The sequence below is a fragment of the Vigna unguiculata genome, chromosome 5, assembly GCF_004118075.2.
Source record: "Vigna unguiculata cultivar IT97K-499-35 chromosome 5, ASM411807v1, whole genome shotgun sequence".
NCBI classification, from domain to species: Eukaryota; Viridiplantae; Streptophyta; class Magnoliopsida; order Fabales; family Fabaceae; genus Vigna; species Vigna unguiculata.
The window spans coordinates 32732780-32790623 of NC_040283.1; the positions used below are offsets into that span (position 1 = coordinate 32732780).

Consider the following 57844-nt stretch of genomic DNA (forward strand, 5'->3'; position numbering starts at 1 on the left):
TTTCCCAAAATAGGAACCATATTGAGATAAAAAACAATTGAGGGACCAAATTCAAATTTTACTACAAAAATTGGGACTAAAAGTATAATTTAACCAAAATTTTGATAAGAATAATAAGAAGAATATTAAGTGTGTTGTATTTAGAAGAAAAACTTTAAACATCTCGTCAAGTGAAAAAAAAATCATGATAATCATAGTAATGATTGGATCACAAATGCCAAAAAGAAAAATCATGATAATCATAGCATTGATTGGGTCACAAAGAGAACTCAATACAACAGAAACAACAAGCACACACATACTCTCTCTAAAACGACATACGACAAACATCAAGAAGTTAAACGATACAAGAATTTGATTCAGGAGAAAACTTTCATGCATCAATATATAACGCAATTGCATATAATATCATTAAAAGAGGAAATGACAGCTCCCCTAACTTGGTACTCCTTGCTCAAACTTGATGATTTTAGAGTTTCTTCCTTGATCACCAATGTCTTCCTTTGCTCTTCCTCAATTCAGCTCTCCTTCTCACTCGCTAAACACTATTGTTGCTCTGCATTTCCTCTCCTCTTAGTACTCACCAAAAGCATCCTTCAAAACACACTTTATCCCTCTTAATTTTCCCCTTAGCTATCCCTTAATTGTGGTTTATTGCAAGAAAACGAAAATGCATTGAAATTGGGTTTAATTGCCATTCAACAACCATTATGAGATGGTTTTCCAGCCCTTCCATATGCTCTTCAAGATGGCTAGGGTTTTCTGATCCCCTCATTCATGCCAAAAATAATTTTAGCAAGAATAAAACTTCATCCATATCTACCAAGGTTCTAACCCATAACCATGTCAAAGTCAAGTCAATGCACCACCATCAAGCCAATTCATGTTTCTTAACATTTCATGCGCACCATGCCTTATAACCTCTTATCCCACAACCATGCTTGTATGCAAAATAATTAAATAATAAAAATAATCCACAAATGGCATTCACAATACTCAAACCTAAGTCCTCCCCATACCATCAACATACTCTACCCCTTAAGCTACCATTGTTCCTTATTTTCTCTCTGCACATTAAATAACTTAGGGGTTTCCACTATCGCATTTATTAAATAAATAGTTATTAATTTATTTAATTGTCTTGGGTCTTACACTTTGTGTGCAAATTTTTTTGGTAAAATGGCCTACAAAAATTGTGAGTTTCTAAACTTGTTTTTGGCCATTCTTTTGGCATCCGTTGTGCTTGCGAGACACTTCGTTTTAGCACCTACTTTGTGTTCCAAATTTTAGTTTTTTTTCTTCATTGTAATTGTGGCCTACTTAGGTACAAGGTGTTCAATCCCATCTCTTAAGTAGAACCTTTCTCACCTATAGTGAAACGCTTTTAGTGGTAAAAGTGTTGAAAGTTCTAAGTGCTTTCTCACCTTGCCTTAGGCCCCATAGTTTAGATTCATGTTTTCACGTTGCATAGTGCTTGATTTGTGAGACCAAATTCTCTAATATTTTGCCAATTAGGGGTCCATTTTTAATGTTAAATTTTCTTTGTTTTGTTTGTTTGTGTGCTCTGTGTCAAGTGATTCTATCTACTTATTACTTGAAAATTTGTGTGAACTTTGAGTACTTTTGCAAGTGTAACCTTGGCAAGGATTAGCCTTGGTACTTAAGAAGTCCTTGAGAGTCACCTCGCTAACTTGGAGGTACACTTGTGCTAGTCCTCTTCTTTCACCCTTTTATGCAAATGCATAAGTTCCTTAAATCACCATGAGTACATATTCATATAGTCCTAGGTAGCATAAGCATGGTAGTCTCGAGTTGCATCATACATTTCATAGTGACATTCCATTCTTTGGAGAGGATATAGGTCCAATATAATTCATAGATTGGATGTGGGATACAGAGAAGTTGGTGCAATCATTCTTTAATAAATATAGTCAGTCTGACATTCTTAGGTATGTTATTTCTAAATTTGTAGGACGTGCATATGAGTGGCGGCATAAAAGGCAATCTAGAGTAGAAAAGGGAAGAGAATCATGCATTAGAGGTTTTTATGAGTTGAAAACATGCATGTGGACCACATTTGTTCCTTCTTCCTTGGGTGAAATTGAACCGGTGCCAAAAAGGGTTTTCTACTTTGGTTAAAAGTTAAATTAAGGACATAAGTTTTATTAGGGTTCAAAAATGTGAATCAATTTTCTTCTTCTTCTTCTTCTTCTTCTTCTTCCTCGCGCCTACGATTTCTCTCATCCCGCCTTGCTTCTCGCGCCTGTTGCTGTTGTTGCGTTCCAGCCACTCACGCCACCATAGGTCTGCTGCTTCGTCTACCTCACACTACTACGTCACACCGTTGGGTCTCCTTCCCCACCAACGCTGCTACAATCCACGGTGTTGTTGTTCATGGTGCAAATTTAGGGTGAACGTTGGTGGTTCTGTCTTTGGTGACCGTTTCGAGACGATAATGGACTCATTGATGCATGAAGGTGCGAGTGGCTGAGGTTCCTAGGTGGCGTGGTGGTTTTCGGTGAATCGAAGATGGATAGCGGCTTCCATGGTGGTTCGAAGGTGGTGGAAGAACCTAGGGTTGATTTTCTATCGAACCATACTTCGGTTCTCATAAGAACCGGGTAGAATGTGGGGTTTCTACTTTGGTTCACACCCGAGGCCAAAAGCTGACCCTATTTGGCCTCGTCCTAATATGCCTCGATTCTGAAATCAGGGCAGAATGGCAAAAATAATCGCTGCCAAATCCCTTTCCTACACTAATATTAAAAGAATATCAGTAAAATCAGTTATCCCAAGTTGGTTACTTCAATCACCAAACATAATATTTGAAGAATATCTCAAAGATATTGACCTTCGTAAGATTAAAATATATATATATATATATATATATATATATATATATATATATATATATATATATATATATATATATATTCAAGATATTTCAGCACAAAATCAAGTACAAAATTGTAGGCTTAGTCTAATTCAAAAACTCTATAAATAAGAGGTCTGACAGAGGTGAAAGGCACAACCCTTTTGGCAATAAACACTCCTTTTGGGGAAAAACCCCCCTCTAGGAGAGAGGAAGACACACTTTGATAGAAAGAAACTTGATCTAAATTCTTTTGACATTAGAAGGACATTCTGAAGGTTGGAAGCATTCAATTCGATCATCATTCAAAGTTCAGTATGTTTAGGAGTAGCTAACTCTCTCATTCATGGGGTTGGGTGTAATTTATTCTTAATTCTGTATGAATTCTTCATTCAATATATTTATTTTCCATCATCTCTTATATTTTATTCTTGTTTTAACTACATAGTCTATTATTATTTACATTGTGTTAATTTTTGTTTATTATTTACATTTAATTTAAAATTTAGTTTTTTTGTTATATAAACTAAAAATGTTTTGTTCTTTGTACATTTATTAGCAAACAATCCATTAAATTTAAATCACGTCAGTTTATGTGGGACCGATATCTAAAGTTGTCCGTTGTATTAATTTGGTACACTTGCGAATTACACAAGATACTTTAATGGATTAAGTGATATTGATACTGTGAGTCATGAAGACAGAGTTAAGATCATTGACATCTTTTATATATATATATATATATATATATATAAACATATTATTTTTTGCTGGTAAAAAACATAACAATAATTAGAATTTAGAGTGTTAATGTAATATGACATGACAAGAAATGTCTAAAGCAACGATAAAGATAATAAAGATCATAATATGTGATAGATAATAAAGATCCCATATTATGCATACAAATATTCTTTACATAAACCTATTTTGGATTATCATTAGATAGAACTATGATGTTATTTTAACTTGTCTATTGTTCATACAACCCTTATAACTGGTGCGAATATATCTTCTTTCCTAAATAGGATGCTCTATTCTCATGTTGTCTCTGTTGGACTTTCCTTCAAGTTTTCCACCAAAATAGTCTTTAAAATACCGATTCACTCTGATACTCTTGAACTGTGGTGGGGTATGATGAGTAATCAAACATGGCCAAGGACCAATGACAATTCTCTAGGGCTATAGAATGTTCCAAATGAAATTCTTTCCTTCTCAGAGTTCACTGTTGCTCTCGATGCTCAACACTTCGATATGTTCCATTGGTAATAATCTAGGCCATATAAAACATGCAAAATTGGAAGTAAATCTCTTTAGCAGTAACTTCTGTAGTATAAGTATGAAATACATTTTTTTTTTTGTTTTAGATTACTTTCTACCATGTTTCTGACCCTTGGTTCTGAAGTTTGTAATTTTCATTCATATGATGAATACAATGGCTTTCGCGTACCAACAAAAAACTGGTTAAAAATTGAAATCAATCATTATTTTTTAAAAGCCCAAGTGACCAAAAATTTTTAAATAAAAAATGAAAATAACTTTTCAAAATTTAAAAAGCTATTACGAAATCTTATAATCAAATAAAAGATTATAAATATATGAATATGTTAATATATATATATATATTATAAATGAATGAATAATTTACCTCCTTATGTCACCAACATTGACAACAAAGGCATTAGGTAAGGGTTTAACAGGAATCCACGTGCCATCTTTTCTTATCTGCAATCCTTCTACTTGATTGACATGTAAGAGGATGGTTAGAGCTACTCCATCTGAATGATTTGTTAAACCAATGACCTTTTCTGGTTGAGGAAAAGGCGGATAATAGTTGATCCTCATCATTTGTATCCCATCTTCAAATAATTCTCTCATTTCCCTTTCTTCAATCTCCAAAGCTTTTCCCATTTGCCCAATTATGATCATCGCCAGATCTTTCATTTTTTGTGAGTATAGCTCTAGATTCTCTCTGCATATCAAACATTACTTCTTTTATGTTAGTTTCCAGAATTTTAGAACTTCAAAATATTAATCAATTTAGAATTGTCTTTTAATCTCACATCAGATTTGATCAATTTTGATTTTTATTTGTCTCAGGTTCTGCTAAGGACATTAGACTATTTAATAGCATTTTATTGGAAATGGAGGTTGGTTATGAAAGATAATGGACTATGCAAAGAAATTTTAGAATCCAAGTATGGATTTTGGAGAAACATGAATGATAAGGATAATATTACACATCAATCAAGATGGAGGAATGATTTGAGGTCAGTGTGGGAAAATGGGGCTAATACAAAGTGGTTTGATGAAAATGTGGTGTGGAAATTTAGGACACATTCTAAGATTAGTTTTCAAAATGTTAGATGCTTCGGAGATTCTCCTCTTATGTATAGCTTATAAAAGGTTGTATAGTAGCCAAAGAGAATAATGCTTTGCCATCGGCCTAACATTTAGTTTGAAGCCGACATGAATAAAAAAATAAAAAAATAATAATGAAGAAATAAATAAAAATAAAAATAAAAATTGTAACGTCCCATTTAATTATTAAGCAAAAATAAAAGAAATGTCACACAATAATAGTACTGTAGCGTAGTCTTGGGGTCCTTAACACAATCCCTACAACCTGGGCACACCACGATGCCAACGGGAAACCAGATACAAGTTTAACAAAAGGGAATAGAGCAACAAAGTGTAAAACAATACATGGGCCATAACCCTAACGAAAACCATGAAGAAAATAAAATCCAGTCTCGATGGCTAAGCAGCGGAATCTCCATTTCCTTGCTGACCACGAGAACCTCGCCCATCTGCTCTCATCAATTAAATTGATGATCATCGCAAGAAAGAAGAGCCACATACAAGACAACCATACAATAAACAGGGTAAGCTAGAGCCAACAACATTTTCATCATACAGTCAAACGTAATTTCACCATCCAATATCCATACAACAACCAAGTATGTTATGACTTTTCAATCAATACACTACGACTCGACTCGACTCATCCGGATATGTATAACTTGGTCGAATTCAGCAGATGCTTGCACTTGTGGTGGATACCTCTACTCACCCCCAAGTTTCTCACCCCCGAGCTATGTGTTACAAGAATACAATGAATCAATTTCCTTCACTACAAGGTTAGCCCTTAATGAATTTCAGGTCTCCTACTACGCTCACCACAGGAGTTAGTCCGCTCTAGGTGAGACTAACTGACCTCTTAGAGCGTCAGGATGCAACCTTCCCTTGAATCCTTACCTAGTTATACAGATGGGGCACCACCATGGACACCTACTAATAGGGGCCATGGAATTACGTCCCGACCACTGAAGCGCGACCCTAAAAGTCTCACCTAGAGACTCCAAGGAATTATGCACTGACACAGATCAACCATATTCATACAGGCAAAGAATATTCACCATGCATAGATATACATTAATCGTACCAACCTTTAAAGCCAATGCCTTTCATGTTTCAGGCCCAACCCATTTCAACTCATCATAAACCATCCATGCATAAAGGATTTTCATCTCATCTCATTATCATGTCACTTTAATAATACCCATCTAATTTAGTTCACATGCCAATACTCATACCAAATCTATCATTTATAATTCATGAATCATGCTATGTATACATCATACTCCATTATATACATGTCCCTCATCATAACATTCATACCCAAACCAAAACCAATCATCCAAGAATAAACAAACATCCAAACACAGCATTGTCTCGCCCAGCACCTCGCTCAGGCTGAAGGGTCTCGCTCAGGCGAGACAGTCTCGCTCAGGCGAGTCCCCCTCTGCCTAGGCGAAGGCTCAAAACAGGAACAGGAAAACAACGCGGGATTTTGCTTAGGCGAGACCCCTCTCGCCTGGGCGAAAAAGCTGGCCGCTTGGGCGACACTTGGCGAAAAAGGCTTGGGCGAGCCTCCGCCAGACTCGCTTAGGCGAGTCCGACTAGCCTAAGCGAGGTTATCAGTCCTCGCTATAGCCTCACCTGCAACAAATGCATCATTCAACCCAGCCAATCACACAAAGCATCTCACAATCCGAGAACAACGATTATTCCATACAAACGATTCACAAGCTCAAGAACAGGCATAAAACACAACTTAGACTCAAACACTAACTTCCCGTACTTGGAAAAAGGGTTAACAGAACCTTGACAACACGACCGCGAGCACTGCCACCCTTGGAACGCACTAATGAGCTGAAAATAGAAGGTACACGGGACAAAGGGGCGGATTAACACGAAACCCTAACTGTGAAATACAAAGGAACAACAATGGAACTCATATGATCTAGAAAGGGGCACTTACGTGGAGTAGGAACTGGTTCCGAGCTAGTTCGAGAAGGCTTGGGGAGAAACCCTAGTAGAGCGTCCTGTGAGAGCAAGGGGATGACAGCTGGTTTCTGAAAGAGTGAAAGTGTACGCATTAGGGCAGACTAGGATCAGATTTATCCTTTGGGCCAGCTCTTAGACCCATTAGATTTGGGGCAGCCCTATAAGTTAAAGGCAGAAAAGAATAGGGCCTTAAAAAAATAAAAATAAGTAAGTTTGTTTTTGGAAATTTTAATTTTCTTTTTCTAAATAATAATAATAATATAATAATATGATAATAATAATGAATAAATAAAAAAAATTGTTTTAATCCTTTGTGTGTTTTCTTTTACATTTTTTTTACCTTTTAGCCCAATATATTTTATCCATCCACACCACATTTTCTTGCAACCAATGACAACCTAATATTTTATATTCGCATCCCCACTCTATGTTTTGCTCCAAATCAAGAAGTTAATAATGTGATTCTAATAATTAGAAGCAGAATTTTGCTAATATTTAGAATCATTCTTGTTGATCATGTCTATCAAGACCCAATTTCGTCCTGATGAATAAATTTATTTAAATTTTTTTTTAATTAATGGAAAAAAAAATGTGAAACAAAATTTTCTTCAAAGATTTTTCAAACTTTAATTTTAGAAAAAAAAGAGAGATTGAAAAATGGAAAAAAAAAAAGAAGAAGGAAGAGCCCAATTTGTTATTAATTATCACACTCCTTTTCATGAGCCCAACAACTGAAATATTTTATACCCTTTGTTTTTGATAGAGAAATTAGTCATATGATTCTAATCATTAGAAACAATATCTCTTCAAATGATAAGAATCAATATTACTAAGTGGAATTGATTTTGTGCTCTAATTTGTTAATGATTAGAATCAATATTACCGATCTTGATTGATTTTGTGCTCTGATTTGCTGCAATTTGATCTCCATAATGTGCTGTTATCATGACCAATTTCTTCTTATATTGTTCATTACAATTAAGGTTGAGATTGCAATGATATTGCAATGTGTGGGTATAAATACGCACTTTATCATATGAAAAAGGAGACCGAAAAAAAAATTCTCTACACTTCTCTAATTCTTTCTCATCACCACTCCTAGATACACAACTACTTTTTTATCTCTCTCTCAAAACAAAAAAAAATATTGAAGGAGATAAGAATCAAAAGAAAGAAAGAAAATATTCTCTACACACTCTCTTTCTGTCTCATTACCATCCACACAGACACATCATTTTTATCTCTCTTAGAAAAAACACAAGAAATATTAGAAAAGGAGGTAAGAAAAAGAAAAGAGTAAAGGTGAAGAGATATTGAATTTTTTTCATCTTTTGATTTTGTTTTTTTCAATTTTCATTTATTTTTTTAATCATAAAAAATAATTTTTCCCTTTCTTTAGTGTCTGCCCGACCACTCGTGTCGCATGACATCCAATTTAGACTTTTGTTTTTTCTAAAAATATACAGATCATCTAAAAAAATAGCTTTCTTTGTTTACTCTTTTATATCTATTTGGTTGCTCACATCGCAATGACATCCACAACCACTTTTAAATAACTTTAAGAAAATATTAAAAATTTATAAATGATAAAAAAACAAAAAAATAAAAGATAAAAAAAAGAATTTATTTCAAGTGTTTGTCCAGCCACTCGCGTCGCGTGACACGAATTTTAAAATAATTCAAAATACAAAAAATTTAAGTAAAAAGGTTTTTAAAAATATCAAAAAATTCAAACCATTTTCCAAAGAGTTTTCCAAATAGTTTTTTTTTGTAAAAGAACTACGTAACCCTGATTCTCCATTGTAAATGGAAATACTTAGGAGCGAGGATTAATCCTTGTCGGGCCCAAAAGAAAATTGTTTCTTTTGTACATCCTTTTATTTTTACTTTTGGGGAAAATTAAATATTTTGAAAACCACATCTTTTTGCATAATTAATTAAAGGTATCGTATTAGGACGGACGCTATGGGGTGCTAATACCTTTCCCACACGTAACCGACTCCCGGACATAAAATTTGGTTTTTAGTAGACATTGTCTTATCTTTTTGGTTTTTTCATAGTTTTCCAGAATAAACTATGGTGGTGACTCCAAACTCTGTTTTTTTCAAATTTTATTTTTGGTTCATCGTCCCGTCGCGATTTTGGTTGCGACAATGTCTGATTTTGTGCTTTGATTTGATTCTCGTAATGTGATAATATCAAAACCAATTCTTGTCTTTTAAAATTCGTTGTAATCAAGACAGACTTTATTATGAGTTACATTATATTTATAATTTTGTATATATAAACCTATGAAGCAAAAGGATAATAAGTACAATTTCTTTTCCCTCGAGAGATCCCTCTCTTACCCTAAGCACACAATTTCTTTTAACCCTCGCATATAAAACGCACACTCACCTTTGATCACCACTCCATGTGCTTCTTGGTGTTCCAACACAAACTATTAGTCTGCTTGAATAGGCGTGCAAATCCAATCTCCCGTTCAGGTTCACAAAAATTAATTCTTGTTGTGTTATGCAGTTTTTGTTGAGAATTGGTTATGATCTTGGTTGATTTTGATGTTTTCACCATTTCTTTTTGGTGTGGAAAAACATTATTGTCATGCATTTTGGGTTCATTAGTTTTTATAAGTAAGGTTTGTTAATTGTACTGGGCTACGAACGTTGTTGCATGAATAAGTCAGAGATCTCATGTTTTAACATTCTATGTTTGTGTGAGTCCCGTTTTCTAATACTTTTTTGGGTTGACCCATGATATGGTTACAAGTTATAATATATAATTGTATTGCACATGAAGTCATAAGGGCTGATCACATGCCATCTTTTTATATATTAAGTATTTATTTTTAACTTTTTAGTTAACCATTTACAAATAATAAAATAATAAGTTTAATCCTAGACGTTATTTCCTAATATTTTATTTATTCATTTATTTATTTTCCTAATGTTTTATAAATTATGGATATATAATAGTCATACTTTTTTTTATATCCTATCTTATTTTGAAAGTTTTTTTTTAAATAATAATAAATAAATAATTTAAGTACACTTTTAACTTTTAAAAAGTATAAGTGCTTGTATGACCGTTCGTGCCGTCTTAGTACTTAATACATTCAATTTTCTATAAAATTACTAAAAAAAATACAAAATTTATAAAAAAAAGCAATGTCAACGTCTTTGAACAAATTGTTTTCAAAAAGTTTTTTTCATAAAGAACTACGTGACCCTGATTCTCCATTATGAATGGAGATATGTAGAAGCCATGATTAATCTTTGTCGGGCCCAAAAAAACAAAAATATTTTTTGTTTCTTTTGAATTTTCTCTTTTTATTATTTCGGAAAATAAATATTTAAAGGAGACTACATTCATTTGTATTTTAATTAAAAGTACCGTCTTAGGACGGACGTTGTAAGGTGCTAACATCTTCTCTACGTGTAACCACTTCCGTACCCAAACTATTTTCGTAGACATTGCTCTTTTTTTTATAGTTTTCCATAGTTTCCTATAATAACTATGGTAACAACTCTAAACCTCTTTTTTTTATTTTATTTTTTTGTTTCTCTTCTTTTCACCATTCCATTGTGCTATTATGAATTGTGGTATTGTTGTTTGTGTCATGAAGGAGGGTTACAAATTTGTGCTCATAGATTTGGTGTTGTTGTTGCTGTTTGTTTGTATTTGGTGTTATTGTTTCTTTTGCAAATTAATTTTGATATTATATCATTCTTTGGCAGATTTCTTGGCGTGAACAAAGCACTGAGTGAGGGTGGTAATTTTGTGGTTGCACCGGTGAGGGAGGTAAGTGGGTATATAAATATATTCATGTGTTGTTTGCAAGAGCCTCAAATTGATGATATGTGTATATTCATGTGTTATTGTTTATATGAATGTTATGAACATATATACCAACAATCTCTCCCACACAATCTGTAATTTGTTTCTGAATTTGTGCTTTGTACAGTTTGGCTTAATGCACTTTATATCTATCATATGGACTGTTATTGAGAATATTGTTGTCCTTTCTTCTCTTAGTATAATTTGACATTTCTGTTTTGTGTGTGTGATCTGTGAAAGTGTGTTTATATCTCCAATGGAGTTTATATCTCCAACATATACTAGATGCACTCAATATCTAGAAAGTACAAAAACTATTTTAGTATAGAAAGTACAAAAACTATTTTAGTTTGCTTTCTATTGTCATTCTCAAGCATTGCCTTTGCTTTGCTTTGCATCAAAGACCTTCTTCATCCTACCTAGATGAATTCAATTTTTTGTGAGGCATTCCTACGTACAGATTCCTAATGCCTAATTGAATGTATGTAGGTGTTTGATAAAAATGCCTAATTGAATGCAAATTGTATAGACTACTAAAGTCAACAAGAAAGAAAATTTGACTCTAAAACCTGAAAATAGACTACTAAAGACAACAAGAAAGAAATTTTAGCTAAAATGGTATGCATAGTCATAGGACTTGCATTCCAATTAGGACATTATAGTTTGGTTAGTATTTGGATATCTTACTTAATCAGTGAGATATATCCCCACAATGTCATGATCATAAGCAATAGATAGGGACATATATGTCTCCACTATCACAAATGTAACACTGTCTATCTTTGCCTTGTCACAGGACATGGGCGAAGTTCCCAGCCACCATCGTTGGGTGTATGACCGTTGTTACAGTTGTAGGAGAGGCTTGAAGGAATCTTTTGTGATTGGAGTTTGAAAAGTTTATCCAGACGGCTCGTCAATATAAATATTATGCTCTTGAGGGAGGGATTCGATGTCCATGCATCAAGTGTGAATATACTCGAATTTTGAAAGACGAAGAAGTTAAAGTTCATCTATACAAAAAAGGATTCATGCTAGATTATTGGATTTGGACATTTCACGGTGAAGAGGTGCCATCTGTTTATTTGGGTGAACATGAAAGACGTCTTCCTAGTTCAAGCATGGTTGTACCTACCTCTGAGATGAATCAAGCAATGTATATGTCAGAGATGTTGAATAATGCTTTTGGCTAACATGCTTCATTTGAACAAGATAACGATAGTTGTTTAGAAGAATCTCTAAATGAACTCACTTAGAGGTTTTACAATTTATTGGCAGAGGCAAATGAACCTGTCTTTGAAGGGGGTAAGGGAGTCAAAGTTGTTTGTATGCATTAAACTTCTGGCCTTCAAATCGAACTGGAACATTCCTAACCAAGCATTGGACCAAATGGCAAAACTAATTTTAGATCTAACACAACCAAATAATCCTTTGCCCAACAATTATTATGAAGCAAAGAAATTAGTTTCAAAGTTAGGATTGGAATATAAGAAGATTAATTGTTGTGTGAATGGATCTATGCTTTTTTACGATAATAATAATGGAAAAAATGATTCATCCTTGCTACAATGCAAATATTGTGGGCAACCACGATACCGCACAAAACATCCAAAACAAAGGCAAAAAAAACCAATACCATTGAAGTCCATGTTTTACTTGCCTATAATTCCAAGACTGCAAAGAATGTTTGCTTCAATACAAACAACACAACATATGACATGACATTATGAGAACAAAATAGAAGGCATGCTATGTCATCCATCTGATGGGGAAGCTTGAAAGCACTTTGATCGAAAGCATCCATCTTTCGCCAGTGATCCCCGTAACATTCGACTTGGTCTACGTATGGATGGATGTAATCCATACATTCAGACATCGTCATCCCCTTATTTTTGTTGGCCAGTGATTGTTACTCCATATAATCTTCCACCTGAGATGTGTATGACTAAGCCTTATATGTTTTTAACATGTCTTATACCAGGTCCATCGAATCCAAAGGCATCTATAGATGTTTATCTAGAGCCCTTGATTGATGATTTGAATAAGCTGCGAAGTGGTATTTGGACGTATAATGTTTCAAGGAAGCAAAATTTTCTAATGAGAGCAGTTTTGATGTGGACTATTAATGATTTCCCTGCATGTGGGATGTTATCCGGTTGGAGCACACACGGTAGATTAGCTTTTTCGCATTGTATGGAGCACATTAAGTCATTCACATTAACTTATGGTCGGAAAAGTTGTTGGTTTGATTGTCATTGTCGATTCTTGCCCATAGAGCATCCGTTTAGGAGAAACAATAAGACATTTCGGAAAGGAGAAGTTGAGAAGGATGGGCCACCTCCAAAGTTGACCCTATCACAACTATGGCGAAGAGTCAAAGATTTTCCAAAAGTGACTGAAAGTGGTGTGACAAGGATGAATGGGTCTGAAGAATGGCATAATTGGACTAAAAGAAACATCTTCTGGGATCTTCCATATTGGAAAGATAACTTGCTAAGACATAATCTTGATGTGATGCACATAGAAAAAAAATTTGTTGACAACATCTTCAACACAGTGACGAATGTAAGTGGCAAGACAAAAGATAATGACAAGGCAAGAAGAGATATAACTTTGTATTGTCGACGGAGAGACTTGGAGTTGCAGTCACATTCTAACGGGAAGTTGCTGAAGCCAAAAGCAAATTACACCTTAACAAAAGATGAAGCTAAAATAGTTTGTCGTTGGATCAAAGAGCTTAGAATGCCAGATGGTTATTCTTCTAACTTGGCAAGATGTGCAGATACTGAAAAAGGTAGTATTCATGGTATGAAAAGTCATGATTGTCATGTCTTCATGGAGACATTACGTACTTCCTATTGCGTTTAGCTCATTACCAATGCATGTGTTAAATCCTCTAATAGAAATTAGTCACTTCTTTAAAGATTTGTGCTCAACGATATTAAAAGGGGATTCAATAAGAAGATTGGAGGAAAATATTTCACTTATTCTTTGTAAATTGGAAAGAATATTCCCTCCAGGATTCTTTGATTAAATGGAGCATCTACCTATTCATCTTCCATACGAAGCATGGCTTGGCAGACCAGTGCAATATAGGTGGATGTATCCGTTTGAAAGGTGATATGATTACTATATTTTGTATATCATGTTCATGTCCTTCCTAATGTATTCCTTTAGTTCATATAGATTTATGGGGAATCAAAACCTTCTATAAAAAACAAAGCTAGAGTAGAAGGATCAATTTGTGCAGCTTACTTGCATCGTGAGACCACGCACTTTTCTTCTCATTATTTTAAAAACTTCATGTTGTTACCAAGCAATCGTAGGAATGACACACAATGGCAAAGTGAAACATCTGAATCAACATTATTAGTGTTTCAACAAGTTGGTCGTCACACAGGCAAGGAGGCCATTCATTGGCTAACTGATGTTGAATTTAACTCTACTCATGTTCATGTGTTGATCAATTGCACTGAAGTTAAATCTTATCTTGAGTATGTTCTAATCTAATTTTTTACAACGTCACCGGTTTTGTAATGATTTTAAGCAACTTGTATATGTATTGTAATGATTCCTCTTAACAGTTCTTTCTTTGTGGCTTAGCAAATACCTCAAGCAAATGTTCCTGCCAACATAAATTCAAAGTTTCCTTACTGGTCCAGAAATCAAGTTAGTATGGTCCTGTTAATTAATGAAACCAACTTGGTTAACTTGATTTAACTCTCTATTGTCAAATATTTGTAGGTTTATAACGAGCCATTAAGTCTTAGAAATCAAGAGCTAAGGGATTTGGCAAATTTGCCCATTGGATGCGTCAAAGAATGGCACACATACTTTGTCAATGGGTACAAGTTCCACACTAAAGCGTGGTCGAACGGAAAGAAAACAATTAATTGTGGTGTGTACGTCCAGGGCCTCACTGAGGGTGGTTATGATGATTTTTATGGGATCATTCTTAAAATATATGAGTTAGAGTACAACACTTGTACTTCTCCAAAGAGAGTTGTTGTTTTTTATTGTGAATGGTTTGATCCTTCAAGAAGACGTACAAGAGTAGATCCTAGGTATAATATTTTTGCACTCCAAATAAGTTCAAGATACCAACCATTTGATCCATTCATTCTTGCAAATAATGTTAGACAAGTGTATTATGTGCCATATCCAGCATTTCACATTGATAAACGTGGGTGGTGTGTTGCAATACAAACCAAACCTAGGTGTCGCATTGATTCAAATGATGTAGAAGAGGATATCGCCTACCAAGTTGATCAAATGTCACATGCCAATGAAATAATTCAAGTAGAAGGTGTGTCTAGGTTGCATGACTTTGATGGTGATCCTGAAGAATTGTAAGGACCTAGACAAGAAGATGAAGACGTATATGATAATGAAGATGGAGAAGAATAAGAAGAAGAAGAGGAAGAAGAAGAAGATGATGATGAAGAAGAAGAAGAAGACAATGATGATGATGAGGGTGATGATTAAAGAAGTGTTTGAAGCCATTTGCATTGAAAATTAGAGTTGTATTATGACTTAATTGAATGACAAGTGTATTAGTTAAATATTTATGATGCTTTTCATTTTCTTGCAAATTTTAGATTATAATTTTATTGATACATGATTAAGATTTCCACTTCTTTAGCATATTCTCATAGTTTAAATTTCACTTAGTTTTCAATGACATCCGGAGGTTCATCTAATCTTGATAAAAGGAAGGAGATAGTAAAATGTAAAGAAAAGAGGGTGCCAAAAAAGGCCCGCTATGTTCTGAGGATTCCTAGCATTGTAGGATCCACATCCATTCCACCCCTTGCCACTGGCACCCATAATGCACCCATATAGTCCCCCTCTCCAGCTGTTGTACCATCACCATCTCCATCCACCCCTCTTGTGGTACCCACACCACCCCCTCTTGTGGTACCCACACCACCCCCTCTAGTGGTACCCACACCACACCCTCTAGTGATACCCATACCACCACCCCTCTTTCATCTACAACAACCTTCTCCCTCATTGTCTGGTGCTTTGCACAATATTGCTATACCTTCCCCATCATCAGTCCCTTCTCCTAATATTGTTGGCACCTCAGATACTATTGATGTTGTTGATGTTGACCCTCCTCTTCATGAGCGACCCATGATTGAACCGTTTAATCGAGGGTAATACTTTCTATCAAGTTAAAAATTTATTCCATTACAACTTGTGTTCTTTTGTATGACTTTTGTTTAATGAATATGCAGGTTTCTTCCTTCTAGAGTTACTTCCCAGGCCATCACACGGTCTATTAAGCAACAATTTATGACAGCTTGGCCGTCATGGGGAGCAATACCTCCAGAAGAAAAAAAAACATTTTTGGCAACGTTTTAAGGTAACACATCATCACTCTTATTCTCTTCTCATTCCTTCTGTAGGTTAACATTGAACTATCTTTTCACTATTATTGGTGATTTGCACTTTATTCATTGTCATAGAGGAAGGTGCAGTGGAAACTTGAGCATGAAGCAAAAATTCATAAAAATTTTCACAGTAAAGCATCTCATAGACTATCTGAGATGTTTAGAGAGGCTAGGAATGCAAGCCAACGACCTTACTGGCTTGGGGATGATGTTTGGAATTATTTGCTGGCACATTGGAATTCTCCTGCGTACCGTAATAAGTGTGTGACAGCCCAAAGGAACCGAGGTTCCGAAAAGGGTGGAATGGGGGTTCCATTACCACCCATGAACATGCCATTCATATGGTAAACAAACCTCCATTCTTAAGTTATTGGAATTGTATCATTTTTAGAATTTTTGTATATGTATTTTTTTGGTTATAGGCAAAAGAGCTAGGATGAGCTGCTCATATTGATGAGGTGTTTCAACAAACTCATATGCGCAAAGGAACTGACCAGTTTGTTGATGAAAGATCTCGGAGGACATATGTAAGCAAACACTTCAAATTTATTATAAGAAAACTTTAATTTTTATCTTCTTTAACTAATTTCTCATTATTTTATTTAATATAGGAATAATTTGAGAATAGACTTTCATAGGTCAAATCTGAACAAGGCTCATGTGCTGGTGGATCACAAGATATCATTGATGATCTTGCTGCAGATGATACGATTAGGACAAAGTGTTGGGTTGAGGTTGTCGGGGCTAAGAATAAAGGAAGAATATATGGGACTGGAGAACTTACAGGTATAAGCAATGGCATGAAGCCCCAATCTACTGCATCCACTTCTAGTGCTGAAGAAGTTACCTTCCTCAAAAAACGACTACAAGAAACTGATGAAAAACTAAAAGCAACTGATCAACGATTGCAAGAAAATGATCAGGCTTATGCAAAATTGAAAGGTCAATTTCAGACGTTATAGAACATACTCCTCACACTTATGCCTCTTGACCAACAAGTCCTTCGACAGGCTGTATCCAACCTAACACAGTCTCAGCAACAGCCTGCACCTGCACAACCTATAACAATCCAACCAAGCACTAAGCAGCCCGACCAAGTGCAGCCCAACCCAATTCTAGACCTTGAAGACCCTACTGATTCTGATGACTATGTAGGTTATTAGAGTTTATGACTTATGACATTTATATTTAAAATTAGTGTACATTTGACACTGTGGTGTGCACCAGAGGTTATGTTTGATTGTTTATATTGAATTTGGAAGTTTCTTGTTAGACATCTTGTATGAATTTATGTAGTCTATATGAGTGATTTGTAAATATGTAGGTCTGTACTGAATTGGCAGGTTTGATTGTGTTGAATTGGTTGGTCTGATTAGTTAAATTGGTGTGGTAAATTAGACGTTACAAATGACTCTACAGTGTTGTGTTTTCTAATTGAAAGATTTACCGATGGATATATCCGTTGGTAATGTGCACAAGATAATATTTTCATGAGTCCATTTCCGAAGGAATTACCTACGGATTATGGTCGTCGACGGCCACAAATCCATCGATAAATATTACAGACTGACCTTTTATCGACGGATATTTGCCCGTCAAAATTCTGTCGGTAAAACTAAATTACCGACGGATATTGTGCTTTACGGACGAAATATGACCGTTGGTAATCAGTGTTATTTTTGTAGTGATATTTCATTTTTAAATTTGAAATATTAGAATTAAATTCTTACATACGAAATAAAAGTATAATTATATGCTTTAGTTTTAAACTATTTTTAAGTTTTTACAATCACCTTTCTTTGTGGTCTTACTACTACTAAATCCATTACCTCAATGAACCATAATATATATCACATAAACAATACCCCCTCAACATATAAAAAAAATCTGAACCATATTATTCTGAATTTTTTGAAATATGATATCACTAACCTGAAATGATAAGTCGGGCATTTTGGATTTGGTAGGAAGGGTGGTCATGTAGAACATATCATTCCAATCAAGCTTTTGATCTTCACTCACAACAAATAATTGCCCAAAACCCTCCATATTTTCTGAAGTCTACCAAAACTTTTTCTTCTCTGACATTGGAAGGTTGAAGAATTCCTTAATCTCCAACTTTATTTTCTCCACCAAAGAAGAGCTCATGCCATGGTTTATAATCTAAAAAATATTAAAATTGAAATCCATTAACTGTTTGAGATTATATGCCTTCCAAATAAATTGAAGAATAAAAAGAGAATATTAAACTAACCTAGAAGAATCCCCATTCTTTGCAAGCAAGGTGAAGCTTGGCCAATTCCGAACTCCAGATTCTTGAGAAAGCAATTTGTGCATGTCAATAACAGGAATTTGAAGGGTGGCATGAGATTGTTGAGAGATGAGGAGCCTTTATTTTTTTATGTTGAGGCTGAAGGTATCTTTGTGGAACGTTAGATACACTTTCTTTAGACAACTCTTGAACTGAGGGTACCAAGAGTGAAGTCCCTGATTTGTTGAACAACTTTTCCATACCCTTTTGCCTCAAATAAACAACACACTTCCACTCTTAATCTCTTCTTCATTATAAGACCCCGCCTTTTTATTATGACTGGCTGGGATGGAGATCTATTAACTCTCCTTGGATTGATATTTCTATGGATTTTGTTTTGGGTCTCCTAAGGTCCAAAGGTGGAAAAAATTCTATTTTTGTTGTGGTTGATAGGTTCTCAAAGATAGCTCACTCCATTCCTTGCCACAAGAGCGATGATGTCAATCATATGGCCAATTTATTTTTCAGATGGGGATGTCAAATTTGTTAACTATTTTTAGAAGGTCTTATGGGGTAAGTTAGGTACAAAGCTTCTCTTCTCTACAACTTGTCATCCTCAAATAGATGGCCAGATAGAAGTGGTAAATAAAACTCTTTCGCAACTCCTTAGATGTTTTGTAAACAAAAATTTGAAAACTTGGGAGGAGTGGTTACCTCATGTGGAGTTTGCTTATAATAGGGTAGTTCATTCTACTACTTAGAGGTATCCTTTTGAGGTAGTATATAGTTTTAATCCTTTAACTCCATTAGATTTGTTACCTTTACGGGATATTGATTCTATGACTAATAACGATGGACTTGCCAAAGCAACCTTTTTCAAGAACTTGCATAAAGAGGAAAAGGCCCAACTAGAAAAAAAAGATGGAGAAGTTAGCCTCTAAGGCTAACAAAGGGAGGAAGCAAATCAAGTTTGAACCTGGCAATTGGGTGTGGGTTCACTTTAGGAAGGAGAGACTTCCTTCTAAAAGGAAATCTAAACTTTTACCAAAAGGAGATGAACCATTTCAAGTTCTTAAAAGAATCAATGACAATGCCTATCTCGTTGATCTACTTGAAGATTATGGGATAAGCTCTAGTTCCAATATTAATGACTTGTCTCCATTTGATGTAGGTTCAAAATTAAGGACAACTTCGATTCAAGAAGGAGGAAATGATAGAGGACTATCCCTACATTCCATACAAGAAGAACTTGAAGATGAACCTTTATAATTCAAAAGACCTATAACAAGGGCGAAGAGCAAGAGATTGAAAAATCACATCTATTCAAGACTCTTAATACTATAAGCAACTGCAAGTGGAAATTCAAAGGATATGAAAATCATGGCTTGGAGCACTTTTGAAGGATAGTTATTAGGAAATTAATTTATATTTTTAAACTTTGGGTTTTCTTTTAGAAAATAAGTTATGTTTTTGGGCTTTGGGCTTTCTTTTATAAATTAGTTTATGTTTTGGTTTGGGTCTTCTTGTAGGGTTCTTAGGTTTTCTTAAACTCATGTGCTTATATATAGAGGTACCAAAAATTATTGTAGACACTTCTAGTCATATATTGAATTTGATTTCATTAAAGAGAGGATTCTCTTTGTTCTTGGCTTAGGCCTCCGATTCTTATCAAATATTAACATCTTTATGGCGAATCTTCACTTGACTTATCAATCTGCTAGATTGTGGCATCCTCCATCTTTGTCTTATTCCACGTTCTTCTCTGATTTATTTGTGTCGTGCCTCTTGAGGATTCAAATTCAGAAATGATCATACTCTTTCCTGGATAGGATCGTATCAGAGAATTTCCAAGTTTCCAGAATAGTTTCGTACTAAAAAGTGATCTTTTTACCTTTCTTTCAAAAATCACAACATTTATAGTCAAATGGTTACGAAATTCGACAGGTTGATTTTCAAATCAATAAGTTGATTTTCAATTAAAAAATAAATCAATTGATTGAATAAGTCATAGTTTAGGACTATTGTAGCTAACCTTTTAACCTGTTAAAAATCTATTCAATAGATTAAACGACACATTTTCACTTGTTGAAAAATATTTCAACAGATTAGAAGACACAATAACGACCTTATACATCTAATAAATGCTTCAAGTTACTTCAACAAAGCATGATTCCAAAGCAATGGCTTCAAGTTACTTCAACAAAGTTTCATCAAATCTTCAAGAAACAAACCATCTAGGCTTCGCATGTCAACAACAACTCTAGATGGAACAAACCTAAAAGTCAAGGAAAATTGTCACAAAATGAAAGAACTTATATAATATAAACAATTATTTTAATTGATTTGAAATATTATCCTCGACCGACAAGTTCAATCATCGGACGGTCATGCAGAGGAGGGTCATGTTCTGCATTTAAATTATAATCAATTGTAGATTGTGGTCCAACTATATCCTATGGAACTGGGATGGTTTAGAGTTGTCACCAGTGACAAAAGATGATCACTAGTGCAAAAAGAGCTTATTATGACAGGTAAAAAGGACTTATTGTGATAGGTATGTTGGCATCATAGTTGCAGGAGTCATAAAAAATACGTTTTTTCTATGACATCGTGAAAATATGTCATAATAAGTCTAACTTACTATGATAGGTATTTCTACACCTAACATAATAAGTGAGTATTTTTTTAATTTTTTTCAATTTTCCTCCATTCATAATAGTATTACCTGAATATAACAATATATAATTTTCAAATAAAAGAATTTCATTGACTTACTTTATCCAAATAATATTATCCAAAACAGACTTACTCTATGAAATTATATATACATAAAGATGTTTTACCTAATAAAACTCTGAAACAAAAGGAAAAAAAAGTAGAGAAGAAACCCTAATGTTGATCCTGTTCGTCGAGAGAAACTTCATCATCATCGTTATTGGCATCTTGGATTTCAAAACCAGCATTGTCATTCTCCAAAGAATCCAAGCATGCAAGTGCCGCTTGAATTAAATTGTAACAAAAACACACTTTTATCACATTCCTCATTAAATTTTATGTTCATACATATTGTTTTAAAAATTTGAAAAACAGAAAAAAAAATTGATAGGAGATAGTTGCCTGAGTGCGGTTGTCGGCATTGGCAAGTGTGGCAGCCATTTTGGACATAAATGAAGGCGAAGAGGGTCACGACACCATAGCGTTGGAGTCACGTTGCAAACACGACGAGCGGATGGCGCGCAGACGGTATGCGAAAAGCGCGCGGACAGAGGACGAACGATGCGCGAACGACACAATGACGACAATGTGAAACAATAAGGTAATATTACTGTTTGAGAAAGAAAATATACTTCTGGAGAAAGAATTGAGACGAGAAAGAGAAAGAGAAAACAGGGAAGGAAAAAATTAGGGATTTGAAGATATTATTACAGGTTTCTCTAAATCTGTCATAATATATTTTTAACATAATTTCAATTTTGCCACCGCACCCATCTATTATGATAGGTCCTCTGCACTTGTCATAATAAATTTTCCCTTTTCACTTATTATGATAGATCCTTTTTTACTAGTCATAATAATTGTTACTTTTATTACAAAAATGTCACCGGTCAACTTATTATGATAGGTGGCTTATACCTGTCATAATAAGTCGTCATAGATTCCCCTTTTTCCACTAGTGGATGCACTAATCGAGGCTGAGGATGGTGCAACATGAGGTGAAGTCTTCCCTTTTGATATTACGTAACATGTTTAATTTGTAACTGTAAGTGCTTTGATGGCATTGAAGTGCTTGGTACCATTTAGAAAATTATCTAATAATGGATTAGCAATTTTCCTTTAAAAGTAATTTTTTTGTATTGGGAATAATGGATTAGCAATCTAATAACGATCAACTTTTCAAAATAATTAGAAGCCATAAAGATTACAAAATCCATAGGTATTGGGAATAACTTGTAAAATCAACTACTTCTTTTAAAAGGTTTTTTTATCACCATAAATATCAATTAGTTGTTTTTTTGTACATAATTGAAAATATAATGGGGTTAAACCTCAGCTAGTAACGGGGTTTCAAACCTCATGTAGTATAATGAGGTTTAAAACCCTAAACAATAATAGGGTTTTAAATATCGTCTGGGGTTTTAGGCAGTAACGGGATTTCGAATCCCAAGCAGTATCAGGGGTTTTCTAAACCGTTGACAAGGTATGCTTATTTCAGGAGTTGCTAAAAATCTCAGGTAATCTATTAGCGACGCTGACTCTTTTAGAAAAATGACAAATCACGAGAAACGCAGTTGGTGGGGGTTAAAACCCCATAAACGCTGAAAATAACCACAACTAAATACATTTATTTTTGTAGTGTGTTAATGTTGTGATGCATGAAAAGAAACATCAAAGGAACTAGAAATCAGACATAAAGTAAAGATCGGATGGTATGCACTACAAACTGTTGTTACATAAACTTTTTTGGATTATCAATACAACTTCGATGTTATTCTAACTTTTGTATTGTGCATACCACCCTTAGAACTGGTGCAAATAATTTTTTGATTCCTAATTTTGATAACTTCAATTAGGGTGCTCTATTTTCATGTTGTCTCTGTTAGACTTTCCTTCAAGTTTCCGAGCAAAAAAATCTTTAAAATACTGGTTCGCGCTAGTGCTCTTGAACTGTGGTGGTGTTTGATGAGTTATCAAACATGGTGAAGGACCTAAGACAGCATCTTCTCTAGGGCTATAAAATGTTGCAAATGAAAGTCTTTCCTTTTCAGAGTTCACTGTTGCTCGATGTTCAACACTTCGATATGTTCCATTGGTAATAATCTATGCCATATAAAACATGCAAAATTGGAAGTAAATATTATTAGGATATATAAACCACATAGAAAAGAAAAACAATATAATTATGAAATAACTTTTTTTTTACTGGTTGACATTATGTTTTACCATGTGTTCATGACTCTAATTCAAAGAATAGTTGAACTTTGTAATTTTCTTGCATATGATGAATACAATGCTTTTCGTACATGGAATGAATAAAGAAATGGTTCAAAGTTGAAAACAGTCATTCATTTTTTAAAAATAAAGTGAGAAAATTAAAAAAAAAAATCAAAAGATAAAAAAGATGGTAAGAAATCATAAAAATTGAATAAAAGATTACAAATATAATTTCTCCCAAATGTACCCTAAAAAGATCACCAAAACGTTGATTAATAAATTGCATTAAGTTTAATAGGTGAATTAGATTCTTAACATTTTAAAAGTCTGCTTCCTAACAGTAAATATAAATCCAGAATCTTAAAGTATTGTAAGACAAAGTATTTGGAAGAAATTACTAATTTAAAACTGAAAAATTAAGAAAATCAAGCAAAAGACCACCTAAAAGAACAAAAATGTCCTTGCATATATATTACCTCCATTATGTCACCAACATTGACAACAAAGGCATTAGGCAAGGGCTTAACAGGAACCCACATGCCATCTTTTCTTATCTGCAGCCCTTCGATCTCATTGAGTTGTAAGAGGATGGTGAGAGCATCTCCATCAGAATGATTTGAGAAACCAATGACCTTTTCTGGTTGAGGAAAAGGAGGGTAATAGTTCATCCTCATCCTTTGTATCCCATCTTCAAATAATTCTATCATTTCCCTTTCTTTTACCTCCAAAGCTTTTTCCATTTGCCCAATTATGATCATGGCTACATCTTTCATTTTCTGTGAGTATAGCTCTAGATTGTCTCTGTATAACACAGACCAACACGGCTGTAAAATGCATTTTTTTATGACATAAATAAATGATTACTTCTCTTCTAGTTTCCTAAATTTCATTTAATTAAAATATTAATCAATTTACTTAATCATGTTTTTATTTTAACATAACACCTAAACAATTTTGGTTTTGATTTTTTTTTTGAATCCCATTGACTTTCGATGGAACCATAAACGCCACCGCAGGTGGATTCATTGATTATCATAAAAAGAGATGTGTAGTCTTTTTTTTCATAGTTTGAATTTTTTTCCTAAATTGGACTTTTGTTGACAAAGGTTTTAACATATATATTCCTCAATGGAATTCCTTGCTTCAATTATATAACAACCATCTTCTCACATCCAAGTCATCTAAATAATGACTAAATAAACGTTAAATCAAACTCAATTACCTTGTGTTTGGATGGAGCATTTCAACAATGCTTAGAAATTGAAATGTTTTGTATTTGAATTGCTTGTAATTAAATTCCATTCATTTTTTAAATAACTTGTTTGGATAAGGAAATTAAAATACCTGACATTTCAATTTCTTGTTTGAAAAAAAATTGAATTTATTGTGAGATAAAATTTAATTTTAACAATATTTATTTTACGCTTAATTATGTTTTGAGTTCATGATAAATTCGGAAACATGCTCGACAACCCAGATGGGACGGGCAGACCTAACTACGCAACCAGATTGGTTAGACCCGATGACCAACCCGAGCTGGACCAACTAGGAAGCCCAGACAAGCTGGCTGGCCCAATGATCTAGAGGCCTGACGGCTGCACGATTGTGCCGTCAAGTTCGTCAATATGGCCTGGTCCAACCCGTCTAGGTCATTGGCCCAATGCTCCAAACGGGTCCGACGATCAAGACGGGTCCAACGACCTTGACGAGCCCGAAGATATGGACGAGCCCGACAATCCGTCCGGGCCGTCGGGACCGTTTGGATAGTCTAGCCCATACGAGTCGTCGGGCCCGTTTGGATCGTCGGGATCGTTCGGGTCATCGGGCTCGTTCGGTTCATCGTTCCCGTCCGGGTCGTTGGGCCCGTCCAAATCATTGGGCTCGTTCGGGTCGTCGGGCCTGTCCGAGTCATCGGGCCCATCCAGGTTGTCGGGCTCGTTCGGGTCGTCGAGCTTGTCCATGTTGTCCCACACTTCCGGGTCGTAAGGCATGTCCAAGTCGTTGGGCTCGTCCAGGTTGTCAGGCCCAATGATTTGGAAGGGCTAGTTTGGGTCGTCAGGCTCGTTTGGGGGTCGGGTCCGTCCAGGTCGTCGGGCTCGTCAGGGTTGTCTGGCCCGTCTAGGTCAGGCCCGTCCGGGTCATCGAGCCCGTCTGGATCATCGGGCCCGTTTGGGTCGTTAGGCCCTTCTGGGTCGTCGAGCATGTCCGAGTTGTCGGGCCCATCGGATCATCGGCCCGTCCGGGTCATCGGGCCCGTCTGGGTCGTCGGGCACGTTCGGGTTTCGGGCCCGTCCGGGTCGTCGGGTACGTCTGAGTTGTCTTGCCCGTCCGGATCATCTAGAATGTGAGGTTGAGTGGGAATAATTTCAAATTCCACCTATTTTGAGGGTATTTGAATTTGTACTAATTTAGCTAATTGAAATCCTTCAAAAAAATGCTTGCGTTTGAAATTATTTTTAATTTCTCTATCCAAACAAAGCATTTCATTACAAAGAAATTTAAATTCTTCCAAAAAATGAATTGCTTCATTAAAATACTCTATCGAAACACACTCTTAGCTTATTCCGTTAAGCTTGGATCCCTTCATATCTCGTTAAATCTCAGACCTTCAAATATTCACAAGCTGCATGAATTAAATTGGATCCCCATACATTAACATGTTATTCTTTCAAGCTTGGATCCTCGTACATATGCAAATAATTAAACTAAAATCATTGATTAATGTTGAATCTCCATATATATAAAGGTTAGATCTCCATACATTCACAAGCTATTTAAATAAAAACCATTCATTAATCTCGGGTCTTGGGTAGCTACTCATTAAAGCTCAAGTCCTAGATATCCATAAGTTACTTACCCCATAAAATTCACTAAAAGTTCAAATCCAAGTCATCTAATGTCTACTTAGAAGACATTAATTTAAAGTTATTTAATGTATTCTATTAACGATATTAAAGAATTTTGAGTTGAATATGTGAAATTCATTTTAAAATAAAGAAGAGAGAGATTAAAATAGCACACATGGCCAAAAGGCCCACATATGAAAAAGACCTCAAGGCAAAAATAGCCTCAAAAGCCTAATGGGATAGGGCCAACCCATGCCCCAACCTATGTGAGTTGGTATAAGATCAAGATAGACTAGGTTGGATTAGACCTAGGTTGATTTGACTATATCCTCGATATGAACTAACATAGTTGGACTTTTTGAGTCGAGGTAGCTCGGATTGAATCTTGGCTCGAGCCAATTTAACTTGACCTTGGACCTATGTTGACTTGCCTTGAACTTCAAGTCGAGCTGACTCGTCTTGACTTTGGACTCAGGGCCGACTTGTTTAGACCTTCAACAAGGGTCGACTTGTCTTGACCTTCATCCCAAGCTTACACAGATCGAATATTGGCATAGTTCGAGTTAGCTTGACTTTGGGTTAGGCCGACTTGGCTCAACCTTCAACTTGGGCCAACTTGATTCGACCTTCGACCTATGTTGACTTAGCCTGAACTTTGGCCATGACAAGCTCAACTCAACCTTCGACTAGTTTGAATTCACTAAACTTTCAACCTGAGTTGCCTAGGCTCATCCTTTGTCCTAGATAGCTTAGGCTAGTCTCCACCTTCGACCCATGCCGACTCAAATTGAATATGGACCTAGGTTGACTTGGCTTAGTTATGACACCCGATTCACTCGGTCGAGTCCATCTATGTCGGTCTTTGGCCTAGGTCGACCTCCAGCTTGCATCAACCTTTGTTGCCCTTTGGCTAGAGCTGGCTCATCTCAACCTTTTACTCATTTCGGCCTGTCTTGACCTTTAACTTGAGCCGAAAAATCTTGAACTTTGGTCTAGAACAGGGAATTTTGTTCTTCGGTCCAGGTTTATCTGTCTTAACTTTCGGCGAAGACCAATCCATCTTGACCTTCGTCACTTGCATTTTCTCTCAACCTTTGGTTCAGACCAAACCGTCTCTACGTTTAATGTCAATTGTTGACATGGGTCACTAGTCTCAATCTTAGACCTGACCAACTCATCTCGACCTTCAATTTAGACCAACTTTATATTGTATTATCACTATACAAATAAAAATGCACATATAAATTCGTAAAAAAAAATTGACAAAATATAAACATATATAGAACCTGAAAGGATGGGGAAGTTGTGGAAATAAGTGGGGCATTCTGGATTTTCTAGGAAGGCTGTTCATATAGAACATATCATTCCAATCAAGTTTTTGATCTTCACTCACAACAAATAATTGCCCAAAACCCTCCATATTCTCTGAAGTCTGCCAAAACTTTTTCTTCTCTGACATTGGAAGGTTGAAGAATTCCTTAATCTCCAACTTAATTTTCTCCACCAAAGAAGAGCTCACGCCATGGTTTATAATCTAAAAAATATTAAAATTGAAATCCATTAACTGTTTGAGATTATATGCGTTCCAAATAAATTGAAGAATAAAAAGAGAATATGAAACTAACCTGGAAGAATCCCCATTCTTTGCAAGCAAGGTGGAGCTTGGCCAATTCCGAACTCCCAGATTCTTGAGAAAGCAAATTGTGCATGTCAATAACAGGAATCTGAAGGGTGGCATGAGATTGTTGAGAGATGAGGAGCCTTTGTTGTTGATGTTGAGGCTGAAAGTATCTCTGTGGAACATTAGATACACTCTCTTTAGACAACTCTTGAACTGATGGTACCAAGACCGAAGTCCCTGATTCCTTGAACAACTTTTCCATACCCTCTTGGCTCATCTTTATCTCTTCTTCAACTATAAGCCCTGTCTTTTATAATATTATGACTGCCTGACATTGAGATCTATGCGTTGCCTAATTTTGATGTAATTTGATACACGTGGTATCAAATGCTTACAAAAAAATTTAATGTGATATAACCCTCACTTCAACTTTTCTATTAGTCAACATCACTATTCATAAATATCACTTTTGTATGATGAAACTGATACGCCTTGTGGGAATGATAAGTATAATATAAGTTAAGAAGATTAGGTGAGAATTTTTTTAGAAAATTTTGTTACAATCTTATATTATATGTAATTAAATGGTATCCTATGGTCCTGCTTACAGTTATATAGAATTTTTTTTGTACCAGTTCTATTTTTTAAACTTTATTTATAGAAGTAATTTTATTCAGAGCTCACTGTCAGAATTTGGCTTCATGCGGACCCAATTTTGATTGCATCTTTGCCTGCAGACGTCAATTGCGTAATTTAATTCTCAATATAAATTTTTATTATTAAGTGCAAACATTTCGCGTATTTATATGTCTTATAAAAAAACGAATTATGTGAATAATTATTGAAATAAAAAATATTATTAAATATAAAAAAATCATCATTGTAAAATGCCAATTATGAAAATAAATCAGTATTGTTTACTTTAGTCATTTATTATGGATAGTTAATTAAGTTAAAAAAAAGAAGATGTAATATATAAAAAAATACTTACCAAACTGAAAGGTAGAATTACAAGGATTTGTATAAAAGATGTAGTTAAAAGTAGAACTTATTATATTAATTTAATTTTTATAATTTTATTATAAGTTTATTTATGGAAAGTAATTAATTCAGTTTAATATATATTGTTCCTGCAGAGAACAAATAAGATGAGTTAGGCACAAGCGTCACCTTACCATGTAGTCCGCTATCTCCTCAGTTGACTTCTCCTTGGTTGATACATGTCAGCTTGGACCTAGGAGGGGTTACCTTTAGTACCCGTTTTTCTCTGAAGATGGTTTCCACCCGCAGCAAAGCTGGAGTGAACAAGCAGGCGAATGCTGGTCCCACAGGACCTGCTGGCATCACCCCTGACCTGGCCGCGATCCTAGACGGCCAAGCGAAGATGCAACAACCCACATCCCCCCTCACAACCTCACCTCCACCTTCCCTATGATCAACCATCCCATCCCACCTCACCTGCTCCCTCCCCACCAGCCCAGACGCCGCCACCCCTTCACTGGCTTTATCGCCAACACCCTTCTTCCAGCCCAGTGGGAACCTTTCACCCTGGATCGCTATACTGGCGAAACTGACCCTGACGAACACCTTAAAGTCTACATCACCCATGTCGCCCTATACACATCCCAATACGCAGTCTTTTGCAAAGCCTTCCCCACCACCCTCAAGGGCCCTGCCTTAGAATGGTTCACAACCCTTCCACCTTACTCAATCGACAGTTTCGACGTCCTCTCCCACATGTTCTCTACCCATTTCGCTGGCAGCCGCCCACACTAAACTACCACCATATCCCTCCTAGGCATCCGACAAGAACAAAACGAACCACTCAGAGCGTTCATAGATCGCTTCAACAAGGCAACCCTTCGTACACCACACCTAAACCAGGAAATGATCCTCCACTACATGGCCCTTACCTTACAACCCGGCCCCTTTGCCAACAACGTCTATCTCCACCCACCTGCCTCCATGCACGAACTCAAGTTACGTGCAGCTGACTATGTTCGCATGGAGGAAATGCAAACCCTCCACACCAAATTTTACAACGACTATGCAGCCACCACCGCCAACCCCACCCCACAGCCTAACCCACGTCCTGATACCTGCCCACGCGAACCCCGCCAACCTCGCTTCACCAGATACGCCCCTCTTACCGTAGCCCGCTCCTGCATCCTCGACGAAGCCCTACAAGCCGATCTAATCCCTCCACCACGCAAGACAACCACACCTCCCAATGCCGATATGACCAAATATTGCCGCTATCACCGCAACCATGGCCACACTATAGAAGAATGCAAAGCACTCCAGGATAAAATAGAAGAACTGGTCCGTGCTGGCCACTTTCGCTGCTTCATCCGAAGAGACGACCACTCCTCCTCTCGAACCTGCCACCCCCCGATCCGATCACAGACGTCCTTCACATGACGCTCGTCATGACAGACACCCACCCAACCCACCAGTCAAGAACTGGAGCCGGCCCACACCGACATCACCCCGACCAATCCTCCCCTACGTGGCACCATTAACACCATCTCTGGTGGCTTCGCAAGCGGAGGATCCACCTCTTTTGCCAGGAAAAGACACCTCTGCCATATACAATCCATCAACCACATCACCCATTCCCACTACAGACGCCGTATGCCTCCTATCGTCTTCACAGATGATGACTTCCACGGCCTCGACCACCAACAAGATGACCCCATGGTCATCATTGCTGAAATCGAAAATTACACTGTCAAGAAAGTCCTAGTTGATCAGGGCAGTTCTGTTGATATCCTCTACTGGGCCACCTACCAAAAACTTCAACTTCCTGATACCGCCATTGTCCCATATGACAAGCCAATATATGGCTTTTCTGGTGAACAAGTATCCACCCGGGGCTACATTGACCTCCACACCGTCTTTCGGGAGGGAACGCAAACTAAAACCATCCCAATCCGCTTCCTCATCGTCGACGCGCCAACATCCTATAACATCCTCCTGGGCCGTCCTTCCCTCAATACCCTTGGCGTCGTCATTTCCACTCCTCACTTAGCCATGAAGTTCCCTGCCCCGTCCGGCGACATCCTTACCATCCACTACGATATAGCTTGCGACCACAACTCCCAATCCAACAAACCAACCATATCGAGAGACCCCTTGGCTCCAGCATAGCTCTATTCGGCGAAGACCTTGACCCCAGAATAGGTCGGGATGTTCACCTCGAACCAGTTGAGGACACCTCACCTCTAGAGCTTCCCAATGGTCAGTCTATTAACCAAGGCACCAGTTTAAACTCTGACGAGCGTGCCACCATCACACCCATCCTTATCAACAACACCGATCTTTTCGCCTGGTCAGCCGCTGACCTCCCTGGAGTGGACCCCCAAATAGCATCCCACAAACTATCCATATATAAAGAAGGCCGCTATGTATCCCAGAAAAAATGCAAGCTTGGCGAAGAACGCCAGCAAGCAGCCAATGTTGAAGCCGACAAGCTACTAAACGCAGGATTTATAGAAGAAGCTCAGTACACCACTTGGCTTTCTAACGTTGTCTTGGTGAAGAAAGCCAATGGCAAATGGCGGATGTGCGTAGACTACACAGACTTGAACAAGGCTTGCCCTCGTGACGCTTACCCCTTACCCAACATCGATCGACTCGTGGACGGTGTGGCAGGGAACAAGGTGCTTAGTTTTTTGGATGCATATTCAGGATATAACCAAATCCCCATGGCCGCATCAGACATGCACAAAACCGCCTTCATCACGGACGATGCCAACTACTTCTATAGGGGCATGCCATTTGGCCTCAAAAACGCCGGAGCAACTTACCAACGACTAATGGACAAGGTGTTCAGCCACCTAATGGGACATTGTGTCGAAGTATACGTCGACGATATGGTTGTCAAGTCCCCAAGTCATCACCAACATGTTGAAGACCTGTCAGCAGTTTTCTCCGCGCTACACCAATACAACCTTCGACTCAACCCCGACAAATGTGTATTCGGCGTTGACCGGGGTAAATTCCTTGGTTTTATGTTAACCCAACGCGGCATAGAGGCCAACCTTGAAAAATGCAAGGCTATCATCGAAATGCGCAGCCCCACTACTGTTAAAGAGGTCCAACGTCTCATTGGCCGTCTCACAGCCATTTCCCGTTTCCTACCCAAACTAGCCGAACAAACCCAACCCATAATCCAACTCCTAAAGAAATCCACCCGGTTCACGTGGACTGATGATTGTGAACAAATATTCCAAAAACTAAAAACAACCCTAACCTCCCCACCTATCCTCCACAAGTCGTACACTCATCAACCCCTGCTTGTATACATCACAGCCACTGATTATATCGTCAGCGCCGCGCTGGTCCAAGAAATAGAAGGCACACAGCATCCTGTGTATTTTGTGAGCGAAACGTTGCAAGATCCTGAAACCAGATATCAAATGGTAGAAAAGCTAGCCCTATCTTTTGTCCACGCAGCACGCCGCCTACGCCCATATTTCCAAAACCACACCATAACCGTTAAGACCGACTACCCAATCCAAAAAATATTACAAAAACCAGATCTGGCCGGACGCATGTCATCATGGGCCGTGGAACTATCAGAATTCAACATACGCTATGAACCCCACGGCCCCATCAAAGCCCAGTGTCTCTTAGACTTCGTCAATGACCTACAACAAACACCCATAGAGGACTAGTGGACGCTTCATGTAGATGGTTCGTCAAATCCAAGGGGTGTCGGCGCCGGCATCGTCTTAGAAGGCCCCAACGACATCCTCATTGAAAAATCCCTTCACTTTGCTTTCAAAACGTCAAATAACCAAGCCGAATACGAAGCCATCCTCGCCGGCCTTTCCCTACCCCGCGAGGTAGGCGTCAAAAGATTAACTTGCAAAACCGACTCCAAACTTACTATAGGTCATCTAAATGACGAGTTTCAGATCAAAGTCCCCATCCTTCTATAGTATTACCATCTGGTCCGCGCAGTCATTCAATCCGCCTTCGAACAAGTTCGCGTCGAACACATCCCAAGAACCGACAACGTCAGGGTCGATATCCTTTCCAAATTAGCCAGCACCAAGCTAAAAAACCGTCACCGATCCTTACTACAACAAACACTATCCACACCTTCCATCACACACACTTGTCAAAACTTAACCCACATCCCAGCTAACAGCGTCACCCCCTCCCAAAGCCAAAACTGGACCACCCCCTACATCCAGTACCTCAAAACCGGCAACCCCCCTAGACGCTGACAAAACTTGGCTGGCTAAGGCCGCCAGGTACACCATGATAGGCGATGACCTCTATAAACGCGGATATGGCCAGCCCCTCCTTAAATGTGTCACGGCAAAGCAAGCCCAATATATTATCAAAGAGCTACACGAAGGTATTTGTGGTTATCATTCCGGCGCACGCACCATGGCTACTAGAGTTCTTAGAGTCGGATATTTCTGGCCGACCATAGAAGCAGACTGCCAGGATTATGTCAGGAAATGCAAACCATGTCAAAAACATGGCAACCTTATTCACCAGAAACAAGAACAACTACACCACATACTATCCCCATGGCCATTCGCTAAGTGGGGAAAGGACATTCTCGGCCCCTTTTCACCCGACAAGGGGCAGGTAAAATTCCTAATTGTAGGCGTCGATTACTTCACTAAATGGATAGAAGCTAAGCCGCTAACTACCATCACGGCCCAGCAAGTTCAACAATTTGTGTGGAAGGACATAATATGCAGATATGGCGTGCCACATACTATCATAACAGACAATGGCCGACAATTTATTGACAAAGAGTTAGCCAAATTTTACACTAGTCTAGCCATCATGCACATCACAAGTTCTGTAGAACATCCACAAACCAATGAACAAGCAGAGGTGGCAAATAAAGTTATCCTCGTAGAGCTGCACAAGAGATTGGATACCGCCAAAGGCCGATGGCCCGAAGAATTAATAGAAATACTGTGGGCTTACAAATGCACCCCTCAATCATCAACAAACGAATCCCCATTCAGTTTAGTCAACGGCGCAGACGCCATGATACCAGTAGAAATTGGCGAACCATCCCTGCGCCGAGAACTGTACGACCCAACCCACAATCACCAAAACATGGCCTTACATCTCGACCTTCTACCTGAACTCAGAGAAAAAGCCCAGATACACAATTTAGCTGCCAAACAACGAGCTGCCAGGAAATATAATGCAAATCTATGTCCACGATCGTTCGTCATCGGGGACCTAGTATGGAGAATGGCCAGCAGTGCTAGAAAGAAGATGGCAAGTTCTCCGCCAATTGGGACGGCCCGTACCGTATACACGAAGATGCAGGAGGAGGAGCATATCGCCTAGAACACTTATCTGGGGAAGAGATTCCCAACACCTGGAATGTATCCCACCTCAAGTTCTACTTCAGCTAAACGTATACTGTAATCGAACCAATACTTGTAACCCCGGGTGTACTCTTTTTCCTCACCTGGTCTTTTTTCCCTAAGGAGGGTTTTGGCCAGGGAGGTTTTAACGAGGCACCCCTATTCAATAAATAAAAAGAAGGGTTCCCAACTATACAACTTTTCCATGTGTTTCCTTCATACTCGCTTTACCCCAAGTAAGCGGCCTGGGTCGAACACCCCTATATTATGATTAATTTGCTTAAGTTCCCCACTCTTACCCCAAGTAAGCGGCCTGGGTCGAACACCCCTATATTATAATTGATTCGCTTAAGTTCCCCACTCTTACCCCAAGTAAGCGGCCTGGGTCGAACACCCCTATATTATGATTGATTCGTTTAAGTTCCCCACCCTTACCCCAAGTAAGCGGCCTGGGTCGAACACCCCTATATTATGATTGATTCGTTTAAGTTCTCCACCCTTACCCCAAGTAAGCGGCCTGGGTCGACCACCCTTATATTATGATTGATTCGTTTAAGTTCCCCACCCTTACCCCAAGTAAGCGGCCTGGGTCGAACATCCTTATACTATGATTGATTCGCTTAAGTTCCCCACCCTTACCCCATGTAAGCGGCCTGGGTCGAACACCCCTATATTATGATTGATTCGTTTAAGTTCCCCACCCTTACCCCAAGTAAGCGGCCTGGGTCAAACACCCTTAACATATAACTTATCGCGACGCACATACACCACATATTATCACAACTCGGCATACACAATAACACAGAACGTTAATCGCATTAAACTTAAACGCAAAGTATACCAACATAACACAATGTACCGGTTATTACAGACATAGGCTCAAATATATTCAGAAGAATAAAAGTTAAAGTCCTATTCTACCGCGTCAGCCCTCACTTCTCCAGCATCAACCGCCTCGATAACTTTTTCAGCCACTTTCTCCTCCACCCTCACATTCGCTTCCTCACCAACACTACCGTCATCCTCATTCACAAGCCTCTCGTCGACAACATCCTTATTAACATCAAACTTGACGTCCGTAACATCCACCTCCCTGTGGAAAAATGCCGCTTGACGCAACCCCTTTTCAAAACCATTGATGTGTTCCTGTATAATGCTATTCTTCAGATCATCGAGCTCACCCACAACTCCATCATACTTATCCTTCAAGTCCTCATAGTCCTCTTCAAATTCCCCTATCCTTTTATTTAACTTTTCTTCAGAATCCAAGCAACGAACCCTCCATGACGCCAACCTCTTTCTCTCCGCATCCTAACTCTCCTTTGCCTTCTCCAATGCAACCTTTTCCTCCTCCAGCTTATCCACCTTCCCCTACAACTCCTCTAGTTTTTCCCGGCCCCCCTCCTTCACTTCCCTCTTATAAAGGGACCCCACGCGCCGGCTCAAAACTAAAGCCTTGCTTCCAAACTCCACCATTGTCCTCACAAGGTGGTCCGCATCCATGTCGTTAATAGAATTCACAATGGTATCTGGGAGGGTAATTGAAATGTCCTTCCTCACAGATATTTCCGGCAACTCGATCAACCCAGATTCTGGCCCTTTCTCGCCACTGGCCGATCCTGCTCCACTAGCCGACCCCGTTCTGAGCAGGGCCGCCCTTACTTTCTTCACGTCTTTTCCCTTCCCGGGTCGAGGCGGTAACTCAGCCTTCCTCTTAGTCCCGCCGTGCACATGCACCTCCACCACAAACTCTTGCAAGTTGGGAACATCAGTCTTCCCAGCTGCCTTGGCCTTAGCGGCCATCTCCTTCCTCAGCGTTTGGAAAAGAGCTAAGTTCTTCTTTCCAGACTGCGCCATATGCCCTATAATAATACATTACAATTCGGATCAAAACAACTTAGAATTATTAACACAGTTTCAATAATAAACAGATACGTTCGATATCTATTATCGGATGAACCGAATTATAAACTCTAACTAGGCCCTTAATGGGCACCTTATCAACAAACTTCAACAGAATCTCCACCACCTCCTTATCACCAGCCGACAACTCATCCATCCCCATGTCTTTATACCGAGAAGGATTACTTGTCCAACTAAAAGGAAATTTAGTGCTCCCATCTGCGTTCAAAAAATGAGCTTTTCCTCCTTTTTTAACGACAACCTTGAAGTACTCATCCTTGAAATGCTTGAAAGACTGGGAAAACGCATTCATTAATCACTGATTTGACCTTCTGAGAGTTTTGACTTACTTGAGCTTCGGAGACTCTTCTGCAGGTAACCCCTCCTGGGTCCAAGCTAACATATATCAACCAGGGAAAAGCCAACTAAGAAGATAGCGGACTACATGGTAAGGTGACGCTTGTGCCTAACTTATCTTATTTGTTCTCTGCAGGAACATATATATATATATATACATATATATACATATATATATATATATATATATATATATGTATATACATATATATGTATACATATATGTATATATATGTATACATATATATATATATGTATATACATATATATGTATACATACATATACATATACATATATACATATATATATATATATATATATATATGTATATATGTATATATGTATATATGTATACATATATACATATATACATATATACATATATACATATATACATATATATATATATATATATATATATATGTATATATGTATATATGTATATGTATATGTATGTATATATATATATATATGTATAACATATTTGTTTAGATGGGTGTGGTGACATTCCATTTAATATTATAGTCTAATAAATAAAACATTACATAATTAAAAAATATAGAGCAACAAGATGGAAGTTTAGATTAACTATTACAGTTATCTATGAGTTTACTGTAGTACTCAAAAGCAACTAAGGGCACCAAAAAGCCCAAGATCAAAATGTAAACATAATCGTATCAAGTTTTTCAAAAAGGAAGACAAGAGTAAAGACCAACTAAAGCAATCTATTCTAGACTGCAACATCTTTGTTCGCCTGCTCCACCTCAACATGCACTTCCTCTTATGTTTCCACTAGTATTGGTGATAATCGCAAAAAGAAAAGCCAAACAAAAAACAGACATAAAGAGAAAGGGTAAGCTAGTAAAAATATTTTTAAAAGATAACTGAGTAATTATAAAACACAGATAACATAAAATCTCCCCGTGAGACTCATGGTATTACATCAAACTATGTATACATTTCCAAAACCCTTTATCATTATATACCAAGCACAACAAATTTTAGCCTTGTTCCATCACATAAAACATACATGGCGTCATATTTCACGCTTTAAGGAGTAAATCAATCAATCATGGAACAAATAAAGGAATTAAACACTTCCCTGCATGAATCTTGCTTAAGATAGACATCCTCACTTAGGCGAAAGGGATTCTTTCGCTCAAGTAAACCCTTCTCACTTGAGTGAGAGTTAGAATAGTGGCATTGTGAGGTTTCTACGAGTTCTCGCTTAAGCGAGACCTTCTTGCCTAGGCGAGATTACTCTTGCTCAAAAGTTGAAACTCCTCGTCTGAACGACAACTCGAGCATGATTATGGGTGAGTTTCTACAAAGGGACATAACATTCTATTTGCCTTGAAAGGGTTTCTACAAAGGTCTCGAATCCAAGTTCTGCTATAAGAAGAATTTAGAATATAAGAATGAGAAATAGAAAGGGAAGCTGTTTAAGAATGGACAAACGTAGAGAGAAAATGGTAATGAGAAAGTTGAGAGTGTTTCAAGAGGAAACGAGCTTGGGCCTTTTCCTTTTAATTGACGTCAACTAAACAAAAGAAAGAAATGGGTTTTACTGGTGTAATAGTTGCATATAGGTTCGCCCTTAGTGATGGAGACATGGTTCGGGACCGTCAAAGGATTAGAAAACAGATGATGGAATCATGCACAATATCTTCAAAGAGATCTCAAATTAGCTTCGGATAGTGGAATAAAAACCTTTTTGTAATTTTTGAAATATTTTCTTTGGGCTTTATCAGACTTTTAGTGGTATTGGGCTTTTTGGTGTTTTGGCCTATAGTATATAAGCCCTTATGACACACATTTGTATTCAGATTTGAGTTAAATGAAAATTTGAGTTTTCTCTCAAGTCTTGAGGTTCTCCTTAGAACCACCGATCCTTATCTTTGAATCTCTAATTCAAAGTGGCGGATCTTCCTCACTTATCTTGGAATCTCCTCCAAGTGGCGTAGTTTCCTCCCGTTCCGAGACGATCCTTCATCATATGGTATTTAGAGCTTGGTTTGGATGAATTTATGCTTGTCTGAAATTGGGCGTTTCATTCTGGTTTCATTTCATATTTTTTTCCCGTGGAAGTTTCGAGATTGGTTTGTCGTCGTCTTTCATTCGGTGGTTTCTTTCTCATCTTCGATTGTGCACGTCTCTAAAAGTCAAAGAAGGGGATTTCACGAGCTGTGTGCTTCGCTAGTCCTTGGCAAATTCAATTTCCACCTCATTCCTTGGCAAATTCGAAGAGTTCAACACCGAGAAAGTTCTATCACGAGCAATTGCAAAAGCGACAATGATAAAAGATGTTTCAATTTCAATGGCTTTGTTTAATCCATGGAATTCGTAATCGTAAAATTGCGTAGCTTACCACTTGAACATAATAGCATAAGGAAGTTTCGTTACTTCCAACTACACTAGCTCGTGCCTTTAGTCTGAAGCAGCTTTAGTGTTTGTGAAAATGACTCAATGAAGGGTCCTTTAACAAAAGTCAGTAGAACTAATGGAAACGGAGTTGTAGTTGCCCTTTATTCAATTATGAGTTACTTGTAGGTTGGTCCACTCCCCCTTTTGTGAGCTAGCAAAGTGTAGCAAACGTCAAGCTTGAGGTGTTGTTACTTGAAGTGGTGGAACACATCTTCACAACCACGCATCGTTGGTGCACTTTGGATGATTTGTCCTGTGTTTTTGGTTCAGCTTTGATCAAATTTTCTGGTGCACTAGTTTGTTGTTTTTATAGGTGCAATTTGCTGGTTTAATGGTTCAGCAACGTCCTATGAATTAAGTTTGACAATAGCTTGCTTACATCCATTAGGTGCAATTAAAATTTTCTTGCAAGATTTGAATGGTGGTGGCAACTATTTTAGGTATCTTGGTGCAGAATTTGAGGCAGAAAATTCGAAGCTTGCGATGTGGTCCTATTTAGCACGTTCTAATAGTGACGTTTGAGTTTTGCAATCTGAAAGCAAGCTACTTCTGATTTGGTGATTGGTTCACTAGATTTTCCATTCGCTATATAGATATACTACAGCAACTACTTTTTGAGGTGCAAGCTTGACCTTTCATATGTTGGCAATGGTGACTTTGATTGGCTCGTTGCTTGCTTAATTGGTGTAGGGAAAATTTTAGGTAGCAACTAAAGACCTCTTTCAGAGATGTAAAGGTGCCAAGCGGTGCAGCAAGAAGGGAAACCCATTTCCTTTTGACAACAAGTGTTCTGGTCCAAGCAGTGGACAAGTCTTGCCAGTTTATTTTAGTGAAGTTGGTGTAGTAGATTTTTGGTTATAGCGGTGGCATCTTTCTAGTTTCACTGGTGCAACCTTTGTTTCAAGCATGTTTTGGCAGCCACCACACTCCCCAAGAAATATGTGAAATAGTGGATGAAGGGAAAAGTGGTTCACTCATTTAGCTTAGTGGTGTGCAAAATTTGTGCAAATTGGAAGGTCAAATTTCCAGCATGGTTCGTGTGGTACTGTGAACGTGAAAATGGATTGTTTATAGTGAATTTGGTTAGTCCATTCAAAGGAAGTAAACAATTCAGTTGGAATAACAGGCAATTTTTTTTTCTCAAGCAGTGGTAGCTATCACACAAAATCTGGAATAACACGTGGTGCAAAATTTCTTTTTGGTGCATCAGATGTCAATTCGAAATTGCGGTAGTTTGGCCTATCTATTTAGCTATGTCAGTGCTTGGAATTATTCAAAGGTAAACCAATCAAAAGAAGCAAGCGGTGCATAGACAAAATCTTTTCTCTACTTCATTTGATGCCAATTTGAATTGGTGTAGTGAGAAATTTTGAGCAATTGGCCTTTGCCTTTTTTAGGCTGTGTTGTGCAGCACCATTTCTGACTTGGTGGTAGTACAGCAAGCAACTTGGTGAAACAGGCTGGTCCAAAGAAAAGGGAAAGTAGCGGTATGCGTGATAAGTTCGTTGGTATAGTGGCAATATTGGCAAATGGGTGCAGCAGGATCCTTCAGACAATGGTTGGTGTAGTGAATTTATGCAGCAAGGTTGTTTGAAGAATTGCCAAGTGGTGCAACAATGTTTTGGCCTTGAATTAAGGAATCCAACAATGTGGTGGGATTTGGCCTTGAATTAAGGAATCCAACAATGTTTTGAAGGTTGAAGTAGTGGACATGTGGAGACTTGCATCTGATGCAATCAGTAACACCTAGTAAATTATGGAAATCAATTTGTGTAGTAGAAATATGTTAGGCAACAGCTGAACGGGAACATGTTTGGTTTGAATTAATCAAAATGCTGCAAAATTGATGCTTCATGCTTTGTAAGTGTGCCTTAGTCCTTTTAATGTAGAAATTTCACTTGAGTATCTAGTTCAGGCGGTAATTCTATGATTGGCTCCTTTTCGGTGCAAAATTGGCAATGGTGATGCAGTAGTCTGATCCATTCAGTGACAACCTTTCTAGGGAATCTGGTGCAGTAGTTTGTGGTAGAATAAGTGGCGTTTGGAAAATTTTTGGTGCACGTTTATGAAATTAAGGGAAAGCGTGAGTTTTACATGTGGCTACGTGAATATTAGACCTTGGATGCATTATTAACAGTTTCCTTAACGTGATTTAGAATTGGATAGAAAGAGCTTAGTTTTGCACAACTTGTTCTTTCAGAAGCTAGTCCATCCGATATGTGCATTTACTAAGCTGCAAGTTTGGAACGTGTTAGTGCAGCCACGAGTCTGTTTTGAGTGGCAGCGCATTTGTTGATTCAATGGAAGTTGGAGACGTGTTTGTGCAGATTGCTTGAATAACTTGAATAACAACCAATTATTTCCCTTTACAACCACTAGATTTAATTGATGGTAGCCATCTTTGATTTAAGCATTTTGGCAGCAACTGGCCCGCTTTTGGCAGCAGCCAGCCCACTTTTGGTAGTAGCCAAACCTGTTTCAGTGTGTTGTTATGCTACTGTTTTGGGACATGTTTTGGCTGGTTTTGATAGCACACGTAAGACGGTCTTTGTTGATGTTTTACTATTGATAGAGGTGCCTTAAGGGTTGCTATGGATGTTGTTATGATTACTCTCCATGGAAAATATGGTACTTATTCTTGTCAATATAAGTCCTTTTCTTGAATTTCTAACTTTATTTGAGTCTTTTGTCCATGATTTCTCTTTGAGTTGATTTTCCTTTGGATTGTTGTGTTATAGGACAATGTGCCTTGAGCTAAATTGTTGGAAGTATTGCTTATGGAAGTTTGAATTAATCATCAAAGTTTAGCTTGAGTAATTTGTTTCACATTTCCAGTAGTAATTCTAAATACACTATTTAGATTACTTGGGTCTTTTAAAGTGTTTTTAGTTTATCTTTAAATTTCCTTGGTGTTGTCTTAGAGTTTTCCTTTCTTTGGCCTCCTGAGTTGAGCTTAGATTTGTTACATCTTTCACTTTGATGTTGAATTCTTGATGGGTTGATTGGAGGTTCTTTGAAGAACTAAATAGGAACTTAAGAGCGAATGAATACACTTTGAGAGGGAAACACGAGTGGAATTGAGTGTAAACACGTAAAGAGTGGTGAAGCCCATTTGATAATTTTATCAACAATACTTTTGCTAACCAATTATTGTGTTTTGTGTTAATTCTTGTTTCCTCTCTTTCACTGCAGGAATTAGCATTTTTTAGCACTCAACAATGTTCCGTACACGTTCGACCTTGATAGAAGATATAAACTTCATTGTGTTCAGAATTATGAGGTTGAATAGCAAACTTGGGAATCTTAGAAAGGAGCACCAAGATGATAGAAGATCATTGCCAAAAGACAAAACAAGTGTTATTAGGTGCACCAAGTGTGAAGGTTATGGACACGAATGTAACATCCTAGTAGGATATTACTTATAATAAAATAAAACAAAATAAAATAAACAGGCATGATGAAATACCTCATTTATTAAATAGTCCATTTTCCAAAAAACATGGAAAATTTAAAACTTTAAAACATTAATGGTCTATAAATTCTAAAATCCATATGTACAACTTCAAGATTAATATCCAAAACCGTAAAAATTGTAATCAAATTACAAGGAAATCAAATAAAAATAGTATAAAATCCCCTCCTGCTCCTAGCCCACTCTCCGTCACTAAGTAACTCCTGGCTCACCTGTAACATCATCTGCTCCCGGATAACAAATTACCCGATCATCGCCATACACACACAGATAGGGTGAGCTATGCACATACACATAAATATATATGAAATAAACCCCTAGTCAATTCATAATTATATATATTTATTTACAGCATCACCCACTTTCCCCCACTCTAATTTTGGGATTTCATGTGCTTCCACAACCCTCCTCGCTCGTGGTCCAACCTACAAGCCTATCTTGCTTGTAGTCCTGTTTCACGGACTCTCACGCTCGTTCATCCGAACTCCTTGCTTGGACCCAGACACGCATACCCGCCTTTCCTACTATGAACTCCCTCGCTCACAGCATGCCCAAGTAGAGCATGAAATGAACTCCCTCGCTCATTCATCCCAACAAGGGTACCTCTAGTGAACTAAACTGTTCACGTTCTGCATATGATCCACCCATCACGAACTCCTCGTTCACGACTCAATCCAAGCACATCCCAAAATCCTATGGACTTAGTCCTTCAAGCCCAAACACCCCAAACCATGTAAAAACTTCCCACAACTTAGGGAACGTCAACCAAAACAGCTTAAACAGTGCACACACAAGCATAGATTCACAACATTCTCGCCTAAGCCAAGGGTCTACGCCCAGGCTAGTCCATCAGCCTCACTTAAGCTAGCCCAACTCGCTTGAGCGAGCATGAAACAATGACTACACCCTCTTGTCCCACTTAGGCAAACCTCACTCGCCTGAGCGACTGTATGGTTCTCTCAGACTATCCATCTGTCTGAGGGTGATAAGCTGAGCTCATTCTCAATTGTGTGCCCAATGCTGCCTGCAAGGATTGTAAGAACCTCGATGTAAATTTGAGATCTCTATCTGATATGATAGTCACAGGCACCCCATGTAACCTGACTATCTCCCTGACATAGAACTCTGCTAGTTTATCTAGAGACATCTTGTGATTAATTGGTAGAAAGTGTGCGCACTTCGCCAATCTATCCACATTACCCATATGGAATCATGCCCCCTCACTGACCTTGGCATATGTGTAACAAAATCCATGAAAATGTTGTCCCATTTCCACTAGGGAATATCAAGAGGCTCCAACATACCACCCGACCTCTAATGTTCTATCTTCACTTTTTGGCACACTAAGCAAGATGCTACATAATCTGCCACATCAGTTGTCATGCCAGTCCACCAGAAGGTCGCCTTCAAGTCTTTATACATCTTAGTCATACCTGGGTGTATGCTAAGATCACTCTTATGCCCTTCATCCAAGAGCATCTTCCTCAATACCCGACTCTTGGGTACACACACCCTATCTCTAAATTGCAGGATGTCGTGTTTACCCATCCTGAAATCTTTTCTCTTATCTGTACCCAACTCACCTATTATCTGCTGCAACTCCTGATCATTACCCTACTCCACCCGAACCACATCTAAAAACTCATTGGTAATTTTCAACATGTTGCACCATATATGACTTTCCCCCATATCCAATCCTAGATTCATGTCTCGCAACCTCTCTATCAATTCCAAATTCTTAATCATCATGGCTGACACATGGATCCTCTTCCTACTCAGGGCATCTGCTACGACATTAGCTTTACCAAGATGGTATAACAGCTCAAAGTCGTAATCCTTTAAGTACTCCATCCATCGCCTCTGCCTCATATTCAACTCTTTCTGGTCGAACAAGTACTTCATACTCTTGTGATCGCTTAATACTTGGAGTTGTGCTCCATACAAATAATGTCTCCAAGTCTTAAGGGCAAAGACTACTACTGCTAATTCCAAATCATGTGTAGGGTAGTTCTTCTCATGCACCTTCAACTTACGAGATGCATATGCGACTAGTCGTTTCTCTTGCATTAGCACGCAACCCAGCCCAAATATGAGGCATCAAAATATACCTCAAACATCTTAGTCGGATCTGGATAACTAACACCGGTGCAGTTGTCAACCTTCTCTTCATGTCCTCAAAACAAGCTTCACATTCATCTGTCCAAGCGAAAAGATGATCCTTTCTAGTGAGCTGAGTTAATGGGTTCACCCTCTTGGAGAAACCCTCCACAAATCTCATGTAGTAGCCTGCCAGACCCAAGAAGCTCATCACCTTTGTAATGGTCTGCGGTCTCTCCCATTTCACCATCGTTTCAATCTTGGTCGGATCCACTGCTATCCCCTGGACTGATATTACATGACCCAAGAACTGTACCTCCTCCAGCCAAAATTCACACTTCGACAATTTCCTATACAGTTGATGTTCTATGAGAATTTCCAGCACCACTCTCAGGTGCTCTACGTGTTCCTCCCGGCTCTCAGAATATATGAGTATGTCGTCAATAAACACAACGACAAACTGATCCAAGTACGGCTGGAAAATTTTGTTCATGTAATCCATGAAGATCGCAGGAGCATTTGTCACCCCAAACGGCATCACCGTCTTCTGCACATCCTCTGGCTTGACCAAAATCTGATGATACCCATACCTCAAGTTAATCTTTGAGAACACAGCGGTTCCCTACAACTGATCCAATAAGTCATCAATCCTCGGCAATGGGTACTTATTCTTTATGGTCAACTTATTCAGTTGCCAATAGTCAACACACAATCTGGAATTGCCATCCTTTTTCTTCACTAATAATACCGGTGCTCACCATGGTGATGCACTCGGTTTGATGAACTTCTTTTCAAGCAGGTCTTCATTCTGCTTCTTCAGTTCAACTAACTCGGCTGGCGCCATCCTGTATGATGCCATAGAAACTGGTCCCGCTCCAAGGATGAGATCAATAGAGAAATCCACATCCCTACTCGGTGGCAATTCTGGAATCTCGTCTAGGAAGACATCAACATACTCATCCACTACTGGTATGCTTCTGATCTGCTGAGTTGTGCTCTTCTTCTCTCCTTGAGCCACTATCATGAAGCAAGTAGCTCCAACTTCTACCTCCCTAATCGCCTTTTGAGCTGATATCAACTCCAGCCCCAAAGTCTCTAGGAAAATCACACTACGTCGTCCGCAATCAATAACGTGATTGCCTGACAACCAATTCATTCCCAGAATTACGTCCAAGCCCTCCATTACCAATCAGATGAGATTCACTTTGAACCTACGGCCCGCCACTTCCAATAAACAACCTACATAGATGAACTGGTAGCCACCTGACCCGAAGATGGAGTTGAAACCAGTAACTCACAATCCAAGTCATGTTTCTCCAAGCTCAGTTTTGACACACATGCATTAGAAATAAAGGAATGTGTTGCTCTGAAATCAAACAACACCAGTACTACTTTACCAAATAATACATAAGGTTAAAGAATAAGATTACCCGATTGTGTAGCCTCGGTGGTGGTCAGGGCAAAAACTCTCCCACCAGCTCTAGGTCTCTCATATACTATAGCTGGTGGTTTCCTAGTTGTACTGGTCTTCTTCTCGGGGCACTGGTTAGAAAAATGCCCGAGTTGATCGCAGATGAAACATTTGCGACTGCTCCCTTGTCCACTGGGTGAACTCTTCAACTGCGGGCAATTCCTCTTCAGGTGTGCGCCCCCACATTGGAAACATTTAAAGTCTCCGAAGGTGGTAAGGGGACGGCTATAAGGCTTCTTCATTTGCCTAGCCTCTGCGACATTCCTCTGATGTCGAACAACTAGACCAGGACCCTTCTCCAGGTGCTCAACACTCTTAGCCTGTTCCACCAGAACTGGGAACCTTCTCTCTTAGAGGTGTTACCACCTTCTTCAACTCATGTTTGAGTCCTCGCTCAAACTTTTGACACCTCCACTCCTCGGTGATATCCTGCGAGTAATACCTCGCTAGATGCTTAAACTTGTTGACATACTCCTGCACGGTCATGTCCCCTTGCTGTAATGCAAGGAATTTAGCCTCCCTGTCCTGTCTAGCTGTATCTGGAAAATATTTCTCCAGGAAGCGAGTCCTGAAGTTGGCCCAACTCACCGGCTCTTCCCTGGTCTCCATTTGTTGTTGCATGCCTGCCCACCAATATTCAGCATCCTCATTCAGCAGATAGGTGGCGAACAACAGCTTCTGCTCATCTTCGCAGTTCATCACCTTGAAGATCTTCTCGCATTTGTGGAGCCATGCATCTGCTTCATCAGGAGAGACTTTGCCAGTGAACTCCGCTGGCTTGTGGCGCAAGAAATCCTCCACAGTCGGCACTCTGACTGGTGCAATGGTCATTCTAGGCTGCGCCGCTACAGGTGTTTGCATTGCATCCACCATCCGGTGAATAGCCTTCGCGATGTCATCAGCGCCACTATTCCTTCTCCTCTTGTTAGCAGCCATAGCCTGGATACGCCACATTACAACTGTTAAAACCAATTCACTTAGTTAAACAAAGCCACTCATCTCTTACCAACATTCAACACAAACACAAAACAATCAAGCGATAAGCTCACTCCCCAAAAGCCCCAAAATATTTTTTTAAAATATTTTCAAAACTTTTGCTCTGATACCAATTGTAACATCCCAGTAGGATATTACTTATAATAAAATAAAACAAAATAAAATCAACAGGCATGATGAAATACTTAATTTATTAAATAATCTATTTCCCAAAAAACATGGGAAATTTAAAACTTTAAAACATTAATGGTCTATAAATTCTAAAATCCATATGTACAACTTTAAGATTAATATTCAAAACCGTAAAAAACTATAATCAAATTACAAGGAAATCAAATAAAAACAATATAAAATCCCCTTCTGCTCCGAGCCCACTCTCTGTCACTAAGCAGCTCCTGGCTCACCTGTAACATCAACTGCTCCTAGATAACCCTACTCGCTTGAGCGAGACCTCATTCGCTTAACTACTCAAAACTTCTCGCCTGAACGAGAATTCAACATAAACAATACCAATGCCTCATCGAGACCTTGCTTAGGAGAGCCATTCTTGCCTAAGCGAGAGTATCAGTCGCTCAACATCTCAAAAACCCCTTGCTTGGACGAGAAGTCGCGCTCAACACGCGGAAGCTTCGTCGCGACCTCGCTTAGGCAAACCTCTCTCGCCTAAGCAAGAGCATCAGTCACTCAACCCCAAAACAAGTCGACCAAGCGAGAAGCACGAATCAGCACCAGAAACAAGGTTCTGCAACTCTCGCTTAGATGATATGGACTCGCCTGGGCGAGACTTGTAGAGTTCCCTCTCTGTTCACGCACACAATTCACCCAAAACAATGCCAAACCAGTCCGAAATCATACCAAAAAAGCATTCAATCATTACCCAGCATAAAACAATGGCTAGCAAACATCAAACATGTTATTTCATTCATTTATATTACCCCAACTCGAGATTGAATCATCTCTACGCAATTCCATACCAAAACCCTCATTCAATTCATATTCCATTACCACAAAAACTTTATGCACATTATCAATTCCATAATTCTCAATCACAGTGCCTATAATATGAAATTCATACCATATAGAATCAATATGAGAATAAAACAAACCCAGAACCACAACCATAATTCTTATGCAAAAATGCACAGCTCCCCTAACTTGGAATTATTGATCAAAAATTGGAAGGAAAGAATACTTCTCCTCAAGCCTCCTTCCAATTCACCTTTTGTGCACCCAAACTCACCACTCACAGCCCAATTTTCGTTCTTCTCTCATAGTCAAAGATCAACACTGCCAAAACGCAAAAGGGCTTAATGGGGGTTTTTCATCCCCTCTTAGGGGCCCCTGCTGTTGGGGTTCCCTCTACCTCTTCACATTCACTCCAAACTAAATTTAGTTTCAAAAATAAAGTCTACCTTATGTCCATCAAGGTTTGAACCTGTGACCCTCCACTCATAAGGCCAACGCACAACCATTAGGCCAATTCATATTAGGTGATAACTATTATAATCCTATGATTATAATATCACTCACTAGTCACAATTATATTATCAAAAATACTAATAAATCAAATAACACACCATAGGCATACATAGGACTCGAACCTAAGTCCTCTCACACAATCAAGTACTCTCAACCATTTGTGCCAATACTTTTGCACATCACATCAAACAATATGTAATGCCTCTTCTTACCTGCATTTTTTAATTAATTAATTATTTAATTAATTATTTTTCATGGGTCTTACAACGAAAATTATCAATGTCCTAATTGGAACGCAAAGTACATGACTCTTCACGAACTCCAAGATTACATTGTATACTTGAAAGAGGTGAAAAGAAGTGGTAGGAAAAAGCTCGAAGTCAAACAAGGACGACAAGGACAAAGGGAGAGAGAAAATGCGAAAAGAGTACTAAAGGATATGTGGGAAAAAGCCAGACAAGAGAAAGAGCTAAAAAAGCGAGAAGAGGAAGAGTGACGAGAAAAGGAAGAAGACGAACAAAGAGAGGAACACGAGAAAGAGTCTTTCCTCACACCCTTGACATGCATGGTTGAGATGAAAACCTTAAAGGGAGATGATAATGCATTAAATTTTTGTTCCCATTCACATCATGATTTTGCATTTTCATTAGGAACACTTACTAACCCATTTTTTTGTCTTAATTCCTAGGGAAGACTTATATATTAAGGAGCAATAGCATAAGTAATGAGGTGAGGAAAAGATGATAGAAAAGGCAGCAACAACATGGGCCAAACATGAACCCGACTTTAATCATCTGATTGTGTGTTTGACCTATCATGAAAATCCTAAAGGATTTCAGGGACACTTTTTTTCTATTTTGATTACTATGGGTTGTTCTCCTTTTTGTTTCACAATGAATAGTATAGTTGTCTTGAAACTCTTTGATGTGTTCTGCAGGTTTATCTTTGATCCTGGAGGACAATCTCTAAGCACCTTCATAATAAGAGATTGACCTCTCCCATGATCCTAATCTTATTTTTTAGATAACATTTTATTTCTATTTTTTAGAATATTATGGTTTTGCGTGCTTTTCAGCACTTATGTTTGTGTGTTTGTTTGTAGGTAATGAAGCGCTAAAATTCGAGGTCGAATTTTCTCCAACCCAGACAAACAATGATGGAGGCGTGGTTCAGGACCGTCAAAGGATTAGAAAACACATGATGGAATCATGCCTAGGATCTTCAAAGAGATCTCAAATTAGCTTCAGATAGTGGAATAAAAACTTTTCTGTAATTTTTGTAATGTTTTTGTTTGGGCTTTATCGGACCTTTAGTGGTATTGGGCTTTTTGGTGTTTTGGTCCATAGTATATAAACCCTTGTGAGATACATTTGTATTCAAATTTGAGTTATATGAAAATTTGAGTTTTCTCTCAAGTCTTGAGGTTCTCCTTAGAACCACCAATCTTTTTCTTTGAATCTCCGATTCAAAGTGGCAGATCTTCCTCACTAATCTCCTCCAAGTGGCGTGGTTTCCTCCCATTCCACAGAACCCCCAATCGATATCCTCCATTTTCTCTCATTTTCGTTATAGGGTTTATTCCCATTTTCTTTCGAGACGTTTTCCACTCCAAATCCGAAAGGATCTTTCATCACTTAGGAGATATAAAGCAAGTACAAAATGAGAACTTTTATTTATTAATGAAATAATTTGTTAAAATATACTATAATTTCATTTAAAAATTATTTTTGAAAAGTATATATTAAATTTTAAAATTAATATTTTTTTAATAGATAATAAGGTCAATCCGTTTAATATTTGTTGAACATTATTGATTTTGAATAGGTTTTTATTATCTTGAACTATGAAAAACTTATTTTGATTGAAACAACACTCATACTTAAATTATTAACATTACATTATTCTATAACTTATATATGAATTTAGAAAAAAATGATTATTTTAATATAATTAAGATTGTTAATTGGCTTATCATTTTCTAATCTTATAATTTTTATTAAGATAATTCTAAAAATAAATCTAATCTAACAAATTATCATTTTCAAATATTTTTCATGAATTTAACATTTTTCTTTCAAAAGTATACAATTTAGTGACTTTAATTTTTTAACACTAAATAAAAAATCAAATATATCTTCATATATTTTAAAATTTTTAAACTAATTGAAGCAAGGTAATTACTTTTTCTACAATGTCTAGAAAGTAATAAATTATAAATGATTATTCAAGAGATTTTACAATTTCATTCTCAACACACTAAAAAAAAAGTAAATTTGACGATTTTATTATGACAATCATAATTAACTTCTATAATTTGCTTTATAATACACAATGTTACAAATGCCACAATTTGCATTTTGCATTCAAAATATATTATTTATTAGTGTCATATAATAACAATGGCAATTTTCATTGCCCTTTGCTTGGCTTCTAATTCTCTATTTTATTACTAAGAAAAATTTCCTTTTTCTAAATATCTTTTTCCCATAGAAACCAAAACATTTTCATTTCAACCCTTAAGTTTTTCCTCATTTCTCCCCGAAACCCTCATTTCAATATCATTTCGAAAACCCTTCTCCCTCATTTCAAGAAGTAGTCAAGCCTTCAAATGTTATCCATTAAGCGTCACGCATTTTTGTGGTTTGTTATTTTTTTTTCGTGCTTCTCTCTTTTGGCCCTTTCTTCTAGCTTATTGCTCTTTAGTTTTAAATTTTAGGTTCCTTCTCATCTTCAATCTCCCTTCAAATTTTAGGTATGTTTTCAATCATACTTTTATTTTTCTTATTCTATTGATTTCCATATTTTGCCACTGAAACCCTAACTCCTTTTAGTTTGAATTTTTTGTTGGATTGTGTTTATGGCTTTTGTTTCTTTCCTAATGTTATAGAAAGGAAATTTTATTATAGAAAGAGCTATGTTGCATTTTTCGAACCAAGTGCTTATACTATTGTAGTCATTACAAGAAAAATTGATGGAAATCCTGTTCCATTGGTAATTATCGACGAAAAAAATTTGCCAGTAAAACTCTCGTTTGTAAATTTTACTGATGGAAATCCTGTTCCATTGGTAATTATCGACGAAAAAAATTTGTCGGTAACTAACAATGAAATATTTTGTTAGTAAAATATGTTAAAAATTATCGAATAAAAATCCGTCAGTAATTACAGACCGAAAAATTTGTCAGTAATTATCAACTGACAAATCCATTGGTAATTACCAAAAAATAAGTCGATAAATAGCATGCACCAGTTCATCTTCTTCCTTCTCCTTTTTCTTCTTTTTTCCTTTTAAGGTTTATCTTTTAATTATTTTTCTTCCAGTACTTCCTCCATCGTCGTCGTAACTATTGCCACCGCCATGCCACTGTCTTTATGAGACCATTGCCGTCGTAACCCAAGACAATCTGGTAAGATCTAGTTGCAAGCATAAAGACTCTCACTACTCGCATTTATTAAAGAATTATTTATTTAATTATTTAAATTTCTCGGGTCTTACAATTTGCAATTCATGTTAATGTTTCAGATCCAAACATATCCTTAATGACTTGTTCTCTAAACCAAGTCATGAAAGTTTTGTTATGCTCCATCAACACCCACCTCTTTGATTGTCTTGGGTTTTATCTTTGATAATGTCTTTGTGTCTAGTTAAATATGGTATGACTTCATATGTGTTATTATATATATATATATATATATATATATATATATATATATATGTGTGTGTGTGTGTGTGTGTGTGTGTGTGTGTGCTTGCACAATATCTTTTCTAGATTTACTTTCCACATGTACACCTCTTGAGGAATTTTGCATTGTTCTACGTGAGTGCCAACCATTGTCAAGCACTCCTATAGAATTTGCTTTTGACATGTACTCTAAACAAAACTCAATAACTTCCTCTACAATGTATCTTTCAAATATTGAAGCTTTTGAACGATATTGATTCTTCACATATTTCAAAATCTTCATATATCGTTCCACTGGTACTGTAAGACCTGGAAAAAGAAAAATTAAAATAAAGAGAAGCAGATGAAAATAGAATTGATAGCTTGTTTGACATTATGGATTTATTTAAATTAAGTATTTTATTTAATTTTGATATATGATGAAATAATTAATTGATTGATTGAAGTTAAGTGTTGTTTATTTATTCTAATTATTTACTTAATTATGAAATATGAAATAATTATTATTTGAGTGATTTAAGTTATTGTTGTATTTATAATAATTATTTAAGTGATGTAAGTTATTGTTTTATTTATTTTAATTATTAATATTATATTTAATGTTGATATATTGGTTTATAAATCTGGGGTGCATGATATATTGTTGCAGCCACATACTTTTTCCTTTAACTTTTTGGTTCTCTCTCTTTTCACGTAACAAAGTTTGTAAAAATGTGGGATCATATGCTTTTGTTCCATTCTTTAATATTTGAATGGGTCACACCTTTAGCTTAATGTTAGTACATTCCTTAATATTGGTGGGACCCGTAATTTAGCTTTTTGCATGGTATCATGGGTGTGCATTGAGTTGATTTCATTTATGTAGACCAAACTCACGTTTAAATAGAGGTTGGTGCATTCTCTTTCACTCTTTAAATTTTGTTATTTCTCATTCTTCACACAACATTTACGTAAATACATGGTTTTATTTTAAATGGGTACAACTTTTAGTTTCATTAATATTTCATACTAGATGCTTATTTCTCTCTCATCACATGTGCTTAGAATAAAACCAGGGGAGCCCACATATGCATGCCTTTTGTTTCTGTAAGACCCGTGAAAATTAATTAATTAATTAATTAATGCGGGTAGAAAGTGTCTTTATGACATTAATTGTTGTTTAATGTGATGTGGAAAAGTACTAGCTTAAATGGTTAAGAGTACTTGGTTTGTGTGAGAGGACTTGGGTTCAAGTCCTATGTATGTCAATTATGTGTTGGTGTTTTATTATTGATTTTTAATAATATGTATGAGTATGAATATGGTATTGTAAGCTTATCATGACTGAAGTGTATCACTAACATGACTTGGTTGAATTGGTTATGCACTTGAATGGTGACTAAGTAGAAGGGGAAGCCAAGATGGGCTGGTAAACATCCTATTATCTCGATTGTAATCTCGTGGTTCTCGCCTAGGCGACCAGGAAAAAGGGTTGAGCGACATGGTCTCTCGCCCAGGCGAGAGGTTTTGGAATTTTGAGCAACAGAATGCTCGCTTAGGCGAGAATGGATCGCCTAAGCGAGGTCGCAATGAGAATTCACGTTGGTTTGCTTGAATCCTCGTTTAGGCGAGGAGTGGGTTATTTTTTAGCGATGGTATGGCTCGCTCAGGCGAGATGATCTCGCCTAAGCGAGGTAACGTGATGCGGCCACTATTTTAAGCTCGCTCAGGCAAGGTGAGCTAGCCCAAGCGAGACTAAGGGTTTAGCTTAGGCGAGAGTCCCTGGCTTAAGCGAGTTTATGCGAATTACTATGGTTGTTGTGCTTGTGTGTGTTGATTTGCTACTTTTTCCTAAGTATAGGAAGTATATGCATGTGGTGTGGTGTTTGGGCTTGAAAGACTAAGTCCAATAGGGGTCTGGGATGTGCTTGATGGTTGGACACATTATGGGCATGAAACTGGGTGAGTTCCCGTCGGCTACTAATGGGCGAGGAGTCCTTAGTATGGTAATTACATGTGTCGGGTGCACGATGGGCAAGGAACAATTATGTTCTTGTCGGCTACTATTGGGCGAGAAGTTCATAGTATGGTGATTGTGTGCGTGTCAGGGTCCAAGTTGTGAGGGTTGGATGATTTACTACAGGCGAAGAGTCTGTAGGGCAGGACTATGAGCGGGATAGGCTTATAGGGTTGGACCACGAATGAGTTAGTTTTGTGGGAGCACAATGGAGACCCAAGACCTAGTTAATGTATATGACTCATGAAGGACTATGAGGTCATGGTTGGGTAATTTGAAAAGCATGAAATTTTAGTATGTTATTTTGGGATGGGTGACATATTTATTTAATGTATTTGTTTTATATATTGTGCATAGCTCACCCTTTGTGTGTGTGTGTGTGGCGATGATCGGATAACTCGTTATCCGGAAGCAGATGATGTGACAGGTGGGCCAGGAGATGCATAGACTCGAAGCGAGGGATAACATGGGAATTTTGTATATAATTATTATTTTGGTTTTTGAGATAACTTTGTAATTTCTTTTGGGAGCCATTTGAATATTACTTCAGTTTTATAATTATGGACTCCTGTTTTTATTACATTGTATTAAAGTTTTAAATTTCCCGTGTTGTTTGGGAAATGGTATTATATTAAATGATGCATTTATTTTTATTTTTCTTATTTTATATATTAAATATTAGTAATATTCCTTAGGAATGTTACAGTTTCTATTCTTGATGCTTGCAAATTTTATTTGTTGCAACTTTGATGTGCCAACCATGGCTCACTTTGACTTTATAGTTTTGTTTATTTTCTTGGATATGTGTGACCCACTTGTGGCTTTTATGAATTCATATTGCATGTTCAAAAGTTGATGGCAACTTTTGGTTCTCTTTAAATTAGCATATTTTTGGTTGGTGCTTTTCATTTGGCTTTGCTAATTATTTTATAGGTTAACATGTTGGTGGACTGTGATGAGATCAGAGTGTACCTTAATTGTACTTTATGCCTTATTTTATGTGATGATTATTTTGTTGAACGCAAGTTATAAAGCCACGGTTGCAATGTCAATATTATGTCTTTTGCTTGGTTATATGTAATATTCTAGTTGCATGGTTGTACAAGTAAAATTGTGGCTTGGTACTTTAGCTGGTTGTTGTTTCTTTTGGTTCGGAAATCTCTTGTTGGGTTCGTTGTATGAATGTATTATTTGATAAGTTGATGGGTTTATGTTATGAAACTTTATTTCCCATGCATGATGTGGTCGTGAGTACTTTGTTGGCAATATGTAATTCTCTTGTGTTGGGTGTTAGGAGTGTTTTCCCTTGTTTGAAGAATCTTGTTGGAACCAAGAGTCGCCTGTGTGAAGCAGTGGAAAGGGGTCCTTTTCGCCTGTGTGAAGCATTGGTAGAGGATTGGTTCGAGTGTTGTATTCTCTCGCCTGTGTGAAGCAGTGGGGAGGGGAAAGATGTTTCACCTTATTTCGGCTCGTTGCGAGTATAGTGCTCGATGTGCGATGCATCGACGTTTTTACTCATAATTCCTTAATGAATAAGGGAGACAATCTGGTTGCGTTAAGTGGGACACATCGAACCATCTGTTCTAGGAAACTAGATGTTGTTGTGGGGTAAGAGGCTACAAAAGACCAAACCTTGATTATGATCACTATGTTTGAAGATTTTTTATGAATGTGATGCTATGTTTGGTTTAGTATGATTGTTTGGATTTGGGGTTTGTGTGTTCAAACCAAGGATGGATTGTGAACATAATGTTTTTGTGTTACTTGTGTGCGACGTTAAGTATTATTGGACATGTTTTATTTATGAATTGTTTTTATAAATATCATTCTTTATGGTTAGCTTACCCGTATTTGTTTGTTTGTGTGTTTGTTGTATGTGCGATGATCGTATAACGTGTGTGTTATACGAGAGTAGATGATATTGCAAATAATCTTGCATGGAGTAGATTGATGAGAGGCTGGGGTGGACTCGGGAGGTTTTATAATATATTTAGTTGTTTTAAATTAGATACGAAAAATTATGTAATATTCTTTTGGTCGCAAATGTTATTGGAAGTTTTTGACAAAGTGACGGTTTGAACTATGTAATTTAAATTAAATTAAAAGTTTTTATTAGTACATTTTCAATGTTAATTTCTTTTCTGTTAAACGCAAAAAAAAAAATTCTAATGTTCCGTGACGTCCCACAATTTGGGGTGTTACAGGTACATCCATCATAGATAAAATGGTCCACACAATCTGATTTATCTTACAAGATGAACGATCAAATGCACCATGATGTGAAAAAAAAGTGGTGGAAAAAACATCTCTAGTTAACACAAAAAATAACAATCTCTTGTTCAAGTTCCTCCAAGTTTTGTGGGTCAATAACTTTTTTACATATGGAATTCAAAAATAAACACAATCGAGTTAAAGTAAGTCTCAGATTATTTGTAGGATACCACGTATAGCCACAAGCAATAATTGTTGCATTAAATACATGAAAATCATGACTTTTTAAGCCAATTATTTTCATATGTTGCATGGATACAAGACACTTTACATTTGAAGATTTTCTTTATGGTACCTTAACTCCTTGAATACATCAACATAAAATTGCTCTCTCCTTTTTCGACAAAGTGTAACATGCATCGGGCAAATAAGTTCACTTACCAACTTCTTTTGGTGTTAACTTCTCTCGTATGTTCATTTCAATCATATCCAAACAAAAATTGACGCCATCCTTCGTCCTCCCTTTTATATTTAAAAGTGTTCTAATTAAACTATCACAAACATTATTTTCAACATGCATCACATCTATATAGTGTCGCACATATAACTTGCACCAATATAGAAGATAAAAGAATATTGACCTCTTATTCCATATGTTAGTTATAGTTGTCTTTCTTTGTTTTTCTAAAATCTCTGTGAAGACCTTTGACCTTCTCGTAAACCTGAGCACTAGTTAATGGAATTAGAGAAATGTAATTTTCTTAGTGTCCATTGAAGCCTTCTTCAATCTACGATACGGATAAATGAATTTAAAAATCTACGATGCCGAAGATGAACTATTTTCCTCCCATGCTTTACTTGTTCATATGATGTGTTTTCTTCACATATCGAACATGCTCTATGACCTTTCATACTATAACTTGACAAATTTCCATATGCAGAAAAGTCATTGATAGTACAAAATAACATGGCATGCACTACCACCATGACATTGAGCAAATTCTATAAACTCTTCGACTCCTCTCTCATAATCATCACTTATATGTGATAAATTAATCTAGCTTTGATTCATCATTATTTTGTAATGAGAAAGAATTCTATAGTACATACAAATAATAAGTGTCTAGGGTCGGACACCTCCAAACTCAATCCCAACACATTGTCGAGGGTCGGACACCTCAAAACTCAATCCCAACACATTGTCGGGGGTCGGACACACCAGACTCAATCCTAACTTAATTGACAATATGCATATACCACAATCATTCAACAAATACTCAAATTTAAAAACAAAATAAGCC

The 57844-nt window shown here is 37.4% G+C and overlaps 4 protein-coding genes and 1 pseudogene across 4 annotated transcripts; all 5 read right to left on the bottom strand.

Annotated features, from left to right (window-relative positions):
* Positions 1–3892: 3892 nt before the first annotated feature.
* LOC114184630 lies at positions 3893–18961 on the bottom strand (annotated as a pseudogene).
* A 4062-nt stretch (positions 18962–23023) lies between these two features.
* LOC114184944 (protein SRG1-like) lies at positions 23024–28431 on the bottom strand. The gene is made up of 4 exons (XM_028072366.1): positions 28104–28431; positions 27765–28012; positions 24109–24433; positions 23024–23518 (listed from the first exon to the last, which is right to left on the bottom strand). The coding sequence occupies exons 1-4, from the start codon at positions 28374–28376 to the stop codon at positions 23264–23266; spliced, it is 1101 nt and encodes a 366-aa protein (XP_027928167.1). The 5' UTR covers positions 28377–28431; the 3' UTR covers positions 23024–23263.
* A 16209-nt stretch (positions 28432–44640) lies between these two features.
* LOC114184631 (uncharacterized mitochondrial protein AtMg00860-like) lies at positions 44641–45246 on the bottom strand. Its single transcript, XM_028071948.1, has one exon. It carries the CDS (start codon positions 45244–45246, stop codon positions 44641–44643), a length of 606 nt encoding a protein of 201 aa, XP_027927749.1.
* A 216-nt stretch (positions 45247–45462) lies between these two features.
* Positions 45463–45891, bottom strand: LOC114184632. Its single transcript, XM_028071949.1, has one exon. It carries the CDS (start codon positions 45889–45891, stop codon positions 45463–45465), a length of 429 nt encoding a protein of 142 aa, XP_027927750.1.
* Positions 45892–45947: 56 nt separating this feature from the next.
* LOC114184633 lies at positions 45948–47115 on the bottom strand. Its single transcript, XM_028071950.1, has 3 exons — positions 46543–47115; positions 46139–46499; positions 45948–46096 (listed from the first exon to the last, which is right to left on the bottom strand). Exons 1-3 carry the CDS (start codon positions 47113–47115, stop codon positions 45948–45950), a joined length of 1083 nt encoding a protein of 360 aa, XP_027927751.1.
* Positions 47116–57844: the final 10729 nt, after the last annotated feature.

What these genes read in the sequence shown, in the direction of transcription:
- LOC114184633 (XM_028071950.1), bottom strand. Translation starts at nt 47,115, where the DNA reads ATGGCTGCTAACAAGAGGAGAAGGAATAGTGGCGCTGATGACATCGCG. An exon ending in AACATGAGTTGAAGAAGGTG is followed by an intron (nt 46,500 to 46,542) that starts GTAACACCTCTA and finishes CTGGTGGAACAG; the next exon opens with GCTAAGAGTGTTGAGCACCT. An exon ending in CACCGAGGCTACACAATCGG is followed by an intron (nt 46,097 to 46,138) that starts GTAATCTTATTC and finishes TTGGTAAAGTAG; the next exon opens with TACTGGTGTTGTTTGATTTC.
- LOC114184944 (XM_028072366.1), bottom strand. Translation starts at nt 28,376, where the DNA reads ATGAGCCAAGAGGGTATGGAAAAGTTGTTCAAGGAATCAGGGACTTCG. An exon ending in AAGAATGGGGATTCTTCCAG is followed by an intron (nt 28,013 to 28,103) that starts GTTAGTTTCATA and finishes AATATTTTTTAG; the next exon opens with ATTATAAACCATGGCGTGAG. An exon ending in CAACTTCCCCATCCTTTCAG is followed by an intron (nt 24,434 to 27,764) that starts GTTCTATATATG and finishes TGTGTTATACAG; the next exon opens with AGACAATCTAGAGCTATACT.
- LOC114184632 (XM_028071949.1), bottom strand. Translation starts at nt 45,891, where the DNA reads ATGGAGGGCTTGGACGTAATTCTGGGAATGAATTGGTTGTCAGGCAAT.
- LOC114184631 (XM_028071948.1), bottom strand. Translation starts at nt 45,246, where the DNA reads ATGCCGTTTGGGGTGACAAATGCTCCTGCGATCTTCATGGATTACATG.